Source organism: Lissotriton vulgaris, chromosome 10 (assembly GCF_964263255.1).
Source record: "Lissotriton vulgaris chromosome 10, aLisVul1.2, whole genome shotgun sequence".
Taxonomy (NCBI): domain Eukaryota; kingdom Metazoa; phylum Chordata; class Amphibia; order Caudata; family Salamandridae; genus Lissotriton; species Lissotriton vulgaris.
Genome location: NC_141698.1, coordinates 626,502,455 through 626,574,543, shown reverse-complemented (window position 1 = coordinate 626,574,543; position 72,089 = coordinate 626,502,455). Strand labels below are relative to the sequence as shown.

At 43.0% G+C, this 72,089-nt stretch overlaps 1 protein-coding gene across 1 annotated transcript; it reads left to right on the top strand.

Annotated features, from left to right (window-relative positions):
• Window positions 1-36,971: 36,971 nt before the first annotated feature.
• On the top strand, window positions 36,972-52,815 carry CRYGN (crystallin gamma N). Its single transcript, XM_086939943.1, has 4 exons — window positions 36,972-37,035; window positions 42,729-42,977; window positions 50,922-51,067; window positions 52,580-52,815. Exons 1-4 carry the CDS (start codon window positions 37,015-37,017, stop codon window positions 52,713-52,715), a joined length of 552 nt encoding a protein of 183 aa, XP_086796069.1. The 5' UTR covers window positions 36,972-37,014; the 3' UTR covers window positions 52,716-52,815.
• Window positions 52,816-72,089: the final 19,274 nt, after the last annotated feature.

Sequence of the window (72,089 nt, the reverse complement as noted above, 5' to 3'; positions counted from 1 at the left end):
ACCCCTGAGGGCTAATTGAATGGTGTCAGAAGTGTTTAGGATGCCAACAAGAAAGCAATGGGTGTTAAGACTGGTAGAGCAGCCTGTGTGACTCCCAGAACATTGTGCTGATATTCCATGTGTGATTATGTGTGGTGCATATGTAGCAAATGTGCAGTAGTAACACTCCCTGTGTGACGAAAGTCTAAATGCATGGACCAATAAGTGGCATTTTTCATGACATGATGGAGAGTAGATACAGCTTCCCTAGACAGTGAAAGTTTATTGACCTCATGCTTGTGGATGGAGGGTGGAGACCCAGAATAGAAGTGAGCTAGGATGGAGAAAACGCTACCCACACAAATTCTGTGAGGTCCTTGTTAGCAAAAAGCTGCTGATTTGTTCGTTGTGAGCGGCTACATCGGCTAGATAGTAGGAGTCAGGCTATGTCAGAGATTTATCTTTTTAACCTGTTGCATGCTTCGGACAGCCGAGGGCCGGATGATTTGTGCACGCGTGGAATTCGCCCGCACAGCAGGGGAATTCCAGTGCGCCCAAAAGGTTACAGGTGACAAAGTTTGGAAGCAGGTCTACCCTATTGTCTGTTCCTGATACTGTTTAGAAAGGCTAATGACAACCAGGTGCTGAGCTCTCATGCTTCATTGTCACCTCATTTTGTATATGCGTGCTTGAAACTAGCACTATTACTTCTGCTTTTAGAGCCATCACCTAGTACAAAGGTTGTATCTGTACTACAGCAGAAAATGACATTTGAAAGACAATCAACCTAAACCAGTTCTGAAACCTCAACAGTGTATCCACATCCCCAGGCTGGAAAATTAGTATAAAAGTGGAACTGTGAAATGATCAATAAGTAGGTCAAAAGAATGGAGGCAACAAAACCTCTCTATTTGTTCAGAGTCTTATTACTTACAATGTATAATATAGTCAACAACTAAAATATCTCTGTTTCTTTTCTTCTGTATCTTTGATGCCTATATGTTTTCCTATGATATAATGGGAAAATGAATTCATTTTCCAGTGACATTTAGTTCTATTAAATATAGTCCCATTCTTTTACTCACAGCTTCTCGTCAAAATACCTCTTCTGATGGCCCCACAAAGTAGGGGCAGTCGGAGAAGGACTTTATGTCATCCACCCTATTTAAGTTAAAACCTAGCTATCAGGGTCAGGAAAAAATGCCATCGACACCCTGGGCGAAAACTCTGAGCCTGTGGGGCACATTAGATTTTTGTTTTTCAAAGACCAACTCCTGCTTTGGGAGTTTCTTTTTGAAAAACATAAACCTTTTTAAAGGTTTGCCAGCCGGACATTATTTCTGACCCTACCATCCATCAAAGTGTTTCTGCATAGACAGGTGGTACTGTAACATCAGTTCCTGTCAATGTGGAAAGTGGACCAAAGTGATGGCAAACAAGTCTAAGGAGGTTATTAGGACGGCGGGCAGACTTTAGTTCGCCTGCCACGCTAACAGTGCTGGGACCGGCCACCAGGCGTGTGGCTGCCCCGCGCCGCCAATTAGGATGCGACCGCCCCATTGGCAGTCGTATTCCGCATTGTTGACATTGCGGCGGGTGCTGCTGTAAGCAGCACCTGCTGCGATGCCAAAGTGCCATGTGAGTGTTTGATTGATTCAGATGCTCCGTCCATCACCACCCCCTTTTGTACCGCTTTTGGCCACCATAAGTGTGGCAGGGTATGCTCAAACGTGAGTCCCTTGCTCACTTTGCCACTGGATTCGAGCAAGCTGGGCGGAAAACGGCTGGAATGCCAGAAACCGGTCCTCGGAAGCTTGTTTCCGGTCCAGGGAAGACATGGCTTGGCAGTTCGGGCTGGACTGTTCTCATGAGGCACAGGGTCAGACTGATTTGCATATAGCCATGTCTGAACTGGGGTGGCAGAGTGGGCTAAAGAACGGTGACGGATTAAACCCAGATCTTTTAACTGGGTGTGAGTGTTTGATTGATTCAGATGCTCCGTCCATCACCACCCCCTTTTGTACCGCTTTTGGCCGCCATAAGTGTGGCAGTGTATGCTCAGACATGAGTCCCTTGCTCACTTTGCCACTGGATTCAAGCAAGCTGGGCGGAAAACGGCTGGAATGCCAGAAACCGGTCCTCTGAAGCTTGTTTCCGGTCCAGGGAAGACATGGCTTGGCAGTTCGGGCTGGACTGTTCCCATGAGGCACAGGGTCAGACTGATTTGCATATAGCAATGTCTGAACTGGGGAGGCAGAGTGGGCTAAAGAACGGTGACGGATTAAACCCAGATCTTTTGACTGGGTGTGAGTGTTTCATTGATTCAGATGCTCCGTCCATCACCACCCCCTTTTGTACCGCTTTTGGCCGCCATAAGTGTGGCAGGGTATGCTCAGACGTGAGTCCCTTGCTCACTTGCCACTGGATTCAAGCAAGCCGGGCTGAAGACGGCTGGAATGCCAGAAACCGGTCCTCTGAAGCTTGTTTCGGGTCCAGGGAAGACATGGCTTGGCAGTTCGGGCTGGACTGTTCCCATGAGGCACAGGGTCAGACTGATTTGCATATAGCCATGTCTTAACTGGGGTGGCAGAGTGGGCTAAAGAACGGTGATGGATTAAACCCAGATCTTTTGACTGGGTGTGAGTGTTTGATTGATTCAGATGCTCCGTCCATCACCACCCCCTTTTGTACCGCTGTTGGCCGCCATAAGTGTGGCAGGATATGCTAAGACGTCAGTCCCTTGCTCACTTTGCCACTGGATTCAAGCAAGCCGGGCTGAAGACGGCTGGAATGCCAGAAACCAGTCCTCAGAAGCTGGTTTCCGGTCCAGGGAAGACATGGCTTGGCAGTTCGTGCTGGACTGTTCCCATGAGGCACAGGGTCAGACTCATTTGCATACAGCCATGTCTGAACTGGGGTGGCAGAGTGGGCTAAAGAACTGTGATGGATTAAACCCAGATCTTTTGACTGGGTGTGAGTGTTTGATTGATTCAGATGCTCCGTCCATCACCCCCCTTTTGTACCGCTTTTGGCCGCCATAAGTGTGGCAGGGTATGCTCAGACGTGAGTCCCTTGCTCACTTTGCCACTGGATTCAAGCAAGCCGGGCTGAAGACGGCTGGAATGCCAGAAACCGGTCCTCGGAAGCTTGTTTCCGGTCCAGGGAAGACATGGCTTGGCAGTTCCGGCTGGACTGTTCCCATGAGACACAGGGTCAGACTCATTTGCATACAGCCATGTCTGAACTGGGGTGGCAGAGTGGCTAAAGAACGGTGATGGATTAAACCCAGATCTTTTGACTGGGTGTGAGTGTTTGATTGATTCAGATGCTCCGTCCATCACCACCCCCTTTTGTACCGCTTTTGGCCGCCATAAGTGTGGCAGGGTATGCTCAGACGTGAGTCCCTTGCTCACTTTGCCACTGGATTCAAGCTAGCCGGGCTGAAGATGGCTGGAATGCCAGAAACCGGTCCTCGGAAGCTTGTTTCCGGTCCAGGGAAGACATGGCTTGGCAGTTCGGGCTGGACTGTTCCCATGAGGCACAGGGTCAGACTCATTTGCATACAGCCATATCTGAACTGGGGTGGCAGAGTGGGCTAAAGAACGGTGATGGATTAAACCCAGATCTTTTGACTGGGTGTGAGTGTTTGATTGATTCAGATGCTCCGTCCATCACCACCCCCTTTTGTACTGCTTTTGGCTGCCATAAGTGTGGCAGGGTATGCTCAGACGTGAGTCCCTTGCTCACTTTGCCACTGGATTCAAGCAAGTAGGGCTGAAGACTGCTGGAATGCCAGAAACCGGTCCTCGGAAGCTTGTTTCCGGTCCAGGGAAGACATGGTTTGGCAGTTCGGGCTGGACTGTTCCCATGAGGCACAGGGTCAGACTCATTTGCATACAGCCATGTCTGAACTGGGGTGGCAGAGTGGGCTACAGAACGGTGATGGATTAAACCCAGATCTTTTGACTGGGTGTGAGTGTTTGATTGATTCAGATGCTCCGTCCATCACCACCCCCTTTTGTACCGCTTTTGGCCGCCATAAGTGTGGCAGGGTATGCTCAGACGTGAGTCCCTTGCTCAGTTTGCCCCTGGATTCAAGCAAGCCGGGCTGAAGTCGTCTGGAATGCCAGAAACCGGTCCTCGAAAGCTTGTTTCCGGTCCAGGGAAGACATGGCTTGGCAGTTCGGGCTGGACTGTTCCCATGAGGCACAGGGTCAGACTCATTTGCATACAGCCATGTCTGAACTGGGGTGGCAGAGTGGGCTAAAGAACGGTGATGGATTAAACCCAGATCTTTTGACTGGGTGTGAGTGTTTGATTGATTCAGATGCTCCGTCCATCACCACCCCCTTTTGTACCGCAATATTAATACGTCAGGGGGAAATGGCACGCGGGCGGTGGATCACTAACGCCATGCGCACAATGGCGATTCGTCCGACATTCTAGTAGACCCCTAAATATATCTAACTGCTTTAAATAAGGATACATCGTGGCCTGGATCACTGACATAATATTGATTACCAAAATAACCATATACACAAATATCGACACAAAAATATCGATCGCCAAAATATCGACATCCTATTTTTATAATGTAAATGACAAAAATATTGAGAAAAAAATTATCGATGATAAAAATATCGATGCACAAAATATTGTTTATTATATATAAAAATAATGTTCAATAAATTAAATATTAATATTAACTAAAAAAATGATTTAGATTTATAGTACATTTGAATAAATATAACAAGTAAATGTAATTTAAAAAATGTAAACATACATATATAAAAAGTAATATATAAATGAATATTTACTTTAAAACAATTAATAAACTAATAATTTTAATTTATTTTAAAATGGTATACATTTTTCATTATTTACAAATAAATATATATATTTATTCATACACCTATAACATAAAATCGGATTAAAACATTAAAATATTTAATAATTTTTAAACATACATTTTGCACTCCGTTGCGGGCAACAGTAGGGAAAATATTTGATAGCAGACGGGTAAAAATTACTATTCCCACTCCAGTGAGTGCAACAGTAAAGTAAGTGTTGGATGGCGGAGGAGAAAAAATTACTATTGCCACTCCAGTGAGTGCAACTGTAGGGAAAGTGTTGGATAGCGGAGGGGTAAAATTACTATTCCCATTCCAATTATTGCAACGTTAAGGAAAGTGTTGGATAGCGGAGGGGTACAAATTACTATTCCCACTCCAATGAGTGCAACAGTAGGGAAAGTGTTGGAAAGCAGAGAGGTAAACATTACTATTCCCTCTCCAGTGAGTACAACAGTAGGGATAGTGTGGTATAGCGGAGGGGTACAAATTACTATTCCCACTCCGGTGAGTGCAACAGTAGGGAAATTGTCGGAGAGCGAAGATGTGAGAATAACTATTCACACTCCAGTGAGTGCATCAGTAGAGAAAGTGTAGTATAGCGGAGGGGTACAAATTACTATTCCCACCACGGTGAGTGCAGCCGTAGGGAAAGTGTTGAATAGCCGAGGGTTACAAATTACTATTCCTACTCCAGTGATGCAACAGTAGGGAAAGTGTTGGATAGCACATATGTAAAAATTACTATTACCACTCCAGTGAGTGCAACAGTAGGGAAAGTGTTAGCGGAGGAGTACAAATTACTATTCCCACTCCAGTGAGTGCAACAGTAGAGAAAATGTTGGAAGGCGGAGGGGTACAAACTACTATTCTCATTCCAGTGAGTGCAACAGTAGGGAAAGTGTTGGATAGCCCAAATGTAAAAATGACTATTCCCACTCCAGTGAGTGCAACAGTAGGGAAAGTGTTGGATAGCACATTTGTAAAAATTACTATTCCCACTCCAGTGAGTGCAACAGTAGGGAAAGTGTTAGCGGAGGAGTACAAATTACTATTCCCACTCCAGTGAGTGCAACAGTAGAAAAAATGTTGGAAGGCGGAGGGGTACAAACTACTATTTCCACTCCAGTGAGTGCAATAGTAGGGAAAGTGTTGGATAGCACAAATGTAAAAATGACTATTCCGACTCCAGTGAGTTCAACAGTAGAGAAAGTGTTGGATAGTCCAAATGTAAAAATTACTATTCCCACTCCAGTGAGTGCAACAGTAGGGAAAGTGTTGGATAGCGGAGGGGTACAAATTACTATTCCCATTCCAATGAGTGCAACAGTAGGGAAATTGTTGGATAGCAGAGGGGTAAAAACTAATATTCCTACTGAAGTAAATAAAAAATAAAAAAAACAAAATTATCAAGTACAATACACAAAATGGTAAAAACAAAAAAAGAAAACATAAAAAAATCAAAATTACAAACGATAGAAACATAGTATAATGAGAAAAAATCAAAAAATTACCTGCAAACATTATTTTATAGAAATGTTTAAAATAATTTTCAAACAAATAACTATATTTAATAGAAATGAATTATAATCAAAAACATTAACTGTTACATAAATTAATATTTGTTTATTTTCTACCCTAAAACAACACACAATTTACAACACACATCTACATTTCTAAAAAAGTGTACCTCCATAATTAACATAATTAATTATCAAATAAAAAAATAATTTTAATTGCAAAACAAATTAAAACAGCTCAAAATTAATTTACTCACCAAATATTTCCCCTATAAAACCAAAATCTACACACAAAATAAAAGTAAACAATGACCATACATATTTATCAATGAATGAATAAATAATAATGAGCAACTAATTATTAATTAATAAAACCTAAAATACTGTCCACCCTCTACCCAAATAAATACCACAACACATACCTAAAAATCATTACACAATTTCCATAACTAATTTTACATTACTGCATTATTATCAATTAACAACAACTTATTAATTGATTAAAAATCATTTACTTCCCACCCTTTACCACTATAAACCCCACAACTCACATCTTAAATTAATTACTTAATTGTCATATTTAATTTGTAATTAATTAATTACCATTATTTAATAATTAATTATTCATTAATTTCAACTTGATTACTTCCCACCCTATTCCCCTATAACCCCCACTACACAGTCCTAAAGAATTACACAGTTAACATAATTATTACCAATTAATGAATTCATATTAATTAACAGACAACTGACAAATATTTATTAATACATTAATTCCCACAGTTGACACTATAAATTAAATACATATTAATATATAAAAAGTATTATTAAATGTATTAAATTTAAATTACTTTCCACCCTATTCCCCTATAAACCCACAACCCACTCCCACAAAATGATACAATTCACATAATTATTAATAATTAACAACTAATTAATCATTAATTAATAATACATTAATTCCCACAGTTAATACTATAAAATATAAATTAAATGAATACTAATATATATAAAATACTAAATCATTTATTATTATTAAATTACTTCCCACCCTATTCCCCTATAAACCCACAATCCGCTCCTAAAAGAATAATGCAATTAACATAATTACCAATTAATTATTTATTAAAAATTTACAATCAATTAAAAATTAATTAATAATACATTAATTCCCACAATTGACACTATAAAACCTAAATTAAATAAATACTAATAAGTAATTCAATTTAATTAATGTATTATCATTAAATTAATTCCCACCCTATTTCCCTATAAACCCACAACCTGCTCCTAAACAAAATAGCACAATTAACATAATTATCAATTAATTAAATAACAACCAATTAATAATTCATTAATAATGACTTAATTCCCACAATTGACACTAAAAATATAAATTAAATAAATACTAATAAGTAATAAAATGTAATTAATTTATTAAAATTAAATTACTTCCCACCCTATTCCCCTATAAACCCACAACCCGCTACAGAACTAAACGCAAAATATAATTACCATAAAATTATTCTCTACTAAAAATGTAACACATTTATTAAAAAACAAAAGGCATACTTATACAAAAAAATAGATCACATACTTTCAAATTACATACTAAAATACATAATACTAATTTAAACCTCAATATTTTAAACAACAATATTTTTGCAAACGATATTACTGACTTCAATATTTTCAAAAACGATATTTGTATATGTTGATATTTAAAACTCGACATTCTGACTGTGCACCATCGTGACCTCTCTTCTGTTCACCTTTTATATTGCTGACGTAATCCCAATTCTTAATCAAGATGGAAACAAATCCGAAATTCTGACAAAGAAGGCCAAAGAAGGATTTCTCACTTAATTTGGAAGGACAATCTTGTTTTGAAATCTACCATCCAGAACGGTCTCAGCAGACAATTAAAATGTCTAAGAGACTATGGGGCATATTTATAATCCCCTAGCGCCACGGGAACGCCACTTTTTATGACGTTCCTGTGACGATAGGGGCTTCGCCTTATTTACCAGGCAGCTTAAGCCACTTAATGTGGCTTAACACTGCCTTGTAAATAAGGCACCCTTTCACGCTATGCTTAGCATGAAAGAGGAGGGCAATGGGTGTTACTGTGGGCATACCACCGCAACACCCTCAGGGGGTAACGTAGGATTGCACCACATTCTTGTACATATGGTGCATCCCTGCTTTTATGAAGTGAAAGAGTGAGGGGTTATAGCAGAAAAGCTAAAACCTCACTCCACCACTTCCCTTGTAAAATGGATAATTCATAAATTATAATAAAAAACAAAATAATTTTTGGAAATGTAGAACCAAGCTAGGTCTGAACTGTGGACAAGGAAATTGAGTAGGTTACAGAGTACAACGATCTTGGAGTCACATCTGGTTCAAAACTTTAATTGGTTTTCACCTAAAGAACAGACTACAAACAGGCTGATGATAGCATCTCAAGATATTGCCAGCTCTGCACATCTTTATGGGCATGTATCTGTCATTACACTCACTGTTTTGAAATTAAAACTCGATCCTTTTCTTTTGTATGGAGAAATAGTTTTTTAAAAAACAAAAGATGGAGGCCTTAAACACCACAGGGCTTAATTACAAGACCCTTGCACCGCCGGTGCGTCACTTTTTAAATGGGAAAAAGTTATGTACTGGCAGCGCAAGGGGCTTGTAAACAATCCCCACTTTTGTTAAAATTGTTCGACAAACCTTCAACCAAAGAACATCAACATCTTACGCCTGAGAAGATTAGAATTGGGTCTTAATCATTTAGGGGCCTTAAATCAAATCAATTTAATTAATGATTTCTGTGATCGTCATAATGCTTCACTGACCAAATTAAAGGGCCAAATCAAAGAAGTCTTAAATATACAATTCTAAAATTACAGTAGTAGTCACAGAAGCAGAGATAAAGTCCTTACTACAAAATTGCAATTTGCCTTCAATATCTACCCTAGTGTCACTTCCAAACCCGTCATGGAAGCTTTTAATTAAAAGAAATATGAAATCCATGGCCTATGACACCATTAAAGATTCCTGCTATATGATTAATACTTTTGTAAACAGAAGGCAAGGCTATCTAGATTACAATATAGATGCTTGAACTAAAAAAGCAATTTTTAAGACATACTGCTATACATTCCCTTTTTACAGATCAAAGATTTCTGGTCAAATCTTGCAGATAAAAATAAGAAATGCTGCTTGTGCAACACATCCCCCTGAAAAAGGTCACTTTTTTATTGTGTCTATTACTGCAGGATCTGAGGATTAAGGGCCCAATTAGGATGGCGCTCGGGATTCAGTCTACCCACCACCCTATCTGTGCTGGCACCAGCCGCCAGGGGTGGGGTGGTCTTGATTCACCAATAAGTTGTGACCGCCACCCTGGCGGTCGCATCCTGCATCTTTATCATTAGGGCGGGTGCTGCTGTAAGCTGTAATATGGATGGCGGTGCATATTATGCCAGAGTTCCGCTTGGCCTGCAATCGTGACGAGTGACGACCGGCGGAAAAGTGACGGATGGACTTTCCATCTGCCGCTGTACCCCCCGCCATGGTAATACGGTGGGAGGTAAATATAATTTGATGGCGAGCGGATGGCCACTGCCGCACGGGTGGTGGTGATCCGCCCGCCATTATAATCACCCCTCAAGTACTAAAAAACACTCTTTTGAATAGCCAGTGTATGAACATTTTAAGATGCTGTCTTCCTTTGCTTTACCAACATAACGAAAAAGATAATCGTGTGCACAACTAAATTTCTTTCACTTATGGCCTCACTTATGAAGGACTAGTTGAATTATAGCAAGTGGATTATGATAGTTCCTCACTTTAAATAATTGCAGAATGTAGTTTCTAATAAATTGACCGAAGTGTTGATGATGTTTAATACTAATGTATTCTCTTTTGAAAGTCTGTGTCTTTATTAATGATTTCATTTTATTGTGTTCAAAATATTTTATTGAATTTTATAATAAAACAAGGCCAATATAAAAAAGAGCACAGAACTAAGTACCCATAAAAGTATTTCTAGCATGAGTAATACAACATTAACAGTACATATATATAAAACAGTTCAGTTCAATTCAAAAACCTTTATTTAGGTCATTAAGGCCATAAAAGTATGTGTACAGTACAATAGATATCTTTACAAGATAAAATTGATAAAAAAGAAATCCATCCAACATACAAAAGTGCATGTGCATCATCTTTATGTGCCAAACTGACAATCTGCAATGACACATTAGCAAGGCCAATAACCTCAACAAAGTGCATGTGCATTAATAAAGAAGGGACAAAATGAAAAAAATAGCAGAAGAAGGAAAACACAACATGAGTCCAGTGAAAGTCTAATTGGTTTGGAATGGCCTTGTCATGCTTAACAGAAGTCATAGAATCAATGAATCCAATTAAATCATTACTAATCACACTGTGGATAAAGAATTGCACATACAGTATGAGAATGAAAACATATTTTATCTACATAATTAAAACAGATTTAATATAATATAATATAATATGATGCACGATAAATTAAAAAGGAAGGGGGGTAAAAAACATACTATCATCAATGTGGAAAACCTTAACAGAGCTACTTATAATAACCATACATTTGTTACAGATCTAGAAATAAATAACATATTAAAAAATATTAATTAGAAATATAAAGCCATATTATTATCAATCGGTTTCCAAAATGAATGATAAGAAAAGCTGTTATGAATAATACCAAATAAATATAGAATAGCTCCTTTTCTAGATACAATTATCCATGACCACCAAGTATGAAATGATAATAAAGACTCATCTTTACAACATACAGTAATAGATTTTAAGGTTGCTGATAATAAAAAAATCTAAGAGTTTACAGTTCAAATCAAATAAATTTGTAGAAAGAGCAATAGATTTGCAAATCAAAATATTAAATAAAAGAGTTTCAGATAAATTTAATTTTTTTATGATATAAAAAGACAAAATTGCATTAAAAAAGCAAGTGCTTTAACGAACCTGGATGCAGATTACAATGCCAACAATTAGAAGTAGAGAGAAGCTTAGCTTGAAATAACTTTAATGGAGCCAATAATTTCATTATATTGTATTGATTTTTAATTTAAACAACACCATAACATTATTTAACTAATTATTTTGATAAGATCACCTGAAATATCAGATGCCACTGGTTTACAATATTTCCAGGTCTGGAATCTACTTTTACAAATCATAATTTTAAGGTGTTTAGTCCTATTTGTTTAATTGACCTGAACCTGAATTTATAATCCCTGAGTCCTCTGATTTGCTGGAGAAAGAGAGGTATGCTGATAACATGGAGACTTTGGTATTCCTATGTCTGGCCCTGGTACATTCCATTGGCTTTATGATTATGAGCTACTACATAGTTTTAGAAGAGTAAACAGCGAAACTAGTCTTGTAAATGTTCTGGACAATTTTAACATTAGCCACATCTGCAGGTAAATGTAAAGGAATAGGAGAATGTGTAGAACTCGAGATAGCTCCATAAAGCTCCTCCTAAGTCTCTGTGTTTTAGCACAAGGTGTAATGAAGTGGCAATCTGTGGCATATATGTCAAAATAACTTGGAAACATTCAAACATTTGGGACCTTTATGCCTATAAGTTAGTACTTGCAACCAAGCCATTTTTAGCACTAATGTCCTCACATCACAAAATAACAGGGTTTGTGACCACAAAAGTACTTATCATTCTGTACAAAATCCCTTTTTCGAGTTGGTCTTTTGTGATAGTTTCCAGATTTACAACTAGGAGGGGTTTCCCAGGTCCCTTTCCAATTCGGAAAGGAATTTATTGATAGATTATGACTGCAATTGCAAACCATCAATAAGATAACAATCCCTGAGTTGGGCTGGAAACTAATTTGCAAAGGAGAAGGGGCCCTCTTAGGACCCCTTTCTGTTTGGAAATCATGTTGGCAGGCGCAGGGGATGAGATTTTATAATACGGAAACCTTTTTTTAAAACAATAAAATTGAAAAAGAGCAGCACTGATTTCTTTAAGGAACATGGGCTGCCTTGAAAAAAAATCCATTTTGAAATGGAATGATAGGGATGGTGGTGTACTGTCCCTTGTAGGTCATCATTAATGGGATTACAGCCAATCACAGAGGGTCACCAGTTGACATCTGCTTAGTGAATTATACAGGTTGTTCTACAACCCTCTGCACTTTAGTATATTGTGAACTGACCAAACAGTATATAGGTTGGTTTGTAAAATACTATTTCACTTGCAAAAAATATGGGCACAATTTACAACAGCTTCTCGTGAATGAAATAATCATACATCAGGACCCTAACTTCCATAAAGAGATGGATGCTAGAAGTCTTCATTCCCTATTTGCAGTTTACCTGACGGCAAGTACCTGTTGTAATCTGCATAAGGCATAATAATACAAACTTTATGCTGCTTAGACAGATGGTCACCTCCCTGAAAAAACGATCTCCCTGATATACTGATATATAAGAAGCTAATTAATCACAGGGTGGACCTACTTAGGGAGTTGAAGAACAAGTGGGTGCGGGACGGAATAGAACTCGATGATGAGGACTGGCAATCGGCTGTGTCTTCTCCTAAAGTGGTTGCCATTCCTGCACGGCTCAGGCTTGTTCAATTAAAAATATTACACAGGGTCTATGTTACGGGGCCCGCATTGTACGGATGGGTCTGTCTGATACAGGACTTTGTAGACGGAAATGTGGTCTTGTGGGGACATTCCTCCATGTTATCTGGGAGTATCGATACATTGCTGAGTATTGGCGTAAGAGTCACAACACTATTCATGAGGTTTTGGGGGTCTCCTTGCTACCAGAGGTGAGGAGGTGCCTCCTTAACATATGGGAACCTACTGACCTTAACTCCGCACAGACACAGTGGGTTACATTGAGTTTCAAGATAGCAAAAAGAAATATTGCCCAGCAATGGGGATCAGAACAGCCCCCCACCCTTGAGATCTGGAAGAATAACTTAGATTGGGGCATGTTTCGGGAAAAGACTGTATTTATGGCAAGAGGCCGCCCTCGACAGTGGGCTTCAATATGGGGGCCCTGGAATAAATATAGAGGAGAGATTCGTGTGCCCCCCAGGAACGCTGTTTTTGATGTACCTCCATCCCCGTAGGGATTCTGATGTGTATGTACTCCTATGTCCTGTACCCCCGTGGGTTATGTGTTGAATGCGACATTACTCCTCTGTACCGTGATTTTTGCTGATGCTTTGTTTCAATAAAAAGAATTGTTAAAAAAATTAAGCTGCTTAGACAGCATCTAGGCAAATTGTGTAGTGCTATTTGCACAGCTATTATTATTATTATTATTAAATGGGTTTTATTAAGCGCAGACAACCCGGAGGCCTCGTAGCGCTGAAATGACTGGAGGACAGGTAGAGACGATGTAGTTTATTTAAAGAGGAGGGTTTTCAATTCCTTCCGGAATTTTAGGAGATTAGGTTCCCCACGCAGGGAGACTGGCAGAGAATTCCATGCCTTAGCTGCATTCCAGGAGAAGGAGCGGCCTCCCCATCTGGCACGTTTGACTTTGTTTTCGGTGGCCAGAAAGGCTGTGCTGGAACGCAGCGACCTGCGGGGGAGATATGGAATGGCCAGCGAGCAGATCATTGCTGGCGCTTCCTTCCACATAGCCCTATGCATAAAGCACATTGATTTAAACAGTGTTCTAGCTTTGATGGGTAACCAGTGGAGTTTTTTTAGGGCAGCAGTCCCTGAGTCCCGCCTGTTTAGGCCCAGCAGGAGACGGGCTGCTGCATTTTGCGTGACCTGGAGCTTCTTTGTAGTGGTGGCTGGGGCCCCTAGGTACAACGCGTTCCCGTAGTCTAAACGGGACAGGATGATAGCTTGCACCATGATCCTGCGGGCTTGTGGGGGGAGAAGTGGTAGTACCTTCCTGAGCATATGCATCAAGCCAAAACAAGTGGCAGATACGATTGTTGCTTGGTAGGTGAAATTCAAATTGGCATCAAGCCAAATGCCCAGGCTCTTTATTTGAGGTTTGGACTGGGGCTGGGTGCCCATGCATGGGGGCCAGTTTGGTAGCAGGCAGGGGATGTTTGGATTTCCCAGAATCATCAGCTCGGTTTTATCGCCATTGAGTTTTAGGTGGGAGCTGGCCATCCATTTGTTAACTGCCACTAGACATTCCTCGAGATTGGGCGAGGAGGTGATGGTTTGGTTCAAGGAGACGATCTGGCCTGGCCAAGTTGTGCACACTGTCTGCTAGTTAGCCATCCACAAAGTGAATATTTTCTATTTGCAAGGCCAACAGCCAAACAGTAAATTATTTCTACTATTTAGCAGGTAGCCATGTATATGTTAGCATTTTTTTGCTATTTGCCAGGCTACCGGTCAAATCGTATATAGTTTCTGCTATTTAACCAGCAGCTAAGTAAATCATTATGTTTATTTGCTATTTGCATGGTTGCTGGCCATAATGAATATCCGGCAGGGAGGGACGAGGTCTAGTTGAAGGTCCAGCACACATGCCCTGAAGATGAACCAAGAAGAGAGGAGTATGCAGTTCCTGTATAGGACTCTAGGAGGTATAGTAGCAAGGAAGTGTTAGAGAGAGGTGTTAGTAAAGCTGCACCATATTATCAAGGATATGGTGCAGCCTCGTGTTTCCCCCTGCGATGGTGCTAAGTTTTACAACTTAGCGCCAATGCAGGCACCCTAGCACCAGAGTGCAAGGGTGTCTGCGAGCAAGGATGCTTGTTTATGTACAGGAAGGTGTCCCTTCCTGCACAAAAACAAACCTAAAATACCAGTTTGTAACTTAAGTGTGTGCTGCTTCATGCAGCACACAAGAAAGTTACAAAATGGCATTTTTGAAAAAGGTTTGTTTATGTACAGGAAGGGACTCCTTCTGTACATAAACAGACCATGGCATTTTGCTTTTTCCATGTGTGCTGCACAAGGCAGCACCCATGGAAAAAGCAAAAAAAAGGAGAAATAAAGCATTTCTCCTCTTTTGGCCTTCTTAAGACCAGGATTTTCCTGGTCTTAACTTTGGTGCTGCCACCTATTATCGCCACCCTTGATAATAGGTGGCAGCATCAAATTCAATGGGTGTTGCAGTGGAACGCCCACCGCAACACCCACTTCAAGCCACCTTTCACGCTAAGTTTAGTGTGAAAAGGGCACTATTATCAAGGCAGCATTAAGCCACTCAACGTGGCTTTAAGTCATGTTAAGTGGCTTAACTCTGCCTCAATAATAGGGAGCTGATCCTATCACCACCACAATGTCACAAAAAGTGATATTGTGGTGGCAATAGGGGCTTGATAATATGCCCCTAGGTCTCCTGGTGAAACCAGGGTAGTCCAGGGGAGTGCTCCTTAAAAACGTGTTTAGAGAGCTAGTGATAGATAGACCATTACATCTAGCACTATCTCTCTGATCACATTTTTAATCATGATAAAGATAATTAAAATAGATTTTGTTGGGACTCTCTCTAATCATTTTTAATACACATAGCCTTCCCTCATTTTACTCACACCCACGTACCACACATGCACCTCACTCTTCACTTCGGCTAAAAAGAAAAGAACTCGGCAAAGAGCCCCCTGGACTGGCCCGTGGAGCACTGCAGCGCCGGCCCAATGAGGTGCTGCACAATGAAGCATGACACCCCCTGGGGTGTGTGAGGGCCCTTGCTCCTAAAAGGAGCACCCCCTGGACTACCCTCGTTTTACCAGGAGACCTAGAACCCCATACAGGAACTGCACACTCCTCTCTTCTTGCTGGCCATAATGTCTGCTGTTTTGCCAGAATCCGGCAAATTAGTGAAGTTGCTTTGTTTGATTGACTGCTGGCCAAATACTACATTACCTCTGCTATTTAGCCAGTGGCCAGGTAACTAGTGAAGTGTTCTTGTTATTTGCAAAGCTATTGGCCAAACAGTGCAGAATATCTACCATTTCGCTAAATGAAGGTAAATATACAGGTTTTTCTGCTATTTGCACTGCTGGCAGCAAATGAGTGTATAATCTCTATTATTTAGCCAGCATCTAGGTAAATAATGAAGTTTCTCTGCTATTTTCAAGACCTCTGGTGAAATAATAAAAAAATTCTACTACTTAGCCAGCCGCCAAGTAAACAACAGAGAAAATTCACTATTTACCCTAAAGCCGGATAAATAGCCATTACCTTTGAATAAATGTCACATGTGTCACCTTTTAAATCAGATTCAAAACTTTGCTCTTGTCTGGTTCCAGATTTATTGAGCTGAATTTAGAGAAGAAAGTTTTTGAAATGTGCTCTGAATAGTTATGCTAATGGTACATACACAGTATTCATATTCAATAGCTCCTGTGACTGCAGCAACAAGAAATACATTTTTATGACCATGCTTGTTGTTCCTGCATCTAATAGCATATTGGGCCCTGTGGGCCCCAGTAAATGCCCATATTGACTGCTTTCACTTGTGTAACCAGATGAAAGATTCTCTAATTTATGTTGTTTACATTTGCCAGTTTTAGTGGCAGATCGTTATAAATGGTTTAAGACTATCTTTTGTAGCAAAGGGTATTCCCCTATACCTTAAATGCAATCAGCATTGTAAATCCTAGAATGACAGTGGTTTCTGCTATGTATGACCTTTACTTTGAACTTTCTTCCCATTGGAAATGAACCGTACTTAAACTTAGGAATTTACTCTGAGCCACTGACAGGTTATATAAGTTAATGATTTAGTAATACACTGAAACCAACCACCTTACTAGTGACTCATGCCCCAATCACAAGCTCAATCTGTCGGAAATGTGTTAAAATGAAGATCTCGTGCAGTTACGCAATGCTGTAATGCTGTGCTATAACTTTGGACCATTACCTCGTGTGTGATATCATGTCATTACCTCACATAGTAGCTGCATGTTATAATGCTGTGTTTTCATAGTGTCATTGTTCAGTGCCCTCGTGTAGCAACATAAATCAATGGTGCCATGCTAGCACATTGGCCAATTGCCTCCTTTAAAAATAAAAATAAAATTATTCATGATTTTTAAAAATGTAGCCCCATACAATAATCTCACCCCCAAACCTCCATCCCACCCTACACAGAATTTTATCACAAGAAATACAGAGGAAACAAGGACAATCATCAACAACCCAAAATGAATTCCCAATATCATAGATTCCAAAAACAAACAGCAAACACACCTATCAGATCAATTATTCATTTAGCGCCCGGTTTAGAGTGCAGAAAGTGCACTAATTTTGGAATTAAGGTCCACACACAATCAGGTCCAGGTTTTCAAAAGAAATAATAGAAGCAAAAAAAAAACAGGATGATCCCTAAAGTGCTTGTGCAATATAAATATTTGTCTGTTCAACCCAGTTAGATAAGCATTTCCAGATTCGTATTCCCTTTTTCCTGACCCTATGGCCCTTTTGAGTATAAATGGCCTTCTCCATGTTGTATATCACTAATAGCCGGGCCAACCACTGTTGAAACGAGGGGGGGCTAAATCCAACCAGGCTGAAGCAATACACAATCTATACACAGCCATTGCAATGCTTAACAAGGTCCCTCCATCCTCCAACTTCACATTAGTTATTCCCAATAAAATGAATGGTGGGGTTAAATCAATGTTCAAATGGAATTTGTTTCTTAAAAACTCGACAATTTCATCAATTAATGGCACAAATGAGATACAGGTTGCAAACAAAGTCAAAGTCAAAGTCAAATAATTTATATAGCGCACTACATACCCAGAGGGTCTCAAGGCGCTTGAGGAGGGGTGGGGAATTACTTGTCGAATATCCAAGCTTTAAGTTGCTTTCTGAATGCTAGATGGTTCTGAGTGAGGCGAAGGTGAGTGGGAAGTGAGTTCCAGGTTTTAGCTGCCAGGTAGGAGAAGGATCTTCCTCCCATATTAGTCTTGTTGATGCGAGGTACAGTGGCAAGGGCTTGGTTGGAGGAGCGTAGCTGGCGGGAGGGGGTGTAGAAGGAAAGTCGAGTGTTGAGGCATTCGGGTCCAAGTTCGTAAAGTGCTTTGTGTGCGTGGGTTAGGAGGCGGAATGTTATTCTCTTATTGACGGGGAGCCAGTGGAGGTTTTTCAGGTGGCTCGAGATGTGGTCTTTACGCGGGATGTCTGGTATGAGTCTGGCTGATGCGTTCTGGATGCGTTGGAGTTTTTTTTGAAGTTTTGCGGTGGTGCCGGCGTATAGGGTATGTGTATCATGTCTGCCTTAAGACGAGCACAGCGGGATAATGCAATCCTTTCCCCCCACCCCATTTGGCTATCCGGTATGGGGTATAATATAACTCAAAACAGGTCTTATAAAGTTGAGCTTGTAGTTTGGAAGGCATTATAACCATTTGGGCACATAGGAAAACACTTTGAAATGTTGCATCAGTAATATATCATTCCTCCTGCCATTTAGCAGAACCCTTAACCATGTCATCTTTCATAAGATCGCTAAGCAAAATATAAATACTGCCAATGCGTGGGGGAGCAGACTGAAGCAATTTGTCAACAAGCTCACTTTTGCCATATCCCTCTGCCCCTCCCCCTATCAATAATTTCTAAATTGAAGAAATTTAACAAACTCTCTGTGAGTAAGATTAAACTTTGATCTCAATTCATCATAAGAAATTATGCCAAATATTGAAGCAAAACAGCCTATTTGATTAATCCTGGCTTTAAACCATTTCTTCATATAAAAATCATCAACAATTCCAGGTAAATTCTTGTTACCCTGAAGAGGAGTATAAAAATCTAGCCGGCCAAGCCCTAGTAAACGAAATACAGAGGTCCATACTTTAAAAGCAATGAGCAGTGTCTTAAAATGAACCCTTTTTGTAATAACCAAAATCCAACTGACGCCATAAACATCCCCAGGTTTCTGGACCAATCAATAAGTCATATGGGGAGGGGTGCCTTGCCCTCTCACTGCTAGGGTCTGCCCTCAAAAGTGCTGTATAATATACCAATGAGGTCGCCCACCAATATAGTTTTTTGGTTAGGGAGGTCCATCCCGCCACCAACCCCGGACTGGCCGTTGAGGGCACCGGGCAATTCCCCGGTGGGCCGCATGGTTGGGGGCCGGTTTTGGGCCCCTGGGGCCGTTTTTGTTACAGGGCCGTTATGCTGCAAAAACGGCCCTGTAACAAAAACGGCCGAAAACCGGCCCTGTCACAGAGCGCGGTCGCACCTCTCCCCCCTTCCCTCTCCTCCCGGAGGGGGGAGGGGGCCGGCCGAGCACTTTGCCAGGGCCGGTTCTGGTTCCCAGTCCGGCCCTGCCCGCCACGTTTCCTGGGTAACACCAGACATGTATATGATCTTCTTGACCTTGAATAAGGCCAGATGAATTGTGAAAATATATTTTCAAATTTCTTCACCCATTGGTTAGAGAAGACAAGGGGAATTGATCTCATGAAGTACAAGTTTTAGGGAAGAAAACCATCCTAATTAGGTTACATCTGCCAATCATTGTTAATGTAGATTATCTAGCCTTATAAATGCTTTTTTTGTTTCATCCGCTAGCGGCAACAGATTTTCATTAACCACTTCATCAAGCTCAGATCTTATCATATACTGCTTTATTGATTACTCCATTATCATCTAGGGAAGCAAACTCATTAATAATAATCTGTGCCTTCTCCTTATTCAAAGGACTAGCAGCCCATCCCGACCTTGTCCGGGAGCAATCAGGCTTCCCCGACCCCGCCTGCCCCGACATTGGCCATCAGCCCGGGACACCGTCTGCCCCGCCCCCCCGGCTGCCCCGACCCCTGCCTGCCCTGACATTGTCCTCCAGCGGCTTACCTCACACAATTATGCCAGAGGCCCAGTGTTGCAGTGGTGGCCAGCAGCAGCGTCTGAGGCACTGGGGAGCTTTCTGGGTAAGTGGGGCTCTGGCACTCTGTTTGCAGGGAGGCGAGGATGAGTAGAGGTTGCAGGGATAAGAGTAGGAGTTCACAGAGTATGGAGCGGCCGGCGGGAGTCGGGAGCTTGAGCACAATTATGCCAGAGAGTCCCCCGCCTGTCCCGACCCCCGCCTGTCCTGACATTGTCTCCCGGAGCCTTTTTGTTGTAACTCCCCGTCCCCCACGTGCCCCGACCCTCACCTGACCCGACATTGTCCCCCGGAGCCTTACCTCAGCCGCCGCTCCTCAGTTCAGTGCTCCTTGCCGCTCCGCCGTTCCGCTGCTGCTCACCACCTGTGTGCCGCTCGTCCGTGCTCCTCCCCCGCGCCATGTCCGGCGCTCAGCTGCCGCTCCTCAGTTCAGTGCTCCTCGCCGCTCCGCCGGTCTGCTGCTACTCACCACCTGTGTGCCGCTCGTCAGTGCTCCTCCCCCGCGCCATTTCCGCCGCTCCTCCGCCGTTCCTCGCGCTCCTGGACGACATCAGCATGCAGGTCTCGGCCGGTGCTACTTCGAGGGGACTACTTTTTTTTAAATGTACATTTTTTAAATATAACTTATTTTTTAAATTTATATAGCCTATGTCCATCTGTACACCCTGAGGATTCCAACGATGTATCGGGTGTGTGGATTGGCGCTGTGGTTCTCGAATTTACCTGCCTCAAAGCCTCAAAGTTCTTCCTTTATAATAGTAGTATAGATATCCTGAGATCACACCCTATCTCAAAGCTTCTTCTTCTACTGCTGTTATAACCTGTCCAGAATAAGGGGTGACTAAAGGTATATCTTCGGCATAGGCCAATAACTTGGTATCATGTCTGCACGATACCATACTATAAGGTACTACAAGAATGGGGAAAATTAGGATAGCTACATTAAGGGGCCTATTCTGATGTTGGACGGACCTAAGTCCATCCGACATCGGGCAGGAGCTGTATCCGACCAACCTGCAGTCGTCGGTTACAGCCCTGCTAGTACGATGCATCCGAACAGGGTTCGGTCGCTTTCATATACCTTACAATGCAAGCATGCTTTCGGACCAGAAAGCATGCTTGCAATGTAGAAAGCAGGGGTGCAGTTCATCCCTGCACCCTGTGGCCGGCACCTCAAGGTGCCTGCCACCGGGTGCAGGGATCAACGGAGGGGTACCATAGGTGCCTCCAGGCCCCCATCCGGTGGCCTCACACCCATGGAGAACCTGCGGGTGCCCCCAGAGACAGCTTCTGACTGCCTTTTTGTGCCGGACAGACCGGCACGAAAAGGTAGTGAAAATCTACCATTGTACTCCCTCTGTCGTACAGAGGCGACCGGGGGTGTACTGGAGGATTTCCGAACTGCGGACAGGCTCTCCGAGCCTGTCGTCCGCAATCCGGAAATCCGAGTCGGATTCCTTTCCGCCCGAGCCAATCAGAATGGCTCGGTCGGAAAGGAATCCGGCCGGCAGTGACCGATTCGGTCAGAAGGGCTCCGAACATGGTTCGGAGCCCTTTCGGTCGAAATCGGAATCGGCCCCCAAATTGTTGTGGTTTAACTGATGTTAAAAAAGACAGACGGTTTTGCAAGGCTCCAATTGTTGCAGGCAGACATTGTCTGCTTGCAGGAAAACCATTTAGAGGATGCACGTGAAGGCCTTTTAAAGAACTTAGGTTATAGAGTAGTGGGGGCAACTACCCAAGACACTCGCACACGAGGGGTTGGAGTACTAACCTGTAATAGGCAACTGCAATTTGCCCAGGTCCAGATGGATCCACTAGGGCGATGGGTTATTGTCGGGTGCAGGTCCTCAAAGTTTGCCACATTTACTCTATGTTCAATGTATGGCAGCAATGTAGATGATCCTGCTGTATTTGAGTGGCTGACTAGCGAATTAGCACATATTGCTTCCCATATTTTATGCGGTGGTTTAAATATTAATTTGCCAAATGACAGGGGGTTGGAGCAAAAATAAACAGAAGGAAGCCCAAAGATTTTCAAGCATTACTTAATTGATGTCATACACATGAGCTTTGCGATGTATGGTCCAAAATAAGACCACTGGAACAAGGGTTTTCCTTTTATTCCGCCCCACATCAAAAACATGTTAGGCTGGATTATTATTTGTTTGTTACATCTGCGTTAATCCATGAGAGCAGAATTGAATGTTTTCCAAGATTTGTATCTGACCATAACCCACTATTCCTAGAACTGGCAGGGTTGGGGCTGTCTGAAAGAACTTCTTCCTGGACCTTCGAGAGGGCATTACTACTTGCTGAGGCTTATGTGGGACATATGGAGGAGTGGCTTCCTGAGTTTTTGGATTGGAATCTGGGAACGTCTCCTTTGGGCGTCGTTTGGGACACCCTAAATGATGGCAATTGAGCAGTACAAGATAAATGCCATAAATGCTCAAATGCAGAATTAGAAAGGGTAGTCAGAACCAGAAAAAAATCTGAATCCTTAAATAGGCAGCAAAATCATAAAGAAATCTGTCAGCATTTCTAATAGATAGGAAAGTCTTTCGGCTCACCTCCAAAATCAAGGAGTTCATATACACAAATTTTGATAACAAATTAGAAAATAGCAGAATCATTGTGATATGATCACAAGTACCATTTCAGTTGGTGGCGCAGAGGTGTGGACTTGTCCACTGCACAAGAAACATCAGTTTACAAAGCAAGAGGATGCCCTGCCAATGTACATGTCAATGGCTGTGACATGTACTGTAATATGCTAGAGGTGGCACCCAATTTTAGGTCTGGGTTTGATAGTGATAATTATTCATTCCCAACAAGGCAAATCTACTGAGAATTATGGGACCTATTACGATGGCACAGCAACGAAGCACAGGACCGACTGCGGATGTTGCGACGTCCTGCCATGCAAATTAGGATGCGCCCGCCACACTGGCGGGCACATCCTGGCCCTTTTACATTGCGCGTGAATCTGCTGGCTGCAGCACCGCTCACAATGTAAAAGGATTGTGCACAACATGGCAGGCACTGTAGTGCATTGCAATGAAGGGGTATCATGTGCACCCGACACCCTGGGGGCCCGCAACGGGTCCCCAATATCAAACACTGCATGCCTTTTCATGGCGGCATCGTCGCCATGGAAAGGCCAATAACGCATGCATCATAATATGAATGGCGGTGTCTAGCAGACACCGCCACCATATATTGTACCTTTTATGCCCGGTCGACAAGTCGACTGGAGGAAAAGGGGCGGACGGTCTTTCCGTCTGCCCGCAATCGTAATAGGCCCCTATGTCAGTAATTCATGTTCTAAATGCAAGAAATGTCGTGTTGCTGTCTACTTTCATGAAAACCAATAAAACTGTTTATCAAAAACATTTCAGTTGGAAAATCAGAATAATACATGTCACTGCCTAAATACATAAACACTACCCCAGTTTAAGTTTAAGAAAGCATCCATTATCTTCCAAGTAATTAAAAAACAACAAAGCCCCTGCACTATACAAAGTTAATCAATACTTGGTAATGTTCATGTCAGTTGAAATGGTTGATTGAGCACATCCAAACTTTCGGAGTGAAACTTCAAGGATAAGAGAACATCAGTAGATACATAAAAGTTCAAGAGACTTTCTGTTCTTGGTGTGGTACGACAGTTTAATGTTCCTTTGTACAGGCCAACACGTGTTTCATCGCAGGGAACAGACTGCGAATCTTCAGGGCTCAATGTAAAACAATGGAGCTGTTACCGGGAGGAGAAGAAATTTTAGGACGAGATCCAGTTAGGGCGGTAAAGTTCGGTCTTCGATACACGGCGCCGGGAACTTCAGGAGGGGGAATGAAAGCAATAAGGTGTCCCCGCCTTTATTGCTTCACCGAACTTTACCGCCCTAACTGGATCTCGTCCTAAACTTTCTTCTCCTCCTGATCTTTTACTTTGCGGTTACTCAGGTTGTGCGCCTAGTTATTCTGGAATACTCACAAAAAATCTTCCAAGTAATTGCCATCTGGAGATGTTCAAACTAATATAAATCATTAAAAAAATTAATGTGTCACACAAATTAATAATACTAGGCCCGGCAAGGAAGCTACAGCGGAAGGGCCTTGAAAATGGAAACAGTTAGGAACACCAGAAAGTTCATTCAAAGCACCACAATAAAAGTCCACTGCATCAACTTGTCTTTGTTTTTTCTGAGCTTGTGGAGAGAGAAGATTATCAACAGGATCAGATGGGAGGGGTGAATACAGGAATGAATACAGAACAGCATCCATGTTATCCAAGACAGTGTTTTAATAAAAATGTGGCACAACTATATTACATTAATAAATACTCTTCTATATATCATATAAAACTAGCTTCAACTGTAATCATGTTAGCTCATCATTTACTTACTGGATCCGATATAAAATCACTATTCATCATTATTATTTTTTCACAACAACATAAACCCAGAAAATGCAACCACAGTCCCCCACACTGTTTATTCTATAAACTCATTGTTTAAATCTAATTAATCAAGGCATTGTTTAGTTAGCTTCACTTTCTCTTTTTTCTGGAATTCTTCTCTGCCATTTTCTGTTGGTTGTAAACATGATCCTTAATAAATTCCAGTGCATAATCCTTGGACCTCTTCTTTTCATCAAACCGCTGTTATCCTAGTGTGTACATTTCTTAATCATATGCTCAGAAAATGTTAGTAAAAGAAATAGAACAATTGCACAAAGCATTATAACTATCACAAGTGTTAGAATCAGTTGTACCCCTACCCAAATTATCTAACCATTAACCAGCTTTCCTAAAATCTTTGTCTATCTCACTTGACCAGGAACCTACAGCTTCCCATAAACTAGGCTTTTCCAAAGATTGAAGAGCATGCAGGATGCTCGTTAAGTTATTATTATAAGAAGTGTTAACTCTACTATTTTTTGGGATACATGTACAGCAATCATTGGCATTTTTTACCTTGCAAACTCCATCTTTCTCGCCAGGAGAATATCTATTGCTAAGCAATTCTGCATCACTATAGCCTTTATAGCAATCATTTCTGCATTTACCTGCTTCAAAGGCCTAATCTGTATGCACTGAAAGCTTATCAACTAAAGTAGATCGATGCCTACTTTTCACGGTAGTCAGTGTCACACCTATAGAAGGAATCATAGCACCTAATATTTCTAAAACAAACTTTCCAAATCTCTGTTTCATTCTCTATAGATCTATCTAAAGTTTTCCTTTTCCTTTAATTGCTTTATTAAAATTGTTCCCTCTTTTCAATCTCTCACCACTTTCACTTCTATCTCATTATATTCCCTACTAAATTCATGTTTTTTTTTACTCAAACTACACACATACTCTTGTTTAGTAATTTTTGTTTCATGCTTATTTTGTGAAATTGTCCTCAAGAATGTAATATATTTAACACCTGGATTATACTCTTGTATGAGAAGATTCTCTAAAGACACATTGAAATCCATCAGATAAGGAGAATAAGACATCAGAAGTTGCAAAAATGTTAAGCCCTCACCAGCAGAAGTAGGAAGAAAACTACATAGAAAACTACATAGAAACATTCTTTAATATCCGTAGGGGCTTATTTATAAGCCCCTTGTAACACTTTTGCAGCACCATTGCGTCACTTTCACAGTGACGAAATAAACAATGCACCATGTTCTGCCATATTTACAAGGTGATGCATCTAGGCACATGCTTCAATATGTAAACCCCTGCGCCACATTATACCTGCCCCAGATATAATGTATACAGGGTGGGCGTTCCCCCGCATCAAAGTCTCGTAGAAGTGGCACATTGAAATCTATTAGATTTCAATGCACTACTTCTAGGGTACCATTGCCTCAGAACCTTATGCCTATCTCATGGGAGGTGCAAGGGTGAAACAGTGCATTGAAGATATGCCTCCCCAATGTATTGCTGGAGTTGCGTCATGCTTGCGACACAACCCCAGCATTGTATGACTTTTGTGCCGACAGATACGTCAGGATTCCTGACGTATCTGTTTTTCCTTGCGACATGGAGCGCCATACAATAAATATTGCACATCCATTGTGTCGCAAGGAGGGTGCAGTGAAAACTGTTGCATTGCTGCTTTGTCAAAGCGATGCAACAGTTTTCATGAATAGGCCCCATAGAATTTAGATATTCATGTATTCTTCTAGTAAGAATATTATTTCGAATACCTCTGTCTAATTTCTCTCTATGCTCTATGCCACATTTTAATTAATCTTTTAACAGTGGTTAAGTTAATGTTCAAAGAAGCAAATCCCACGAGATTGTAAACACACTAACAGTACACCTAAAAGTAATAGTGTTATCAATATAATCACTAACCCTACAATTTTACAGCATCTTCTAACTTATATTTGTGATGCATAAATTTGAAAGGAAGCAAGCATTTTATTTAAAATAATAATGGACTTCCTCTCCCTTTCATTTTCTTTCTTTAAAACAATAGTAAAAACAAAAATCGAAAAATAATATTTACTTCTTTCTGACTTTCAATAGTTCATTTCAGTCTTTTGGTCTTTACATCTCTTATCTTCTTCAACACTGTGTTTCACTTCAACTTTGCCTTAACAATGTCTTTGTTGTTTCAAGGTGGTTCTTTTTCTGTCTCTACTTTACTCACATGGTCAGTTTCAAATGTGTTCTGCCAATTATTCACTTAATTGTAACTTTCCAACTCTTCTTCTTCCAATACTGTTGCTAGTTATACCCATTCAGGGGAAGCATAGTTTCTATTTGGAACTTGATTTCCCATTGGTCTTTTTGCCACAGGTGATTCACTCAACCAGTTTCAGAGTCGTATTGTCTCTAAGGCCCGTCTTCTGGTTCACAGTGCTTCCTTTTACAAGTTCTTTTTCGTGCAGTATCTTCTTCAACTTTTCTTTGTTCATCAACTGTCTTTATCAAAGTTCTTTTACTTATCAATGCACTTATGCTTGAATGTAAACTTGAACTTTGATCAGCCTTATCAGCATTGTTTACTGTGAACTGCTTTCTTCTGCTGGGGGGGTTCTTATGACTCAGCTTTAAACTGCAACTTCTCATCAATTGAATCAAAGTCTACTTCTTCTTGCTGCCACTCATGCTTTTGTCTTTTAGACAGTAACAGCCCTTCACTCTGGTGTCTGTTATGAAACCGGACTTCATACATTTTAGGTTCTTCATCAGAGTTTCCACATCTTCATTGCTATCTTTACCAGTTTCAAAACGTTTGCCGCCCTCCAAATCGACGCTGCAAGCTTGAGATTGTCCTTGAGATTCACCTTGTGCTTGACTCTGCACTTGACTTTGTAGATCTATGTCATTTACTCTTTTTGTGTGAGCAGCATGGATCCACTGTGGCACGCTAGCATAATTTGCTGCAGTTTTTGCCATCCATCCCACCTCTCCTCAAGGCAGTTTTTCCTGATGTGCTTCTGGATCACTACAAGTCACCTGGATTCCAACTGCGGCATTGTCATTGGGTCACTTCTGTTGCCACATTCATCTCATGAGAGGCAGATTTCACCATATTTGCCAATTCTTTGCAGTAATCAAGCCCAATGTCATACGTTTTTATACTAATGCAGATCAAGGAATATAGGTAAGTCTTATTGTTCTTCCCATTGTGACCTCCTGGGGTGACAAACCAGTCTTTCAGTCAGTAGTACTTCTCATGCTCATCAAAACAAGAGGAAGTGTGTCAAGCCACATTAGATCAGATGATGCACAAACTTTAGTCAGGTTATTCTTGAGAGTCCCATTAACTCTTTAAACACGTACAGAAAATTGTGGTTGATAACTACAGTTGAATCTCAATTTTTTTGGAATGCTGTACATATTAGCTACAAAGAGAATTTTTTTAAATGAGCACCACGATCTTTCTCAATGGAAATTGGAATTCTCAATTGCGGCATAAATTCCCTCAACAACAATTTGGCAACTGTAGTCTGATCTCTGGTAATATAGGCTTCAACCCATTTAAAAAACAAGCAGACAATGACCAAGATGCATTTCAATCCATTGCAAGCTGGCATATCCACAACGTCTGCTTGGAGCCTTGTAAATTCGCCTTCAGATTTTCCAATATGATTGGCCACTGTTAATGTATTTTTTCCCTGATTATTTGTTTGATATATCATGCATCTGTTACAAATGTCCTTCGCAACATTTCTAAATCATGTATTGTCCCAATATTTTCTAAACATGCATAACATGCTGGACCTTCCTGTATTCAGTGCCGGCTTTTGGGCGGTGTGAGCGGTGCCACCGCATCAGGTGCCAAGGTCAGGGGGTGCTATTTTTGCTCTGAAAATGGTGCTAGTCGCATTGCCCAAAAGCCTGCATTGTTGAACACTGTTGTCTCTCTTTCTTTTCCACAATGTTATTCTTTGTAGAATTAGAAGAGAGAAAACAGTGTTAAACGGATCAGGAGGCATGCTTTTACCCATACGCTGCAGTAAAATATTTGCTTTGCTTAGGAGTCAGAAAATAAAATGAAAGTTTTCGCGTGAACGTTTTGGGATTTTATTTAATTGATCTAGGCACTTAGATCTTAGCTCCCCTCTCTACTCACACTATCAGTATGTCTTCTTACTGCCTTGATTACTAGAGATATTCTATGCTAGCTCAATTTTGAGTAATTCACTTTCAGTTTGTTAAATGAAACATAGTAAGTTGTAGGCAGGGCTGGCTCTGTGGTGCTGCAACATATATTATGGTTTCAAAAGCACCTGCTGCTGCATTAAATTCTTCCAGCAATTTTCAGTCAACAATAAACATGTCATAATAACTCTGGTGATTAAGGTTATTTTTGGAGAGAGAGATAGCATTCTTTAGTGGAAGATTTGATACCATCATAAGGTAGCACAGATTATTAATATGCCTGTTGCAAAGAACGTGCCCCATGCACATCACAAAGAGCATATAATATAAATAAGTCAGTAGGTTACTGCTTTTGTCTGAGAGATCCTATTGTTACTTGCAGTTTATAAGATAAAATCCTATGTAGAACAGTGAACAATGAACTGTCATCAAAGAGCTGCATGAAAACTGCATGGTATGGGTTAGAGCGTTAGGATTTTGCCCTATCCTAATGTTGCAAAATGGCTTCATTTGGGTAGAAATCAATTCTAAGTGTGTGCTTCTCCAGACCAAGAATTCTTAAACTATGTTGCCTACAAGTATGGATGACATGCCTCCTATTGCAGTCCTCTGCCTTATGTAATGTGTCCCATACACTGATTTACACACGTATAATTGATTCAGTGTCGTAGGCAGGGGGAGGTGGGGCGGTGCGCCCAAGGCTGCATGAGTTCTAGCGGCGGCCTCCCCTGCTCTTACCTGCTGTCTAGGGTGGAAATCCCCTCCACTCTTCAGTCGGCTGCCGTGGGGGGGGGGCAAATGCAATGACCGCCATGGGCAGCCAAAGGGCTAGCTACGCCACTGGATTGATTGGCTCTGTATAATATGTGTGATGTAAAAGGGTCAGACACCCTACACTGGTATGAGTGGTGCTACAAAACGAATGTACTGCATCTGTGTGAGAGTAGTTATGGAGACTTGAGGGGCACTGTTAAAGGGTGGTAGTGAGGGAATCCCTGACGGAGGTGGTCACTGGGGTCATCAACAAACTTGTCGCACAGGGCGCCACCAGCGCTAAAGCTGTCCCTGCCTGCATTAGACTTATTATGAAGGTATTTAACTGTTGAACCCAACATTACATCTGGATGGATATATTTACTTTCAGAATTCACAAATTCAGGTAATTTTTATTGAAACCCTGTTTTTCCCATTTCTTTTTCTCATCATCTGAGGCTTCTTCCTGGAGATCTCTCAACTTACTCAAAGAGGTTTAAATTGAATTCATTAAGAAACAGTACACATTTTCTGCATTCTACATAGTGTTTATTCTTGATCCTCAGGCTCATTTTCTAGCACAACTGCCTCATTCTGTAATGTACAAAATCTTGCCAGTTAATATGCATATTTATTTAAAATCAGGACTAAATATTTTCCAATTTTAACACCATCACACTTGACCACTGCAATTTCTTTTGGGTGCGGTATTGCTTTCAATAAATACAATGTATAAGCACTGTTTTTTATAGGAGCTCCAGAAGATCTCATAAAGGCCCTCTGTGATCACAGTTGTCTGAAGTCATGAACCACTGAAAAACCATATTGGCTGTCTGCGCACAATGTCACATTCAAATTCTCTGACAAGCAGCAAGCTCTTGTCAATGCAACCAATTCTGGTTGGAAAAGGTCTATAGCCAAGTATTCGAATCTCATAAAAACAATATGATATTTATTATGGTGAGTTTCCAGTGTTTAAGTGAAAAAGTCACCCAACAAACCAATTTAGAAACAGATTATTTCATTTATTTATTGTTGAAGTTAGTTTCAGAAATATATATATCTTTTTTTTGTAGTGTTTTTGTTATTTATAAAATTCTTTTTTTCTCCTATTTTTGTATAACAATTAATGATATCTTTGATGAATCATATACATTCATTCTTCAAACAGTTATAAACAGACAGTGAATGGAAAGAGACAAAAGATGTTAGCAATACGGCAAGGTGGATCACGACGCGCGTTTCGGCCAATATAGCCTTCCTCAGGTGGCCGTGTATTGCTTTGGAGGCTATTTTAGAGGTCTTCAAATAGCCACACTTTGCTAATAGTCGCGTTTTCTAGGCTTCTGTCTTAGATTGTATACCTATGATGTCATGAGTCCGCCAGATTATATGAAAATAGCCGTCCCGAAAGTAAGTGTCCGGATGGAGTGCTGTTTTATATTGTATACGCTTTCTAGAGTATCTTTTATTATGGATAGCTTCTCTTTGTGGATAGTTTGTTCGTTGAGATAGCTTTCTTTGACAGCGGTAAAATAGTTTGTTCGTTGAGATTACCTTCTTTAACAGCGGTACTCTAGACGATCTGTAATCCGGTCGGACAAGAGGCTCGGTGCTATCATTAAGGGTCCGTTTCTTAGGCGTTTCGCAGTGTTGGTAAATGACGGGAGCCTCTTGTATTTAATGCCGCATCTCGGCGGGTCCGGCGTGATGTGTGGCTGCTCGCTGGATGTAAACCATTTAAAAGCAGGACTAAATATTTTCCAATTTTAACACCATCACACTTGACCACTGCAATTTCTTTTGGGTGCGGTATTGCTTTCAATAAATACAATGTATAAGCACTGTTTTTTATAGGAGCTCCAGAAGATCTCATAAAGGCCCTCTGTGATCACAGTTGTCTGAAGTCATGAACCACTGAAAAACCATATTGGCTGTCTGCGTACAATGTCACATTCAAATTCTCTGACAAGCAGCAAGCTCTTGTCAATGCAACCAATTCTTCCATTTGTGCTGAAGTTACATTCGGCAGAAAAGATTCTTCCAAAGTCTCAGAAAAGGGACATACTGCATAGGCCCCTCTCAATTCTCCATATTGATATTGCAAACAAGAACCATCAACAAATAATGTCCCATCAGCCATTTCCAAAGGAGTTTCTCTATTGTCTAGTCTAGCTTTGGTACATAACTTAGTAACCTCAATGAGTGGTTCATCATCAGTCTCATCATTTACATTAATCCCCCTGTTTCACAATTCCTGTAGGAACTACAAAACAGTGTTGCTGTGTTAAAAAAGTTACATCTATTAACAGAAATGTTTGCTGCTGCAAATAGAACATAACGAGTCTGTGTTGAGTTCTTGTTTGGGTCAACAGAATCTCCACCGAGTGTGGGACATATACAATTCCTTCACTTTGTTCAATGGAAAAACAAACATCCACTACCAATTTCAAACAACCTGGAAGATTTCCAGCTACTGGTTCCAATACTGTTGATAGTTTTGTCACTGGTCGCATCAACCCATCAGCTTGCTGGCCAAGGATTTATTTCAAAGATTTTTTATTGAAGATGTTTGCAATACAGTACAGTGGTAATGCGGGGGCACATACAGATGAGTTACAGGCATCTTGTGGTTACATTCAGCATTTGGCATGGCGGCTGATATTGGTAGACGGCGTATCTGTAGGCCCCTATAGACTGGATAGAAAGAGAGAAAGGAGGGATAATGAACAACCACCTCGTTCACGTCAGAATGAAAGAAAGCTTTGCATTGCCCTTGCGCCACGCAAAGGGATGCAGAGCAATGCAAAACCTAGAATGAGATTTACCAAGCCTTGCAAAGCCACCTTGCAAGGCCCTGCGTGGTTTCGTAAATATGGAGTAACACAAGGCAGTGCAAGTCACTGCCTTGCGTTACTCTCCCCCAGGGAGGCATTCCATGGGTGGAGCACAGGCGTTCCCGTGCATCCACCCGTGGATTGTGAACATTCCCAGATTTACCAATACTGGTAGACCTGGCAATGCGTCAGAATGCTATGCCTTCCCATGAGAGGCATTATAAAGAGGAATATTTTTATTTCGCCTAGTTTTTCTTGTTTCTTCGTGTGGTGCATTCTGCTGCACCCGTAGAAAGAGGAAAACACACCAGAGGATTGCCAGTAACCCAGGCACCCTTGTGTGAGAAGTTGGCCCGATATGCAGCGTTCGCTATTCTAGCGACCGCTATGTATCGTTCCAAACGACCCTTATGATGATTGGTTGTAAGTCAACCTATAGACCAGCTATCCTAGTAGCGTGGATACGAGCAGTCTAAGGCTAAAGACTCGAGAGGGCGTGTTAAGCCAGCTGTTTACCACACATGTACCCCTTGAACACCAAGTGAAAGGACACCACACAAGCGTTATGAAAATAAACAGGATATTTATTAAGATTCACAACAGCCCTGTACTCTTTATGAGGACAGGGTACTAAGCACAAACCAAATCTCTTAGGAAAATACTTAAAGTGCACAATTAAAACAAGTGTCCGGAGACACGGAAAGTTTAGTGGTCTCGGGCGGACCCGATAAGGCAAGTCGGAAGCGAGGGACTCGGGACCCTAGAGTAAAGAGGCTATGCAGGCACCGAAATGCCGAGTTACCTAGCCACGAGGGCTGCGGCTGCACAAGTCTTACAGGCGTCGGGGTCTTCGCTGACGAGCCAGGAGCCGGAAGAAAGGAGTTGCTGGCCGGCGACCAGTGATGAATAGTTCGTAGAGATCCAAGCCTGGATCAGAGATTGATGATACCTGAAAGCAGAGGGGACCAAGTTCGTACTACTAGCCAGTAGTCAGAGGGTACCAGGAGGGCCCCGGTTGGCCGTCACCTCGACCAGGTGAGTGGGCGACGCTAGGCTCTGCAGTCTCACGGACCAGGAGGCGTTGTCGGCGACCACGGTGGAGGTGCGAGCTGTCCCACGAAGGATGATGCTGTCGGCGTCGCTGGGCCCAGGATGGGGCAACAAGCCTTGGCAGATCTCAGGGCCACGTGGTGGCCTAAGATGGCGTCTTGAGTGGACCAGGAGGGTCCGGGGTGCTTCTCGCAAAGATGGAAGCAAGGGCCAGTCTGGAGCAACCAGACCAGCAGTGTTGATTGTCGGATGTCGTCACAGAAGGGCACAAGCCAGCGGCTAGTGACCAGACAACGGACTGAGCAGCGAGCAGAAGGGCCCCACGCAGATCGTGGAGATGCTGGGAGACTGCACTTCGGTGCTGGAGCGGCTCAGGGTCGGGGCTTCTCGGACCCCAGAGCACTCACCAGAGAATTACTTCGATGGTCGTGCTGGTTAAGAAAGCGTGCAGGTTTTGATGATGGCCGGTCCCTCGAGGTCTCGTCGCACCCACAGATCACAGCTGAGCTGATGACGTGGGTAGAGGTCAGAGGTGCCAGGGAAGCCGGTTCTCGTCGAGCTGGGCCGTCGGATTCCTTGAGGAAGGACTTACAGCAAACCGCAGAGTTCTTAGATGGTGCCCGCTGATGCAGGGTGACTACTCCTTAGTCACAAGGGAGAAATCTTGAGAAGAGTCTCGAATGTCCTTTCGTAGAAAGTAGTTCTTGATTCAAAGATGATCTAATTTGGAAGGGTCCCCGCTCCCGTCTTTATCCTAAAGAAAGGGGTGGGTACAAGACTAGGTCCTGCCCTAAGGGTGGGACCAGGAAGGGGGGTAGTTACACCCCTCTCCCCTGCCGGACTTTCCCCAGGCCAGGGCTGGCGCCCCTGGAACTGGTTCTGACCGGCAGATGCGTAGTGAGCACCGGGGTGCCACTCCGCAGTCACCTTCTCGCAAAAGCCCTACCTACCCAGAATACACAAACCCTGTCTGGGACGGTGCGAACACCGCCCTCGACAGGAAACCCTTTGTCCAAGCGCTCCTTGCTGGAAGGACTCCCAGCAGCAGGAGGTCAGACTCGTGTCTGTGGTGGCAGCATCCATTTTGTGGAGCTGAGGCTTTAGTTAACTTTAACCGGGGTTCACAGTTACGTACATGTCGTGTCCCTCTAGAAGGGCGGAATGCTAACCTCGTCGCCAGAATTGGTGAGAGGGCAGCATCCCGATTCGTATGACACCTTACTCGACATGCCTTGATAACGCGACACCGAAGTTACCGATGTGGTGCGCGTTATCATGGAACAGCCATTGGGTCTTGATTCCGCAAGCTGCAACCGGGCTCGGCTCGGGCCAGAACCCAGCTCACACGAGCCCACGCACTCTGCCTTCAGGATTGTCAAGGCCTGCCATAGGAGTGACTGATAGGAACTCGGGTGTCCATTGTATGGTTAGATATAGAGCTACTATACCTAAAGCAAAGGGTGATTACACGACTTCGCCCCAGCTGTCATGCAGCCAGTTGTGTCAAATTTAGGAGGCCAGCCAGGGGTGGCATAATACATGCTGCAGTCCCTGGCGGCCCTGGGTACACCTATGCCCTGAGTTACAGGGTCTGATAAGGTGGCCCAGTACCAATTGGTAATGTACCTAGGGTACATGGAATCCATTTTAAAGAGAGAGCAGTAGGCCTGGGGTCCTGATTGGCAGGATCCCAGGTCGACTATGTCCAAAACCAGCTAAAACACAGGGCAAAAAAGTTGGGGGCAACCATAGTCAGGATGTACCTTCCTACACCTTGCACCATGGTGCAAGAGTACCTGCATGGGCAGTGGGCATTAGTTTGTGGGCCAGCACCAGCAGAGAGCTGGAATGCACCATAACATGATATGCTATGTGTTTGTATTTGACTGGTATTGTAGTAAGATGTATTTATGTGTATAGTATTGGGTATTTGTTACTATTGTGGTAGAGCTCATGTCAGCCTTATGCTATTGTCTTTGAATGTATCTTGTTATTTTATGTGGTGTTTCTCACAGTTGATTAATATGATGAATTCACAGTTGAATAGAATATACCCTATATGGGATTAACTTTCTAATCTCCGTTTTGTATTATGAGTCAATAATCATTGTCATAAATATCTATCTATATATCTATAAAATAAAATAAAAAATGAACCTAGAATACCACAGATTGTTTGTTCACGCATGGCCTCTATTTAGTAATTATATAAAAACTTACAGGGGGTCAAGGATTTTTCAATACATTGTTCTATTGTTCCCTGCCCTTGAGACCGTGATCTTTTTTCAGGGGGTCCCTATTTTCTTACATTGATGCACCATAACTTAACACTACACAGTTTCACTACCTTTCGCTTCCTTCCTCTGTTTGCACATGTGTACCATGTATAAAGTAAGAAAATACACATAGTTGCTGGAACTAGTTATACAATGTAATCCTTTTACTGACTAGGGGGGGGGGGTGGAAAATACTGACCAAATGCGTTTTTTAATGTAAAAATGACTTAAAACGGCCAAAATAAAATTAAATAAACACTTAAAATAGTGAGGCGTAGACATGCTGTCACCAGTTCATCCTTTCTTCCTAACTTTACCTCTGTCTTTTAGTGAGTGATGACTCTGATGCTTGCTTTCTATAAAAACATAGCTCAAATGTGTTTCTGCCGCACAGTTTGTAGAAATCTCTGTTCTTGTTTGGTTCTTTGATGGGACTGGCCAGAACTAATACTGCTAAAGTTGTCGGAGCGGTATTATCTTGGTATCTGCAAAACAGGATCGCATTTGTTTTTTACCCAAAGAGCGACCTAAGCAGACCTCATAAATATGTTGTTGGTGATAACCATAAACATATTATAAAAATAGTCATACAAATTAGCAATATCCAGAAACATAATGTGGTACTACCCAATGCCATAGCATAAGAATAGCCAGACACATTTTACTATAATAACCACAGGCGTGTCTTAACAATGACCACAAATGACCGGTTTTATTTACATCCCTGTCAATGTTACTTATTTTTTCAACTTTTAATGGACGACTGGATATGTCCACACTCCTCCTGGTCCACTTTCGAACCTACAGACTGCCGCAGCTCTGGGAGATAACTCTGACACCACAATATAAAGTATATTCTCACTGCGACTTGAATGTGTAGAGAAAGTAAAATATAAAACGTGTCCAACAAAAAAACCTGTTGGCGGCACCCCCAACTTGTTCCAGATTGTGTGCAGCCGGAGGCATACAATGTATGTTAACATATGAAGGGCTCAACGCGAGCAAACACTGATTACTCAAATCCCTGCCAAGCAAATCTTTTGTCCAATGGGGTGCACTAATGCAAAAGTCTGGAATCAGCAGGGCCCGGTGCTCGACCTTTCTGCCTAACCAGCAAATGCTCCAAAGCCTCTGTGGCAGCCTCTTTGTTAGGTAGGTCTCGCGAGGACGGCTCGCGCCCGGCCGGACATATATATTGGGGTGTCCAACTTTTTCTGACTGTCAGATTGGTTGGCTTCTGCTGCAGCTTGGACGGCGTCCAGTGGAAACATGTCTCAGTATTCCGGAAAAGTGAGTAAACCCATTCGCGAACGCCTCGCCATGCTGCTGGACAAGAAGTGGCAGGGACTCTTCGTAATGATTTTGCGGTTTTTGTACTCCCGAGACCAGTTTTTAAAGGCCTTGGAGCAGAGCAGGAAGCCGCTCGCAGAGGTGGTTTTGAGTAGCTGTGACGGCTGGGCTGGTTTTCCTGAAGGCAATGACCGTGGCCTTTGACCTGGAGCATTCCATTGCTTTATTTTGTCAAAAGTGGCTTTGACGGCTGGAAATATCTCCCGGCCTACGCGTCACACCCGAAGGCTGACTTTTTTATTTTTATTTTAGGAAATTGAAAGCTCGCTGTTGTTTCTCGGGGAATGTTTTCGTGCCCCTTCTTGACTCGTCATTTGGGGTGTGACAATTCTCGAAAGAAAGGTCGGTGCAAAAAAGTGCAAGGCTTCCAAGTTTTCGTAGAGAGTACTGAAAATAACGCCATGAGATGGAACGTTCCATTATTTCTTGGTTACATCATAGATTACATTTCAGACGAAAATTGGCAGAAAGAGTTTATATGACTTTGGAAATTGTACCAGTATAGAGTATTCCTTTCAGTCAGAGCTATAAAATGTATGAAAACATAGGGTTTAGGTATTTTAAAACTTTACTACCGTGACATCGAACATGTCTTTGCACAGCTTGGGCAGAGGCAAAGAGGACATGCTGTACCTGTAAGACTACAAAAATGTCCTTTGACCATTTGCATCCATAGAACCCATTTGCAGCCTAAATCAGGGTGCAAATTAGTCGTAATGGATTAGCAAATCCACCCTTTGTGGTTTTAGGTTGATTGAGGCAGGAGGTTGGGTCTACATCAAGCAAGGGAGAAGTTCTGTACATTGTTCAAGTTCAGGGGCCCATTCGAAGCGATGAGGACTTGTGGTAGATACTCAGGGGTAGAATTTAGGCGTGTAGCCTTACATACATAGAAGAATTTGTAGTAAGTGTAGAACACTACAGAATTGTGAGGGATAAACCAGTGGCGGATCATGATCATCAGAGTGGTGGTTGGATGATGATGACTGTTGAGGAGAAGTTGAGGGGGGAGTGCCTATGAGAAGTGGTGTTCAAGTTGTGGACAATAGAGGTACATTGGTGTATGGGGCTGCAGATGCCCAAGCTGCGGACCGCGGAGGTCCATAAGGCCAAGTTCAAAGCTCATGCAGTTCCCCGGTTTGGTTGAAGGATTTTGGCAGCCAAAATAAGCTTATTAGGTGTACTCTATCTGTTTTTCTTCGGTTCATTTCTCCATAGTTGAATGTTATTTTCTGTTTCTCTTTTCATGTTTGTAGGTTCATATCTTCTGTTATTAAGGAAAGGAGATGTGTTGTGGCTTTAAGAGTTAAGAATGTTAGTTGAAATGTTTACTTTGGATTCCTCTTGAGTGATTCTCAGGAGTTTGGTTTGGCGCTGATCTCCAGGGATCCACACAGAGGTCCTGTTGCCAACACATCATTTGAAGACAACCTGGATCAGTATTTTTCAACACTTCCGTGTTCTGTGCAGACATCGGGTCTTGCGTAATCTTATGAGACTTATATATTTCCTATGTACTAGACCTTCTGCTTTGGTTAGAATAAATAGGTGCACTTCACAGCCCCTCACAATCTATAGAGGGACAAGGCAGGGTTGCCCCTGGTCTCCTGTCTACTCTACTGTTTGCTCTTGCGACAGATCCTTTGGCCACATGGCTACGGTCGATTCATCTGCATTGTAGCATTGCAGTCACGGAGAAGCAGTTCTACTATGATTGCATGCAGGCAATATTTTGCTCTTTGTCAAAAACCAGATATTAACCTCCCTGGCATCATTAGTTGATATGGACTATGGTCGAGGCGGACATGCAGTTCTGAAATATTCTCCTGATATCCCCTTTTTGGAAAATCCGGGTATACCTACTACTAGATAAAGGGTTTCAAACTAGGCTTGTGAAAGCTGGGCTGCGGACTCTTGGGCAAATATTTGTAGCCAAAGGTTCCTGTCATACAACCAATATGTGGAGAGGCAGACCCTGACCACTCTGGATAGATATGATTACTTCAGAATTTGACATGCTGTTAGGTCGAAACGGCAGTGGTACCCTGACAAAACAGATGAGTTCACCCCGCTCACGCAGATGATTAGAGATCCTGGGGGTTAAAGATGGGTGGTTCCAGATTGTGATGGCTGTTTGATCCCAATCAAAATATATACCCATATATGGCACTGGGGAAGTGGGAAACAGATACAGTGGAAGACATCCAATCCGAGGTCTGGAAATACTGTTGCTTGTAAACAAAAAAGGTTTCCATCAACTACCATCATAAGCTTCTCGATTTTAAATTCCTGAACAGATTGTACTGATCCCCTGCTTCGCTACACAGAATGGACCCAGATAGATCCTCCTATTGCACACAATGACCAGCCGACCCGGCAGGTTTCTTCCACCTGGCATGGGAATGCCCACAGGTAGAGCTGTACTCAGCTGAGACAGCACGCGTCATTGGCGATATTGTTGGCTTTTCAATTGACTGCACCGCCAGAGTATTGCTACTGGGTTATGTCATGGCCCCTGCGTATGTTTGCAAAGCGCTAACTCCTAAAAACGTTGAGGAAAGTCCCAGCTCCTAGGATTGCAGACCGGCTACGTATGGGGGAGAATGGTCTCAGACTTTGCTGCTATGGAGATTCCACAGGTCAGACCCAAGGACATATGGGCCTGGCACAGACAATACCTCCTTCAACAAGGCCCAAGGGCCAATAGGACAGATGAATGCCTGCTGCAGTGCTGCAATGGGCTGTAAATGATAGCTAGATGGATCACATCATACAGGGCCTGAGTTAGCCAGAACCAGCTTGACCCTTGGGGACACCCCGCTGCGCTGTTGGTGCCTGAAATAAGCCTCGGTGGTGCGTGCTGTACCAGTTATTCTCATCTGTATTATGGGAAATATAAGACTGCTTCCTCACACTTGAACGTGCGATGTCCGAGAGTCGTTTATGGATAATGATAATCCACTGTCTGTTTTTTGCTTTCATCATAAGAGTTATACTATTATGCAAGCATAAAAAACAAAAACAAAAATAATGTACCTGCAAAAGCACAAAGTGCAGGTCAATTACATGGACTTTTAAAGTGAAGCCCACTGCATTTCTCTCATGCTTCAGATCTCACCCAGCGCTTCTGAGCAGTATCTGTCTTTTGTACCAAGCTAACACAAAAGATAGTGTTTCTTGTTGAAGAGGGGAGGAGTGTGTGCTAGTTACACCTGTCCCCCGATCGATTCAGAACAGAATGATTATTAAAAATGCCAATTTTCTTTTTATTTCCCTTTATGTAGTTGCAGTACCGCCGCCGTCCACGTGGAGCACGTGTCGCCATTGAGCAGGCCCCAGAAAGATCCCCCTGGGAGCTTTGATTGTGTGCACACAACACATGGCGGTCACGTTGCAGATATACACGCTCCCCTGTGATTTGACGTCTGACCCCTGCTCGTTGCCTTTCTGTTAAAAAACACAGCGCCTGACATCACTTTGCTTCGGCTGGAACAAGCTAGCGCTAACTAAGTACAGATGCCATCTGATAGCTGCGATGGGGGTGCTGCTGGAATACCGTATCAGACCATTACGGCTTTCCTTGCAGTGATAGAATTTCAGCAAGGAATACAGCCCGTATTAAAAATTATGGATTTTCAGCCTCTTCTCGTCTCCATTCTGGCACCTGTGCAAACAAAACATTAAGCAAATACTTCTAAAGACAAGTTAGAGAAAAGGCCCGGAACATGATTTTCGTTTAAATTCGCGTTTTATGAAGCACAGATGGGTGCTGTGAGTGTGTTTCTTGCTCTGTGGTAAGGATAGCGATATGTGGTGAACCGGGGTGTGTTTCCTTTACACTTTTTACATTAAAACGTGGCCTGACTCAGAATGCAATTTGTATATTTTCAGTGTCTTCATACATTGTTTTTTTAGGTAGCGCTTAAAAAGCTTTTTGCCTTTTCCAAGTACAGCAAACAACAGTTGCAACTTTTGTCCAATTTGATGGTACTCATTTTATCGGTTATAGAATGTTGAAAAACTGAGGACTTTGTTGGAGTTGAAACCTTTGACCTACAAATCAGATGAATGTCAACAGCGTTTCAGTTGATGGGACTCGTGCTTATGAAGGCCAGTCGGAATTGGTTTGAGTCAGTCACTTTAAAGTTGCTTTTGAGAGGTACAAAAACAGGACAACCACTCAATGTCCTCCCAAAACTCAAGGGCCTATTTACAACAAAAGTGCCACACTGCGGTCACCTTGCTGCGCGGCACTGCTTGACAGGAAACAGGCAGGAATGCGCCTCATCTAAGGCAATATGGCCCAATCCTGCCTCTTCTCCTGTGGTGGCGCCCTTTTGGCAGCCTAGAGTCAACGCAGGCACCCTTGCAGTCCATGCAGGATCAGTGGCGTAACGAACCTTGAGGGCCCCCCCTGCAGGGTACGTGAAGGGGCCCCCTCCGGACTCAATCTAGAGCCCCCCAGCAGAAGTGCGGTGCTGACGGGGCCCCCTGGAGGGTGAGGGCCCACCGCACCGCAGGGCCTGCAGGGGTCTGTGTTACGCCCCTGTGCAGGATTGTTTTTGTGCAGAAAAATGCACCTTCCTGCACAAAAACAATCCTGAGAGACATATTTCTTTTTCCATCTGTGCTGCAGAATGCGGCACACATACAAAGAGGAAGTATCGAGGAGAAATATACACCTCTCCGGGGAAAGCGTATGTTTTTAGCGCATTTCCAGACCTACCAGTTCAGGTAAATCTGGGAATGTGTCAAAAACGATGAGAGTTGCAGGGGACCAGCCACGACAGTCTGCTTCCATGCTCCCTGGACTAAGTGAAAGATGAATGTATAATCTGAGACCTGATCTCTTTTTGTGGCCTCCATTCATAGCGTATATTGTGTTTCTTGCATAAGCCATTAAACCTCACTCTACCTCATTTCCTAATCCAGAAAACACAGGCGTGCTAAGAGATTAAACCTCACTCTACCTCATTTCCTAATCCAGAAAACACAGGCGTGCTAAGAGATTAAACCTCACTCTACCTCATTTCCTAATCCAGAAAACACAGGCGTGCTAAGAGACAGGCCCTTCCTCAATTAACAAAAATTGGGCATATTTATAAAAGTGCTAGGAAACCCTCTTGTCTAGCATGGCCTCTGGTCCACACTTAATATCTGGTTGCGAGCATATGTGAATTTTGAAAAAATTTCAAGAGAATTGGAAGGAAAAGGGACAAAATAAATACAAACATTGAGCTTGAGTATTTTCAGTTATGGGCAATCTCATATCATATGCAACTCAATTCAAAAGCTGTTTTGAGTCTTCATGTTATTAATAAGATCTGGTTCTGCTATTAATCTTTTATATAATAAACCTATCACTCTAACCTCTATACATAATGCCATCTGTTTCCTGGTTAACCATGCCTTCTTACTTAAGAATCTACATAAGAAGATTCAGTCCTCTGTTTATTTCACCTTGTGTTGTACACAACTATACATGTGATTTTGGTTCTGAGACATAAGATCTGCAGTTTGGAATCACATCTTGGGTCTCATCTCACATCCTGTCAAGGTTTTACTACACTTGTATTGGACATAAACAGCTGGCCTGTTCCTGTACCATAACACTTGCTCCTCTCTTGTTCCAGATCGTGTTCTATGAAGGGAAATGCTTTACAGGCAGGAAGCTGGAAGTCTTCGGCGACTGCGACAACTTTCAGGACAGGGGTTTCATGAACCGAGTGAACTCAATCCGTGTTGAGAGCGGAGCCTGGACCTGTTTTGACCACCCCGACTTCCGAGGCCAGCAATATATCCTGGAGCGTGGGGAATATCCTGACTTTCACCGCTGGAACGGGCATAATGACCACATGGGATCAGCACGACCAGTCAGAATGGTAAGTAATATTTATTTACAAGACCTTTGTGTCCTCTTTGGCAATGGAAGTTATACTCATCCTGCCATGTCACTCAGTTCACATAGATCAAACAATATCAACATAAAAACACTTACTGTATGTTTCAGTTGTGGAGACCAAGAACCTCACATTAAAAGCAGGAGTAGATTCTTGTGTTCAGTTACTTACAGTGCTTAATTTGTAAAAAGTTAAGCGCCAGGGACCTTCTCAGAGGGCCACTGCAGCCTATACCAAGCATTGCCCCTGCCAGTGCTGCCAATGACAGTACCAACATAACACCCAACCATTGCACTCCTACAATTGTGACAATTCAGACTATTCCAGGCCACACAAAGCTATAATATTGGTGTGGGAGGCTGGTATTATTCTTTTGCAATGCGATTTGACTTTTAAACACGTGTTGTGCTCATCTCCCAAAATTAAACTGACAACATCACCATGTGGTTGTCTGTCAATAGAGCCGGTGCTGGCAATTAAGTGCCAGTGCTGAGCACCGGGAACCACCAGCTCAAATTAAGCACTGCAGTTACCGATTTTTAAGATGGTCACCTTATTCTGCACTTAGCCGTCATCTATCATTTTCGCACGGAGGATTTTACACTTAGTTCTCTCTCTCTTTCTCACTCACACTCACTTACGCACACACACACACACACACACACAGAAACGTGTCCGAACACACATATACATGCACACAAGCACACCCCCACACACACTCCCCTGCAGGCACAGTAGCTTTAGTATTGCTTTGTGCCTTTCCCCACGTGCCAGACAATCAAGAGCCTTGTGGTGAGAGAAGTGATGATGTCATGGGTTTGCTTGTTTGTTTTAGGTCAGTTCTCTTCTTCAGGCCCTTCTGCCAAATATCATACAATACACACATTTGACTGCTTAATGCTACTGTACAACAATTCTAAATTTAAGTCACTTATAGATTCTTTTAGAGTCCCATTTAAATCTAGGTTACTCCCAAGAAGCAGAAATATATGTACTAAACAACATTATTAAGGATTATGGTTACAGTGCAAAACAGGCAGAAATAACATCTGCTACTCCATGTGCAAAATGTTTTATCACATGATGTTCCCTAGACTATTGCTTGTGGTAACCATTCGCTCACAGAATTTCATGGATTGGGTGTAGAATCACCATGCCCCTCTGCATTTACAGTAATAGAGTAATTATTGAAGTTATACTCATCCTGCCATGTCACTCAGCTCACATAGATCAAACAATATCAACATAAAAACACTCACTGTCTGTTTCAGTTGTGGAGACCAAGAACCTCACATTAAAAGCAGGAGTAGATTCTTGTGTTCAGTTACTTACAGTGCTTATTTTTTTAAAAATTAAGCGCCAGGGACCTTCTCAGATGGCCACTGCAGCCTATACCAAGCATTGCCCCTGCCAGTGCTGCCAATGACAGTACCAACATAACACCCAGCCATTGCACTCCTACAATTGTGACAATTCAGACTATTTCAGGCCCCACAAAGCTATAATATTGGTGTGGGAGGCTGGTATTATTGTTTTGCAATGCGATTTGACTAATAAACACGTGTTGTGCTCATCTCCCAAAATTAAACTAACAGCATCACCATGTGGTTGTCTGTCAATAGAGCCGGTGCTGGCAATTAAGTGCCAGTGCTGAGCACCGGGAACCACCGGCTCAAATTAAGCACTGCAGTTACCGATTTTTAAGATGGTCACCTAATTCTGCACTTAGCCGTCATCAATCATTCTTGCCCAGAAGATTTCACACCTAGTTCTCTCTCTCTCTCTTTCTCACTCACACTCACATACACACACACACATACACAGAAGCGTGCCCGTACACACATACACATGCACACAAGCACACCCCCACACACATGCACACACACACATGTACTTTCGCAGATCATACTAAATTCCCCCTCCCCGTGCAGGCACAGTACCTTTAGTATTGCTTTGTGCCTTTCCCCACGTGCCAGACAATCAAGAGCCTTGTGGTGAGAGTAGTGATTATGTCATGGGTTTGCTTGTTTGTTTTAGGTCAGTTCTCTTCTTCAGGCCCATCTGCCAAATGTCATACAATACACCCATTTAAGTGCTTAATGCTACTGTACAACAATTCAAAATTTAAGTCACTTATAGATTTTTTTAGAGTCCCATTTAAATCTAGGTTACTCCCAAGAAGCAGAAATATATTTACTAAACAACATTATTAAGGATTATGGTTACAGTGCAAAACAGGCAGAAATAACATCTGCTACTCCATGTGCAAAATGTTTTATCACATGATGTTCCCTAGACTATTGCTTGTGGTAACCATTCGCTCACAGAATTTCATGGATTGGGTGTAGAATCACCATGCCCCTCTGCATTTACAGTAATAGAGTAATTATTGAAGTTATACTCATCCTGCCATGTCACTCAGCTCACATAGATCAAACAATATCAACATAAAAACACTCACTGTCTGTTTCAGTTGTGGAGACCAAGAACCTCACATTAAAAGCAGGAGTAGATTCTTGTGTTCAGTTACTTACAGTGCTTATTTTTTTAAAAATTAAGCGCCAGGGACCTTCTCAGATGGCCACTGCAGCCTATACCAAGCATTGCCCCTGCCAGTGCTGCCAATGACAGTACCAACATAACACCCAGCCATTGCACTCCTACAATTGTGACAATTCAGACTATTTCAGGCCCCACAAAGCTATAATATTGGTGTGGGAGGCTGGTATTATTGTTTTGCAATGCGATTTGACTAATAAACACGTGTTGTGCTCATCTCCCAAAATTAAACTAACAGCATCACCATGTGGTTGTCTGTCAATAGAGCCGGTGCTGGCAATTAAGTGCCAGTGCTGAGCACCGGGAACCACCGGCTCAAATTAAGCACTGCAGTTACCGATTTTTAAGATGGTCACCTAATTCTGCACTTAGCCGTCATCAATCATTCTTGCCCAGAAGATTTCACACCTAGTTCTCTCTCTCTCTCTTTCTCACTCACACTCACATACACACACACACATACACAGAAGCGTGCCCGTACACACATACACATGCACACAAGCACACCCCCACACACATGCACACACACACATGTACTTTCGCAGATCATACTAAATTCCCCCTCCCCGTGCAGGCACAGTACCTTTAGTATTGCTTTGTGCCTTTCCCCACGTGCCAGACAATCAAGAGCCTTGTGGTGAGAGTAGTGATTATGTCATGGGTTTGCTTGTTTGTTTTAGGTCAGTTCTCTTCTTCAGGCCCATCTGCCAAATGTCATACAATACACCCATTTAAGTGCTTAATGCTACTGTACAACAATTCAAAATTTAAGTCACTTATAGATTTTTTTAGAGTCCCATTTAAATCTAGGTTACTCCCAAGAAGCAGAAATATATGTACTAAACAACATTATTAAGGATTATGGTTACAGTGCAAAACAGGCAGAAATAACATCTGCTACTCCATGTGCAAAATGTGTTATCACATGATGTTCCCTAGACTATTGCTTGTGGTAACCATTCGCTCACAGAATTTCATGGATTGGGTGTAGAATCACCATGCCCCTCTGCATTTACAGTAATAGAGTAATTATTGAAGTTATACTCATCCTGCCATGTCACTCAGCTCACATAGATCAAACAATATCAACATAAAAACACTCACTGTCTGTTTCAGTTGTGGAGACCAAGAACCTCACATTAAAAGCAGGAGTAGATTCTTGTGTTCAGTTACAGTGCTTAATTTGTTATAAATTAAGCGCCAGGGACCTTCTCAGGGGGCAACTGCAGCCTATACCAAGCATTGCCCCTGTCAGTGCTGCCAATGACAGTACCAACATAACACCCAACCATTGCACTCCTACAATTGTGACTATTCAGACTATTTCAGGCCACACAAAGCTATAATAATGGTGTGAGAGGCTGGTATTATTCTTTTGCAATGCGATTTGACTAATAAACAGGTGTTGTGCTCATCTCCCAAAATTAAACTGACAGCATCACCATGTGGTTGTCTGTCAATAGAGCCAGTGCTGGCAATTAAGTGCCAGTGCTGAGCACCGGGTACCACCGGCTCAAATTAAGCACTGCAGTTACCGATTTTTAAGATGGTCACCTAATTCTGCACTTAGCCGTCAGCTATCATTCTTGCACGGAGGATTTCACACCTAGTTCTCTCTCTCTCTCTCTTTCTCACTCACACTCACTTACACACATACACACACACACACAGAAGCGTGTCCGAACACACATATACATGCACACAAGCACACCCCCACACACATGGACACACACACATGCACTTTCTCAGATCATACTAAATTCCCCCTCCCGTGCAGGCACAGTACCTTTAGTATTGCTTTGTGCCTTTCCCCACGTGCCAGACAATCAAGAGCCTTGTGGTGAGAGTAGTGATTATGCCATGGGTTTGCTTGTTTGTTTTAGGTTAGTTCTCTTCTTCAGGCCCTTCTGCCAAATGTCATACAATACACACATTTGACTGCTTAATGCTACTGTTCAACAATTCTAAATTTAAGTCACTTATAGATTCTTTTAGAGTCCCATTTAATTCTAGGTTACTCCCAAGAAGCAGAATTATCTGTACTAAACAACATTATTAAGGATTATGGTTACAGTGCAAAACAGGCAGAAATAACATCTGCTACTCCATGTGCAAAATGTTTTATCACATGATTTTCCCTTGACTATTGCTTGTGGTGACCATTCACTCACAGAATTTCATGGATTGGGTGTAGAATCACCATGCCCCTCTGCATTTACAGTAATAGAGTAATTTTTGAAAATTGTGATAAGCTCTTGCCTTCACTTTTCTAATGACAATGAAGAGTTTTAAATCCTAGATATCATTTTTCAGGCCTTATTGTTCAACTCACCACTAATGGCTTACATCAAAACCTCATAAATCGGATAACTTTTCATGTGCTTGTCACATTGTAGGAAACCAGATTGTTAAACTATTGGATAGAAAGGCCACCATCATGATATAGGCTGTGCTCCCATGAAGTCAAAACATTCTAATTCCTAATAGGTATTCAGTTTTTTGCAAGGAATCCCTAGCTTCTGTTGGTTGACTGGCACAAGCATCAAACTTTTCCTGAGAGAAAATTGCATGTGGGAAAACAAAACAAAAACACTATTAAAAAATAAGAAAGATAAAATTATCAAACCAAATTAGTTAAAAGAACAAAATGAAGAGAATACAATGTAGGGATGAGTGATTATTAAAATACCAAAATCATCTCAAAGGAAACAATGGGAACAAAAATAACATGTATATACATGGATTGCCTTTTGACTAGCACCTAGGCACTTTTTGAAGCTGACCAGGTTTTGGGGTGATGGAGCAAAATTAGCAACAACCTGTTGTTCAACCTAATCAACTTTTATGGAGGTCCTGGATTTAGGCTGTTCAGCATGTGAGGTCAAAGGTTTTATCTTCAGATTTTGAAATGTTTCTTATAGTTGGAAATCTTCAATTGGACACACAATGCATTGTGTATACCTGTAAATGAACTTTATGTATCTAGCACTTAGGAAAGCAAAAATGAAGCAAATTTTTTAATAATTCCGAAGTGTGCTGGAAATATAGATGTTTATAGGATCAAAACAAATCAAGACACTTGGTGATGCACAAATAATAAATATTTATAGAAACCCGATTTCCACACATTATTTGGCTGCTATATAGTTGTATCAGACAAACTGTGCATCTGTGCAAATTTAGTGGCCATTTCAATGGAAAATGTGCTGTCTGTAAATGACAATGTGCTACCACACAGTGCTTTAGTTACATGCGAAAATCACTCCGCCTTATATCCATTAAAGGTAGGTGGGCCATGAAAGTTTGTTGTTCTGAAAAGTGGGTTGTGGTTCTAAAAAGTTTGAGAACCACTGCCTTAGATGAATCAAGATACATTTTCCATACTTTCTTCTCCTTCTCCCGTCTCAAAGTGTTGCCTTACCCTAGAATGATCTGTCCATCAATTCTTTAGATAACAGCTTTTCAGGATGGCAGCCCTAAACTTGCTTTGTTTTTCACTCTCCTACCCCCTCCAAAAGCAGTCAACTCCAGCTCATCCCCCAGGGGATCAATGCCCCCATGGTCGAAGGCGCCTTTGGTCTGTTATGACTGTAAGGGAAGGTGTGTCGTGGCATCTATTGACATGTTGATATGATCTTGGAGAGAAATGCAAGACAGGAAGACGTTTGTATGGAGAAAGCTTTGATGCTGGTCTCCCGACCATCTCTCATGAGGGACAATAGGGCGTGACAACCTATAAATATTCTTGAGCCCCATTAGAGCCAATTAAAGGGAGATGATTGTGCCACCTGAGCATGCTGGTAAAAAGTTTTGGCAGAAGTGTGATACTCCTAGAAAATTACGTTTTGCAGTGTAGGTAATACAATAATATTTATTAATTGCTTTTTATTTTCCTTAATTACTTAAATTAATGTGCATGATGAGGCTTCTAGGCATTTTCCAAAATAAGTTAGTCAAAATAGCTTTTAAAATAATGATGTCACTTTTAAGTGCTACTTACACAAACATGATCCTAAATCAAGGTTATCTGTTTGGTTGGAAGTAAATAATTATTTCATTTTACAGAATTTAGCTCTGGGCAACTGAGCATACTTTCTCAATTTTCTTTTACAGATGTATTGGAAAGGGGTAAATCTATAATTTAAAGTAAAAAGCATGGTTGCTCTTTAACTTTTTACACACCAGCCCGCAGTGTATTACCATATGGTTGTTTCCAAGCCCATGTTGTGGGTTTTGCTCCAAGTTTGAGTAGAGAAAGTTTTCTCTGCAAGCTCACATTAGACTTTGAATTTTTAAGCTACTTGTACCATTTGTGCGTACTTTACAGCTGACTTACACAAAGGTTAACCATACAATTCAAATATAAAAGTGGTGCCATGCATAGGGAAGGGGACTTGCAGTTGGGAGGGGTTTTGCAGGTCCCAACTGCCCAGGAGTCAAAATACCAGTTGGCCTGAGTTGAAGAATAAAGGGGAAAACGTTTGCTTTTGCACACACATGACAACAGCCATTTTTAGGTCGAGCCTGGGCAGCGCATGCGCTGCTCTGCGAGGCATACATGCTGTATTTGAGTATGGACTTGAAGCTCCGCCCACTCTCCGCCCATATTTTTTTTTGGCTTGTGTCATTGTCCCTTGTAAATGCTGGTTTCTGATTTGTTACTAGTCTTGTTAGTTCCTCCTTAGTACTGCCTTGTCTTCATTTGTAACCTCCTATGAGGACTGGGCCTTTTACTTCTGCTGTTACACGGTATGTCTTATTTAGTCTGTAAGCACTATTTTCTTTAATGAGTTTCTCCTATTGCAGGCACGGCATGCTTTAAGGTCTTTCACTATCTGAACGTAATATTCTGCTAGAATGAACAGGTTTTTGTCCTTCATCTCTCTCAGACTTTCAGTCTTTACAGGCTTTTATACTAGAGTCATTCTGTGATCATTGTATACATGTCCCTTGAAAATAGTGCATATGTGGGAAAAGAGATTTCTCACAATCCTGGCTGGAAAAAAAATGCCTGTTTCTTAATAAAGTTCTCCAAATTAAAGGTACCCATTTGCTACAATTATGCAATTAAAGCTACTTTTTAGGAATCTCAAAATGGATGAAAAATTGAGTCAGCTTAAATCTGTTAATATGGTGAATTATGTCCGCAGATATGATGTTTCGAAATGCATTCAATTCCAAAGGCCGGGCCATGGGCTTCCATCCTTCTATGATTGATAAAAACAATATGTATGAGTTTGAGCATAGTAATAGCTGCTACTTACAGACTTTGAAGGAAGTCACTACGTGAAAACCAATCAGTTTGCAACAGTTCTGAGGTGTACAGCTAGGTAGGAGTCCAGCCATTAACTTGCCTGTTTCTTTCAGCATGGCGAGCACTACCGACTTGAGCTCTTCGAGGGCTGCAACTTCACTGGCCAGTGCATGGAGTTCTGTGAAGACTGCCCATTCCTGCAAGGGCGGGGCTGGAACAAGAACTGCGTGAATGCGCTCAAAGTCTACGGCGATGGAGCGTAAGTAACTCATGCAGAGCTGCAACGCAACATTTCTGTTCGGTGGAGCTGGGTGACCAGGCATACCGGATTCTGACAGTCATGGGGGCATATTTGCAAGAGGAGTTGCTTCGGTGGTGCAAGCCCAAAATGGGGATTATGAAGCCACACGAGGAGACCTTGCATGGCCCTGAGTGGCTTCATAAATCTGGAGTATTGCATTCCATGGGAGTTGCGTGGGTGTTCCCATGCAATTCCTATGGTTTTAACGTATTCCCAGAATTACCATCACTGATACACCTGGGAATGTGCCAAAAAGATATGCCTTCTCTGGAGAGGCATAACGAGGAGAAATATCTTTATTTCTCCTTGGTACTTCCTCTTTCTATTTGTGACGCATTCTGCTGTACACATCAAAAGAGGAATATGCCTCTCAAGATTGTTTTTGTGCAGGAAGGTGCCCTTTACTGCAAATAAACAATTCTGCATGTAATGCAAGCACCCATTCGCCATGGTGCAAGGATGCCTGATTAGGCACTAGGGAGCCCATTGTGCACCAGTGTTGGGGAAGGGACAGGAATCAGCGCATTCCCACTCTTTCCCTGTAGCTTAGCTCAGTAAGATGACTTGCTGCGCTGCATTGCGTTACTTTTTCTTAAGTATGCCTCCTGGTTTTTAACCATATATGCCAATACATTTCAGAAGATTTTTTCACTATTCAGCATTAACAAACAGTATAATTCATTATAATTATATCTGCCACATATAACTATTACAATGTATTTTCTTAGTGTGGTACACTGTAACTGACGTATCAAGAAATCAATTCTGAAAGCCTAACCTAGAACAAAACTGGCACCTAAAAGAGTAGGAAATGAATGCACCTAAAAACTCAGGATTGTGTTTTCTCATCGGAAGAAGTAGTACACATACAGATTTTAAAGGATTAAAAAAATGAAAGTAGTAAGGCGACGTAAAAATAATGTATTCATTGGGGTGAGTGCCACCTACGGTGTCAGAGAAACGCATGTGGCACCATCATTTTACATCTGATCCCATATACAGTAGACTGCAATGGACAACCTTTGTATGGATGAGACTATGACTAGCTAAAGTTTTTAAAGGTGGCAGCAAAAATGTCTCTGGGTCATGAATGTCGAATGTTACGAAACAATTCTGGCTACCGATAGGCCAACCACTTTCCCTCAATGATTTCTATACAACATGAATGATATCTCTAATTAACAGGGCTGCCTCTTAGTAACAACCTTGCTCACATCTTTGACACAGTATTTAAGGAATCTGTGTCTCACCTTAACTTGTATGATTTTGGCAAGGGCTACTGCCAGTTGGTTAACCACAGTCTGATGTCATTGCTGTATGATTTAGAGTGAACATGCATGTTGTGTGGGCAGGGAGTGATAGTAAAGTGGGGTGGATGGGACATTTTAGCCTGGATTTATCACTGTTTGTCTGATGCTGTCCAGTTCCATTGTTTGATCACTGTTGAATTCTGACTGTTTTCTCTCTTAGCTGGGTGCTGTACGAAGAGCCCAACTACCGCGGGCGCATGTACATTGTGGAACGGGGGGACTACCGCAGCTTTAACGAATGGCAGGGCCAGAATGCCAACATCCAGTCCATAAGACGAGTCGTGAACTACTTTTAACAAAGCTGGTTGGATACAGAACGACATTCCTGTGGACACTGGAGTGTGCAGCAACTTTTACCTCTTGTCACTGAACACATGGAATAAATTCTTAAACTAATATTTTTTGGTTGGTGATTTTTATGAGAAGCTTCTTGGCACGAATTTGAATTGAAACCCGTGACTTCTGGGCTGGGTCCAATCAATCCCTGCCTCAGTAGGAAAAAAGACACAACATGCCACTACAAATCAGGCATTGTTTTTATTAAATCTTCTCTATCTATGTCTACACTGCTTTAATAGAGAGTAAATATTAGGCAGTTACAGCCACAATCTATAGTGTATGCCCCTGGTAACAGACTGAAACAGCACTGAAATTGCCTTTGCCCCACACACAGTTCCTCACCGAGACAAAGAGCATATAGACATAGCTCAGAAGAATTCATCTTCAATATTTCCAGTACTTGCCTGCTCTACCCTCCATTTTAATGGGATACATAGTTATACTGTACACACTGAGAATTATTGGCACTAGTTATGTTATTTTGATTTGTATATTGCAACTGAAAGGGATCCAAGCGCTTGGCAAGGTGTGTAGGTGTGTGGTTCCAAGGTGCTTATATGAAGAGCCAGGTCTTTAACTTCTTACCAAACTCAAAAAGTGAGGAGGAGGCTTGATGAGTCAAGGGAGGTCATTCCATGTCTTGGGTATGACATAGGAGAATGAGCGACCTCCAGTTTTCCTTTTACAGATGTGGGGAGTGTGTGTGAGTGAGAGTGAGGCAGAGCTTAGGCGTCTGGTGGGTTGGTAAAAAGTGTGTGCGGCTGTTCAGGTATTCTGGTCCTGTGTTAATTAGGGCTTAGTATGTGTGCATGAGAAGTTTAAATTGGCTGCGCTGGTGAATGCGCAGACAGTGTAGCTTCCTGAGGAGCAGTGTGAAGTGGGTGTGGTGTGGGAGGTCGAGTATACATCTTGTGGCTGCATTCTGGATGTTCTGGAGTCTTTAGGAGGTGTTTGGAGTTTCCGGTGTAGAGAGTGTTGCTGTAGCGCAGCCTGCTGGTAAAGAGTGATTGTGTGATGGTCCATCTGGTGCTCTGAGGCAACCATTTGAAGATCTTTCGCAGCATGCATAGGATGTTTAAGCTGCACTGCAGTGACTTGCGCCATCATGTTGAGCTTGTCATCTAAGATGATCCCTAGATTTCTAGAGTGGTCTGTGGGTGTTGGTCCTAGCACCGATGGCCACCAGGTGGACTCCCATAGGAAGGTCTTGTTGCTGAAGACCATTACTTCTGACTTGCAGGAGATGAGCTTCAGGCAGTTGGTTCGCATCCAGTCTACCACCATGGTCATGCAGTTGGTGAAGTTGGTTCTGGTGTTGTTTGTCTTGTCCGCCATGGAGTGGGTGAGTTGGGTGTCATTGGTATAGGAGTTGACAGTGATGTCATGTAATCACATGATTTTTGGGAGCAGTGTCATGTATATGTTGAAAAGAGTGAGACTGAGGTGCCATCTCTGTGGTACACCGCATATCAGTTTCTTGGTTTCTGAAGTGAAGGCTGGCAGCCTCACTCTTTAGGTTGTTCCAGTGAGAAAGAAACAGATCCATTTGAGAGTGGATTTTTGTATGCCAGTCTCATGGAGTCTTCTGATGAGGGTGTTGTGGGGGACAGTGTCGAAGGCCACGGAGAGGTCGACCAGGATGAGGACAGCTGTTTCTCCTTGGTCCTGTATGCTTTGAATGTCATCCGTGGCCGTGACGAGTGCTGTTTGGTGCTGTGGGTATTTCTGAATTCTTATTGTGTGTTGTCTAGTGGTGCGTCGTGAGTTGCTTGTTAATGGCCTTCTCAATCACTTTGGTGCAGGGAGATGGGTTGGAAGTTGCTCAGTTGATTCAGGTCAGCTGTGGGATTTTTGAAGAGGGTGTTGAATTCTGGAAGTTTCCATTCATCTGGGAAAGTGGAGAATATGATGGAGGTGTTGATGATGTGGGTCAAAGAGGGGCTGATTGGTGTTGTTTCCAGGTTATAGATGTGGTTGGGACATGGGTCCTTTGGGGCCCCTGAGTGTGTGGTTGGCATGTTTGCAGCTGTGTCATTTCTGGTGAGAGTTGTCCATTCGGTTAGGTGGCCATCTTGGTTGGTGGTGGGTAGGTTAGCAATGAGTTCTCTGGGGTTGGGTTCGTGTGCAAAGTTGCTGTAGATGTTTGCGATTTTGTTGCGGTGAAATTGGATAGGTTTATGAGTTTTGGAGGCAGCAATATTGTTGACAGTGTCTAAGGGTGAGGGGAAATCCTTGATGATTGAGAATATCTCCTTGCAGCTGTTTTTCTTGGTGTCTCTAATTTGCTGTTGCAATTGTCTTAGTGAAGCCATGTAGGTGGTTTTGTCGGTGGTGTCCTGCCTGACTCTTCATTCCCTCTCTAGCTGTTCACAGTGTTGTATGGTATCTCAGAAGTCTTCTGTGCACCAGCTGGCCTGCTTGTTTGACCTACTATGCTTGGTGGGTTTGATGGGTGTGGCGCAAAGTTATTGATCCAATTGTTGATGTCCTTGTCAAAATTGTGTGTGGGGCTTCGCTGATCAGTGCTGAGGGTGCTGAGCCAGTCTGCTTCTGTGATTTTGCCTCAGCTGTGGCTGGGCCTGCCAAACTTGGTAGGGGTGTTGACTTGAGGTGTGTTAATTTGAAAGTGGATAATGGAGTGATCGGTCCATGTGAGCTGTGAGGTGGAGGTGTATTTCATGTCACTGGTGATGGAGATAGGGTCCAATGTGGCCTACGGTGTGTTTTGGTTCTGTGATGAGCTGGGTAAGTCCGATGCTGGTCAAGCTTTCGAGAAGTGCTGTGGAGCAGGGGCCGTTTCAGTCTTCCAGGTGAAAGCTGGGGTCACTGAGGCAAATATAGTCTCTGGCGTAGAAAGTGAGTGGAGCAACAAAGTTGGTGATGAGGTTGGTAAAGGTGGCTTGTGGTCCGGGTGGTCGGTAGGCGAGGGCTGCATTCAGGGTGAATTTTTCGGAGATTTGCAGCTTGAAGTGCAGGTGCTCCAATAATGGGGTAGCGTTCTCTGTGAATGTTGTGCATTTGATGGATTCCTTGAACCATGAGAGCATGTCCTCCTCTGGACTTGTGAAGGCGGTCCTGTTGAGTGATCCTGTCGCCCACTGGTATTGCTGTAGCGATGTTGGTAGCTGACGAGCTGTTGAGCCAGGTCTCTGTGATAAAGAGGATGTTGGGTGTGTCATTGCTTAGAAGGTCCCATATTTCTGTTTGTTTGCTGATTGATCATGTGTTGAGAAGCTTGCATGCCAGTGAGTGTTGACGTGCGAGTTTGCTATGGTGTGTAGTGTGTGGTGTAGGGTGGGAGTGAGGCATTGTTGGTGCTTGTGTGGTGTGTGCTTTGGGAAGGGATGTAGATGGTGTTGTTAGTATTTGCTTGGAGGGTGCGGGTGGGTGGCTGCTGGACAACTGGCAGTGGTTACAGGTGAAAGCTCCTACTGTGGTGTGAGGGGCAGCACAGCAGCAGTTGGGGGGAACAGTTTCCGGGGTCTAGTGACTGCTGCAGAGTATCCGGCCACGATCAGACAAGGCTTCCTGGTGCTGGGTGTGGTCCAAGGATACAGACGGGCTTGCCTTCGGTGCTCCCAATGCTCCATCCATGTTGCAGCTGTCCTCGGAGGGGGGAGGAGCCCAGGCTGCCATGTGAAGCGCTCTGATACCCATCTGGGTCTTGTTCGCTATATACAAAACTTTACAAATAAATTATGTCATTTTCTGAGCTGATGAGTGATGGGAAATGAAGTGCCTTTGCTCGGCTTCTTCTTTTAAAGACAGTTTTAAGGGAAAAAACAGAATTCTCACTTCCTGTCCAGATGTATGATGGGAAATTCAGTGATGTCACTTCCTGTGCAGGTGGATGATGGGAGATTCAGTGATGTCACTTTCTTTCCTGTTGGGTGATGGGGAATAATGATCAAAATAATGGTACCATGTTATCCTTCTTGTGCAGCTTGTAAGTTATTGACAGCAAGTGGAAGCACACGAGAACTTAGAATAGTAATTTTTATAGGTTGTTGAATGATAATTTGTGAAAAAGAACGTTTTTTTACTGCAAATGCTGCCAAATGCCGGCATAGCCGAATGCCAAGGCTGACTAGTCCTTATTCCAGCTCATTCCTCTTTCTTCCACCACACTGCTCTTCCTGTCTTTTTAACTCACTGTTGCCAGTAATCTTTCAACTGTTTCCTCATTTTGCCTGTGTTTCTGTCCTTCTCTTCCTTCTTCTTTCTTCTTCTTTTGCCTTCTTGTCTTCTATATGAATAAAGTTTTAATGAAAAATAGTCCATAATACCAGAAACCACCGGCACAAATTAAGAACTGAAGGGCCTCATTTCTGGTGCCCCTTGTGGCACTTTTGAGCCGCAGGAACGCCGTTCTTTTGAGATTCCGGTGGTGCAACGTGGCATGGCATTTTTTATAAGGCCATATAAAGTCACTTTACGTGGCTTTTCATGTTCTTGTAAATGTGTGCCCCTTTCACGCAGAACACTGAGTGAAAGGGGCGTTCCATGGGTATTGCTGTGGGTGGTCCCATGCCACACCCATGGAATCTAAAGCATTCCCAAATTTACAAGGAATCGTAAACCTGGGAATGTGTCAGAATCTAACGCCACCCCAAGAGTGGCGTTAGTAAGGCGCAACGAGGAGACATGTTTTCATTTCTCCTCATTTTTTAGGTCTCGCTATTCGATGCGCATGCGCATCGAGCTTGCGAGACTATGGGGGCTTAAACAGTCTTTAACCAACTTGCAAGGAATCGTGGCGATTCCTTGCAGTGCCTGTGACATTCAAGCTCAATGCGCATGCGCATTGAGTTTAAAAGCGCGTGCACATCGGTTCCCTTCAGCCGCACTCCAGGCCCCTGCTGCTTTCACACCCTCTCCCTGCTCCGCCCCCTCCCCTGCCCGCCGTGTCGCATTTCTCCTCCCCCTCCCCTTCTCTCCCTCCGTCTTGTTTTTGCCAGCCGTACTTTCACTTTGACGGCGCCAGGCTTTTTACATTACAAATTACATGCTCCAGTCATGCTAAAGTGCCCCCGATTCTTAGGTACCCCATTTTGCATGAGTTCTGAGTTTTCTCGCACCCCCTCCACGCCTACAATTTCAAATGCACCATCTCCTGGGAACGTCGCAGCTGTGCCTAATTTGCAATGCGGCCCCTGCTGCTTTCACACCCTCTCCCCGCTCCACCCCCTCCCCTGCCCGCCGTGTCGCATTTCTCCAACCCCCTCCCCTTCTCTCCCTCCGTCTTGTTTTTGCCAGCCGTACTTTCACTTTGACGGTGCCAGGCTTTTTACATTACGAATTACATGCTCCAGTCATGCTAAAGTGCCCCCGATTCTTAGGTACCCCATTTTGCATGAGTTCTGAGTTTTCTCGCACCCCCTCCACGCCTCCAATTTCAAATGCACCATCTCCTGGGAACGTCGCAGCTGTGCCTAATTTGCAATGCACTGCGCTCCTTTCCCGATATCTGAGCCACGCGCGCGCCCCTCGAACTCTCTCCCTGCTGCTGCAGCCTGCGCTGCCCTGGGCCTGTGTGAGCCCCGCACAGTCGCACCAACTTCCACTGCAGCTAAGGAAGAGCCACCAGGCGCGCGTCGGACGGGGCAGGCCACGTAGAAGCAACATTAACCATGCGGGGTACCCTCTTGATCCCCAACGGCTGTAGCATACCCGAAGCTCCCGCTCTGGCCCCCACCTCACCTGGGTCCCTCTGCAGGCTGGAAGAGCTCTCGGCGGCCGGACTTGTTTTTCTCGCTCCTTCAGCCACTTCTTGGCCCGGGAGAGCTGAGCCTGCCGGGATTGGTCTGTATGTTTCTCTTTCCCCCCTCTGCCCCCCGCCCTTTGTCTGAACAGACTTTGTGAATGAAAAGAACAACACCGCAGCCACATGCGCGTTAACACTGTACGGTCTGTCCCGGCTGCAGGCTTCTAACGCCATTGGTGAAACAGACCATGTTTAATCCGAGCTAAACGCACAGTACTCTCGTCTCTCTTATAGCAACGCAACTACAACTTTTTAGCTTCGATCTACCGCCACGATGACCACTAGCCCATGCGTGCCATGTGCGAGAGGCTTTGCAGAGCCTGTTTACTTTGGTTTCTGGTATTTGTCGTTTTACTTTCCCCTTTGTAACTGGACGAGGGACGAGTACCAGAGGCCAAGTATAAAGTCGAACTAGTTCAGTTATTCAGAACATGTTGAATTCTTCAGCGGAAGGATACCCTCGCGGGTGTAGTACGCTTTACAAATACAACTAAATAACATAGTTGGCAGACATCCTGGGATGTGTAAGCTTTTGGTGTCCTACTAAGGTTGTCTGCTCAGATCCTGCTCCTTACAGTAAGTTGGCAGGACGACATTTCAAACCACCGCATCCACCACCACCACATCCACTACAACCACCACCCCATCCACCACTACCACCACCACCGCATCCACCACATCCACCACCACCACCACATCCACCACCACATCCACCATCACCACCACATTCACCATCACATCCACCATCAAATCCACATCCACCACCACATCCACCACCACATCCACCATCACCACCACATTCACCATCACATCCACCATCAAATCCACATCCACCACCACATCCACCACCACATCCACCACCACATCCACCATGACATCCACCAACACCAAAGCCACCACCACATCCACCACCACCACATCCACTACCACATCCACCACCACATCCACCACCACCACCACATCCACCACCACCATATCCCCCAGATCCACCACCACCACATCTACATGTGTGTGGCTCTGTGTGTGTAGGTGCAAATGCAATGTTCTTGGATTGTCGTCACAATAAAATACACTGAACATAATCTTCACAAAAGTTATTTACAAACCTTTAAGCTATTGCCATTATAAATTACAATAACTTTTATTTAAGTATTAATTATTTACAAAATTAAAAGCCATTGTTATTTGTAATATCAATACATCTAAGTCACGTAAATACAACACACATTGCATTACAAATGCTATAGGTGTCACATTTGTAAAAGTTAACACTATTGACATTGTAACTGACAAAGCTATTAATTTTGCTACTTTCAAAACCAACACATAAATAAAAAAAGTGTCATTTACTATACCAATAGCTCAAACTTTCCTAATGCGAGACCTATTGCATTTCCAATGCTTGTTCCTTTTTCTATGTGTGCTGCATTCTGAAGCACACATAAACAGAGGAAATCACCAGAATTGATTGATTTTGTGCAGGAAGGTGTCCCTCCTGGACAAAATCAATCAGCCCTGCAATGCAGGAACCCTTGCACCATGGTGCAAGGGTGCCTGTGTTGGTGCATGGTAGCCCATTGTGCGCCAGCGCAGAGGAACAGTGCAGGAATACACTGTATGAGTATGGCATATTCCTTCCATTTTCTTTTGATGCAGGGCAAGGAGAGGTCGACCAGGATGGCACATTCCTTGTGGCGCTATCCTGCGCCAAAACCTCATAAATGAGGCCCAAAGTTTGTATTTCACTGAATGGGTGATTCTAACACCCCTCACTCACTGCAATAAGAAGGACTCCAGCTTGACGATGCACATTTATATGTCACTGGCAAATATATTGAACTCGCAGTAAACCCCCAAAGAGTTGATATGGTCTACTTTGCAGCAACATTGAGGTAGGTGCTGATAGTAGATTATATGCTTGCAGGATTTAAGTGAAGAAAGACATTGTCTCTTTGTGAGAACTGGCATATAAAAGGGAATTACATTATTAACACTTTCATAAGTATATTCCCCGTTTGCCTCCTTTGTCCAGTAGTTGCCCAGGCAAACCCCGTACCTCTACAACCCTACTGTTGCTATTTGTTTGCACTCTGCATGCTAGAGGGACATGCTAACCAGATACATATTAGTGTAAGTGTTTTGAGTCTGACAATCCCAAAAAATGAGCGGTTTATACTTCTTCACATGCTCTATACCAGGAGTGTTCAATGTAGGCCCAAGACAGCCATCACCGTGCCAAATGGTCAGCATTACTACTGACTATATTAATGCCATTTATTTAGATTCATTGTATATAAATATACCTCATTTGTTTTCCTTGAAAATGGGACATGGATCCATTCTATTTGGACTTATGATGAACACCTCTGCTCTTGAGTCATATTTGCATTTTTTACTTAATCATGACCTAGTCACTCTTTGTGATGCACTGTAGGTTTGGTGACATGTCTACCTCATGCCTGTAGTGATATAGTAACATGTATATGTTCTAATTCTTGGTTGCTTATCAGGCTTCCTACCTGCAGAATTCCCAGTTAGGAGCCCTCCCAGACTATGAGGAAGAACACAAGTATGTGCTGCCCTGGATCTATTGGTGTAATGCAGAAAAAAGGGACCTGTGGTTTGTAATAAGCTCAATAAGGTCAGGGATACTGACTAGAACAAGGCAATATTAGGGCAAAGCTAATTTCTAAAAGGACCTGCAGTTATCACATCACAATGTAGTGGTACTCTAAAGCACTATCCATTTTGATACCTTCCAAAGATATTTAATAATCAAATCTACCAGGTAAGCAAATACACCAAGAAAGTAAAAAGTATAAACACAATTTATTAAAATGCCTCCCTGTCAGGGTTACAATCTAAATAAAATACAATAAAATATTCACAAAAGTGACACAAATCTAAAAACGTCAAAGTACAAAGGTCGACGCTGTGTTTTGGTGTTTGTCTGTATTGTTTACACCTTCTTCAGGACACTTTGACAGTCCAAAATTATTCTGATATTTTCGAAGTTTCCTTTTTAACCATTTAGAAGACTTCTAAAAACAACCGGATATCTGTATAGCGTCTATTCCTTCTGTTTTCATAGTACCTGTTTTCAATTCACGGTACAAGGTAAAGAACAACGGAGGAGCCACCGGACTTCTCTCTCAGTACAGTTCTAGGGGGGATAGCCTTAGGTCCTTTTCTCAATTTAGGATCCCACAGCTATATATCCTCTTTCAAACGCTGTATTTATTAAGTTGATTGCTTCATCACCTTGTAGATTGCGGTCGGCCTCCCTGCTCCTCCGTGTTACTCGTCCTCTGGATAAAAAAGTAACCCTGACCTTATTGAGCTTATTACAAACCACAGGTACCTTTTTTCTGCAGTACTCTCCCCCTACCTGTGTCTAATAACCAGGGGAACCTTCCAATATATTTCTGGTGTCTATTGGTGTAAGACAGGGGTCTCCAACAGGTAGCTTAGAAGCTACCAGTAGCTCGCCAGCTGCCAAAAAGTTCAAATTCAAAGGATCCAAAGCTTAACTATGCTACAGTGTGCATATCACAGGAGGGAGCACTGCAGAGTTGCAGACCCTTGAAGTAGAAGACAGCCATGCTTAAACGCACACATTGAGACTGCCAGCATGAGCCTGCTACATGGCTACATAGTAAATCACCATACAGCAAAGACATACGGCAGTGGGACCTGGCACGTTTAGTCACACTATGTGTGTATAAGCTCTGGCAGGGGCGAAAGAGCAGAGTATCCCAGGGATAGGACTGCATGAGTTGGAATCAAAATATGCAAACTTAATAAAAAATAATCTGGTGACTATGTCTGATGTGGTATCTGCTGTAACAGGTGTTATGTTTGTTAGTAGCTCAGGATGGTTTACATTGTTCAAAAATAGCTCACACTGTCGAAGAGGTTGGTCTAAGAACTTTTATCCAAATAGATTTTTAATTGGTTTTATGTCCTACAAGCCCAAAAACAACATAAGATAGGAGAGACATTTCAGGCAAGACCCTAGCAGAATTTCTTTATTGGAGCATAATTCAAACCATAGGGTGAACAGATATAGCAAAGTATATATATATTTCGGCGAAAAAGAACAGAGGCCACAAGGGGAGAACAGGGTGGACACAGCTTTATTTCTCGAAGTCCCAGCTCGGGCGGATGCATTTCGGCGGTTTGGCCTTCTTCAGCGCCATCAGCTGTTAAGATCGCGTCCCTGATGCTCTCATCCTGTTTAAAATAATCACCGGCACTTCTTCCCCTCCTCCTTGCGCTGTCTGCGCACCAATCAGAGTTCGTGTGAAATGAAAGCAAACTCCAAATCCCAGCATGCCTCATTTCGGTATCCCGAGCTGGTGGCGTGGAGGAGTGAGTGTTCAATGTAGGCAGTGCAGGTTTCAGGTTAGTCGGGCGGGTCATGGAGCCGCTGAAATAAGATGAGTCCTTTCTGTGTCCCCTTGTATACTGCCGCTGCCAGATGCGCTCGGTTGGTAGATGAGAGGGGGCTGTCAAATGCGAGACAGGTCGCCCTCCTGAAGTAAAATACCTCAATCCTCTCAATCCTTCCGGTCGATCATGGCGGACTCCAAAGATACCAGTTCCCTGGTTGTAGATTTTCTGCGAGCAGCGATGTGCCAGTTTAACTTCGGGTCGCTTAGTGCTGCAGGGCCATCTGGACTGAGCTGCTGGCTGGCTCAGAATATATGAGGAGAATCCTTTTCGGCGAAAAAGAACAGAGGCCACAAGGGGAGAACAGGGTGGACACAGCTTTATTTCTCGAAGTCCCAGCTCTGGCGAATGCATTTCGGCGGTTTGGCCTTCTTCAGCGCCTTCAGCTGTTAAGATCGCGTCCCTGATGCTCTCATCCTGTTTAAAATAATCACCGGCAGTGTTTTTTCTTTTCCCAATAACTTTGGCGCCAGTTGCAGAATCCCCGCAAACTTTTCAAAACTAGTGGCCCGCTCTGGTCAGCTCCTATCCTGAAAGTTTCGGGGTGATTCGCCAAGCTGGGGCCGAGAAAAACGGGAGGTCCCAAAACGTGTTTTCACCATGTTATTTTCCATAGGAAACTTTAGACACGGCCACAGCTCGAGCCGCGGAACGGAATTACACGTCAAATTTGGCAAAAAGGTAGCCCTTGGTTCAGAAAGAGCCTTTTTTGTTAAGTGGTGTAAATCCGTTTAGTAGTTCCTGAGAAATTTAAAAAAAAGAGGTCAGAAAATGAATTTCCCATAGGAAACTTTAGACACGGCTACAGCTCGAACTGCTGAATGGAATTACACCAAATTTGGTAAAAAGGTAGTGCTTGGTTCAGAAAGCGTCCTTTTTTAAAATGGTTTAAATCCGTTCAGTAGTTGCTGGAAAAACCAAAAAATAAAAGTTTTGACATCTAGACCCTCCCGACCACGAGCTTTATTCTAATTAGCTGTCAACACTCCAAACCAGAAAGTGTTGGCAGCCATCTTGTGACTCAGTAGAACTGAGGCACAAGAAAACAGAAAAACAAACGCGAAAAACAAGAAAAGGGGGCAGGGTAGAAACACCCTGCTCAGGGTCTCCCACAAGGACCCAGAGCAAAAGTCGCGGAGGATCAACGGATCCTGCCATGAAAATATAAAAAACGAAGCATGGGCTTCCGCACTTCGTTATTATTTAGCCCCCGGGTGGGCCAAGTCCCGGGAGCATGCCATATTGTAATTGCGGGGGCCCAGGGAGGCCCCCAGAGGCCCGGGAACCACCACCCCCCGGGGCTTGTTTTTTTAAATGCGTGGGGGCCTCCAAGGCCCCCCAAGTCCCGGGGACCGCCAACCCTGAGGCTTTCCTGAAATATTTGCGGGGGCTCATGGCCCCAGCAGCCCCGGGGACCACCACCCCCTGGGGCTTGTTTTTTTTTTCAAAAAAGAACCTGTGTGGGGGGCTCAAACCATCCCACACGCCCTGGGACCGCCATCTCCCCGGGGCACTAAGTATGTAAATGCGGGGGCCACTACCTACCCGGGGCTGTGCACACATTAGGAGGGGGGGCTGCACGGACCCCCTCCTGGAACCCTTGATGGCCCTGGGGACCACTACCCCCCAGGGCCGGCTCCTGCAGTGTCCCGGGGTGCCCACCCCCGGGACACTGCTGTTTGCAATGACAGGGTGGCTTGTCATTGCAAACTGAGCTTTGCTTCATTGAAGCGAGAGCAGGGAAACCTGCTCTCACTTCAAAGAAGCAAAGCAGAATTGCTTTTCCACAAGGGGAGCTGCATGTCAGCAGCTCCCCATGTGGAAAAGCAATGCCGGCTCCTGCAGGACGCGGGGAGCCAACGCACCCCTGGGGGCATTGGGTCTCCCCCACGGTCCCCAACAATGGGTCCCTGGGGCTAGAAGTGGCCAGCGAGGGGGCCCACACAGCCCCCTTCCTGTTCATATATATATATTTTTTTTTTAAAAGGGGTCAAGCCCTGGGGGATGGGGTCCCTAGGGCCCAAAAAAAGGAAAAAGAAGGGGGCCCACACAGCCCCCCCTACTAAAAAACTTTTTTTTTAAAAGACTGCTTGAATCCTGAGGGTCCCTGGGGGCCAACTAGGCCACCAGGTACCTCCAGTAAGCGCCACAGGCCTGCATTGCAGAGGTGGTGGTCCAGGCCATGTCCCTTTTTACACCTCTGTGCAACGCACCTCTGTGGCGCTTACTGGAAGTACCTGGTGGGCTAGTTGGACCCCAGGGACCCTCAGGATTTAAGGGGACTTAATCTCCCAACTTCACCAGTTGTAGTTAACAGAGCTAACCATAACTTGTGCTCGGCCATGCACTGCTTATGACCTCACATATTGCGTCAGTCATGACATGTTCCATGATATCATTTAGGACATCCTAATTGAAACAATTGATCACTAAAATAAATATGTTATAAAATAAAAAATACACTATAGTCCCTTATATTTTACAAATTTACTGTACTACAATGCATTTTGCTTTTTTTAACATATTAAGTTCTTCACTAAAAAGTCTGCAGTGTACTATAATACCTACAAATTACTGCACTTTTTATTTTAAAAAATGTGCAATTCTACCTGCACTGTTATACAAATATAAAGAAAATTATGAATACATTTCTCTACCTATTAACACTTTAATAATGTGGTGGTAGGCAGGGAACACCAATGAAACGTACTACTTACTTAGAACTAAGACCCTAACCCAGAAAGCAGCGAAATGCAACTGGAGACCAAGGGGCATATTTACAGGAAAGTGGCGAAGCGTGTCGTTAAACCAAGAAGGCTAACAACATGCTCTATCACTTTAGAAACTCAGGCACTCTTGCACCATAGTGCAAGGGTGCCTGTGTCGCGGGGAGTGATCGTTTATGTGAAGGAAGGTGTCCCTTTCTGCACATAAACAATCTTTAAATGGCGTTTTGTAACTTCTACGTGTGCTGCTCAATGCAGCACACATAGAAGTTGCAAAACTTCCTTTAAAAAAAAAGTGGTTTAACGCTGCCTTGTAAATAAGGCAAAGTCCCTATTGCCACCACAGCATCTTTAGAAGTGACATTGTGGTGGTGATGGGGGCTTGTTAATATGCCCCCAAATGTGTTGAAAAAAAAGGCTGCATTTGATGTTCGGTAAACACAACCATTAGTCAATTACATACTCTCTTTTCATGCGCCTGTACCACAGTATTCCATAATCTAACCGCTGCATACAGCAGCACAATATATATCTAAGTATTTTTAAAATGATAACTTTAGCACTACTTACACTATTCACACATAATACCAAAAATTACCATTGACACCAAATAATCTACATTCCTGCAACATTACATTTACATCTGTTAATTCACTTTCATGCTACGTCTGTTTCCATTACCACACTCCACTGTACACCACTCCACTCTATGCCACTCTACGCTAATACACTCTATGCCACTCTGTGTCACTGCACTATATGCCACTCCAGTGTATGCTAATGACTATATGCCACTCCACTTTACCCCACTCCACCATACACCACTACACTGTATTCTATTACACTCTGCGCCACTACATTTTGACACCTCAGTGTTCGCCACCACACTGTATGCCTTCCCACTCTATGCTACTTCACTCTACGCTATCCTACTGTACGCAGCTGTGCACATTACACTGCACGTTACTCCAATATATGTCACGCCACTGTGTGCCACTTCACTGTACAGCATTGCACTACATGCTATTCCTCTGTATGCCACTGCAATTTATTCCACTCCGCTGTATGCCGCTCCACTATAAGCCACTCCACTGCACACCAACCCACTCTATGCTATTACATTGTAAATCACTCCATTCTACGGCATTAGACTCTACACCACTCCATTCTACACCAGTCCACTCTACCATTATACACTCTAAGCTACTCCACTGTATGCCACTCCACTCTACATCACTATACTGTACACTAGTAACAGTCACCTTTATAACACTCTCCACACCTGCACTGTACACTACTCCACTGTATGACACTCCACTCTATGCCACTCTATGATATTCCTCTGTGTGCCACTCCATTCTACAACACTCCTCTCTATGCCACTTATCAGTATGCTACAACATTCCAATCTACACCACTCCATAGAACGCTATTACACAGTACAGCTCTACAGTCTACCCGACTACACTCTACCCCACTCCACTTTAAAACACTCCACCCAATGGTATTCCACTCTACAACACTATGCCAGTACACTGCATGATACTCCACTCTATGCTATTCTACTCTATGCTATTACACTCTATGCTATTACACTCTATGCTATTACACTCTATGCCTCTCCACTTCATGCCACTTCACTCTACCCCACTTGAATGTTTGCTATTTCACTGTATGCCACTCCATATATGCCACTCCACTCTACACTGTTCCATTGCAGGCCACTACACTGTACCACACTCCACTTAATGCCAATCCACTGTACAACACTACACTGTACGCACTCCACTCTGTCTCACTCCAATGTATGCTACTCTACGCTATTCAACTATATGCCACTCCACTCTAACACACTCCACTGTACGCCACTGCACTGTACACCGCTCCACTGTATGATATTTTACTATATGCTGCTCAACTGTACAACACTGCAGTCTACACCACTCCACTGTACTCTACTACACTGTACACCACTATCCTCTACACTATTCCATTGTACACAACTCCACTGTATGGCACTCCACTGTGCGCCACTTCACTCTATGCCAATCTACTTTACGCCACTCCACTTTACACCACTCCACACTTTGCCACTCCACCATATGCTACTCCACATAATGCCACCCCAGTCTACGCCACTGCTCTGTACGCCACTCCACTATATGCCACTCCACTCTACGGCAATCCACTGTATGCTAATACACTGCACATCAATCCATTCTATGCCACTCTACTCTATGCCAATCCACTCTATGACAATCCACTGGACGCTATTACACTGTACATCAATCCATTCTTTTCCACTCTACTCTATGCCAATCCACCCTACCCTACTATACTCTACCCTATTCCACAGTATGACACTCCATTATATGACACTCTACTGCACGCTATTCCACTATATGCCACTCCGCTCTATGTCAATACACTATACAACAGCAGCACTCAACTTTATTCCACTCCACACAATTCCACTGTACACTACTCCACTGTATGCCACTACTTTCTACGCTACCCCACTCTACACCACTACTCTCTGTGTTTTTCCACTGTATGCTACTCCATTCTACAATGCTAAACTCTGCACCACTCCACAGTACGCTATTACACTGTATGCTATAATAGTGCACCCCACTACCCTCTACTCCGATCCACTCTACAACACTCCACTCTATGGTATTCCAGTCTACAACACTCTTCTGTACACTATTACACTGTATGCAGCTCCACTCTACGCCACTCCAGTTTATGCTATTCTCCTACACCCCACTACACTATACCTCATTTCTCTCTAAGGCATTCTGCCATACGCTATTCCACTGTTTGCCACTGTACTCTATGCCATTCCACTCAAACCACTCCACTCTATACCACTTCACTTTACCCCACTCCAGTGTACGCTATTAGACTGTATGCCACTAACTCCATGCTATTCCCCTATACTCTACCTCACACCACTGTTCGCCAATCTACTTTAGAACTCTCCACTGTATGCCATTTTACGCTATTCCACTGTACGCCACTCTAACACACTCCACAGTATGCTACTAAACTGTACACCATTACACTGTATGCCAATCCACTCAACACCATTCCACTGTATGCAACTCTACTGTGCAGCACTCTACTATATTCTAGTCCACGCTATGCCATTACAGTATATGCCACTCCACTGTACCCCAGTCTAATGTATGGTATTCCAGTGCACTCAACTCCATTCTATGCCACTGCACTCTACACCACTCCACTCTACACCACTCCATTCAATGCCACTCCAGTCTATGCCACTGTACTCTATGCTAGTCCATTCTATGCTACTCTACACTATGCCACTTCACACAACTCCACTCTCGCCACTGTATTCTAAACTATTCCACTCTGCACCACTACACTCTATGCCACTCTACTCTCCGACACTTCATATGCTATTTCACTCTACACCATTTCACTGTACGACACTCCACTCTATGCTATTGTACTGTATGCACTATACTGTACCTCACTACAGGGATGCAGCTCCACTCTCTGCTATTACACTCTGCCACACTACACTACACGCTAAGCGTCTCCCCTCTTTGCCACTCCATTGAAGGCTATTCCACCCTATGGCACTTGATCCAGCGCTCCTAATGAAAAACTATCTCAAAAACACTACCCATCTTCACAATACTCACCATTAATCATGAATCACTACTAAGGCCCATAAACCATAGAGACAATTTTGAGCGACTGAATCATGTGACCTAATTAAACGCACTATTCATAAACTATTTACAAAAATATATTCAACTGCACTTTATCATTTTTTACCATGGTTTTAATCATACAACATTTAATTAAGTCACTAAGGCGAATGGATCTAATAATGATAACTAGACCATGAATAAACAAGACCAGCTTGTCATTTAAAAAATCTAATTTTATTATCTTTATTTTATTCAAGGAAAGAGCATTTTTATTCAGAAATCATTATTTTATTAGCAATTTGAAAGCATCATTCAAGGAAAGGCACATTAGTCTGACATTTTAAAAGGTAAATCAATCAGCATGAATTAAAGCAAAATTAAGTTTCCATTCCCTAAATTCTATTTCCCTGTCTAAAACTCTCTTCACCTAAAAGAATATTTAATTAAGTTTGCTGTCCTTACGTGCGCCAGAAGTCCATCAGCACGTCATTCAGGAATCGGGAAGCAAGAGCCCCCTCCTGCCTGTAGGGTCAGATTTTATACCTTTCTAACTAGCTAATCTTCTCAAAAAGTGTTCTTTTTTGTTGCCATCAGAGTTCCCATTGGCTGACTTATGTCAGACCATCCTTGTCATCACCGCATTCAAACCAAGAACGGGCTCTTCTTTAGCCCTATTGTTCGTGTTATTTCGCTTCCTCGAAAATGTTTCAAAATGAGTTCATTCAAGTTACAATTCTCTACTTCCTTACTTTAGCAATCCTGCCGCTTCCTGTCCTTGGACAAAACTCCATGAGCACAATATGCACGTCTTTAATTCAACAGTAATTTCTGACAAAATTGTCATCGTGGTAAAACCTTCCACTTTTCGAGTGTGCAAGGCTCTTCACTGGACAGGCTTCAAAAACGCCATCTTTTTTGTAGGCCCAAAAGGCCTCTCAGTAAACTAGTATTTAAACAAACACAAGACAGTAATTAATTAGAGAATTGAGACCCATTCTGTTACCCACCTCCTCCTTTAAATATAAACCAGGTTATATTTTGTTACCTAGACAAAGCACAAAAAGCAGCTTTCATAATAACCTTCATCTTTCAGGCCATAAGGATCCTCCACGAGCTTTTTGCCACAGAAAAGACACGACAAAACATATTGCACATAAATAATATAGCACATGCCATTAGTTAAACAGCCACATTTAATACTATTAACAAGGTTAGTTTATTATTTTTCCACGTACTTGCAAATGCAACATAGAAGCACATTAGTCCCACATGTAGTGTCTGCAATTTTAAAACTAAGTTGGTTATTTATTTCAATACAATGCTATTAGTTCTGTTATACTTATTATGGAAGTTTAACTTTGCGAGTTTGAACGAAATCTCATTCAACATCTCGCTCCATCACACTCCACTCTATGCCACTCCACTCTACAACACTCCACTGTAAGATATTCTACTCTACACCACCCCACTATATGCCACTCCACTGTACCATATGCCACTGTACAACACTCCGCTCTATGCCACTCAACTGTACGCCACACCACTGTACCACATTTCACTCCAATCAACTCCACTTTACTCCACTCTACCACATTATACTCTATGAGTACACTTTATTACTCTCTCCTTCATTCTCCTCCACTGTCCACAGTATATTCAACTTGGTAGCTACAGTACATTAAATATAACTTGCACCTTTAAGTTTGTTTTGTATAGAAAGAATAAATAATGTTTTCCTAACTATAACAAATGTTTAACCATAGTTTTTTACATTCACTGAAAAAAAAGGTTAAAGTTTGCTCATTGTTAGGTATGGTAAAAATATCTTACTTTACATTAAGAAAACCTCAGACATTCTCTGAAAAAAACAAAGGTTAAAGGGATGGTATAGCTCGGTGAAAACGTTTTAAATTAACAAAACCACTGAAATTAACAGGTTATAGTTATCCCAAGTATGCTGGTATTGTAAAAATCATAAGCACATACAGTTATGCTTGTATACAACGTTCGCTCTGTGAACTACTGTTATACCTCTGAATGTATTTTCAACTGTAACATAGAAAATGGCTAAACACACAATAAAAAGAGTTTAAAAAAAGGTCTTGTTGGCTTGCCTTCTGTTTCTGACGATGCAGGAATATCAAATGCTTCACTTCATTCTTCAAACAGCACCTGGACTTCGCTAGCTGCAAGTCTTGCGCTGCCAAGTGGTGCCAATCCATTCCAGGGCTCTTGGAAGTTAGTATACAGTGCTGCCTCTGTCAGAAACTGCACATCAACACTACCATCAATATCTCAAACCAAATTGAACCCTTTCAAATTTTCCTTGATTGGCATTTATTTTTTTCCAAAACCATGTAGATGTCTGAAGTAGCAGCATTGGCACCTGCAAGAATGGATTTTGAGCTGGCCAAGGAGGAGACCTACACTGTGGCTCAGCTCAAGGATTTCTGCCAGAGGTTGAGCTTCCTACAAAGGGCTTCACCAGGAAGGTGGAGCTGCAAAAGGCACTGAGCCAGGGCAGAAGCTCGCAAAGCAGGGTCTGTGAGCCAGGAGGAGGATGAGGAACTGGATGGTGATAAGGAGCTGGACCAGGAGTCACTGGATAATCTGGGACTGCCTGTGGGGCAGGGGGCAAACAGCCTGCAAGGAGAGATGGTCCCCCCAGTGCAAGGAGTAGCGTATCATCTAGGGGCCAGTCCC

Excerpts from the sequence above, each read along its gene's own strand:
- CRYGN (XM_086939943.1), top strand. The coding sequence starts at position 37,015 with ATGTCTCAGTATTCCGGAAAA. Across the intron at positions 37,036-42,728 it reads TGTCTCAGTATTCCGGAAAA|ATCGTGTTCTATGAAGGGAA; the intron begins GTGAGTAAACCC and ends CTCTTGTTCCAG. Across the intron at positions 42,978-50,921 it reads CAGCACGACCAGTCAGAATG|CATGGCGAGCACTACCGACT; the intron begins GTAAGTAATATT and ends TGTTTCTTTCAG.